Source organism: Ovis canadensis, chromosome 8 (genome assembly GCF_042477335.2).
Source record: "Ovis canadensis isolate MfBH-ARS-UI-01 breed Bighorn chromosome 8, ARS-UI_OviCan_v2, whole genome shotgun sequence".
In the NCBI taxonomy this organism is placed as follows: Eukaryota; Metazoa; Chordata; class Mammalia; order Artiodactyla; family Bovidae; genus Ovis; species Ovis canadensis.
In genome coordinates, this window is record NC_091252.1 from 85,166,480 (window position 1) to 85,237,513 (window position 71,034).

General features: G+C 49.2%; 1 protein-coding gene and 4 pseudogenes across 1 annotated transcript; 2 read left to right on the top strand and 3 right to left on the bottom strand.

Annotated features, from left to right (window-relative positions):
* Positions 1-4,608: 4,608 nt before the first annotated feature.
* Positions 4,609-6,589, bottom strand: LOC138444660 (UL16-binding protein 1-like; annotated as a pseudogene).
* An 8,548-nt stretch (positions 6,590-15,137) lies between these two features.
* Positions 15,138-16,846, top strand: LOC138444661 (tyrosine-protein kinase RYK pseudogene; annotated as a pseudogene).
* A 3,526-nt stretch (positions 16,847-20,372) lies between these two features.
* On the top strand, positions 20,373-24,013 carry LOC138444662 (UL16-binding protein 1-like). Its single transcript, XM_069597995.1, has 4 exons — positions 20,373-20,418; positions 22,471-22,734; positions 22,972-23,250; positions 23,898-24,013. The coding sequence occupies exons 1-4, from the start codon at positions 20,373-20,375 to the stop codon at positions 24,011-24,013; spliced, it is 705 nt and encodes a 234-aa protein (XP_069454096.1).
* A 14,129-nt stretch (positions 24,014-38,142) lies between these two features.
* On the bottom strand, positions 38,143-43,880 carry LOC138444663 (UL16-binding protein 1-like; annotated as a pseudogene).
* Positions 43,881-50,511: 6,631 nt separating this feature from the next.
* LOC138444954 (UL16-binding protein 3-like) lies at positions 50,512-65,302 on the bottom strand (annotated as a pseudogene).
* Between the last annotated feature and the right edge of the window lie 5,732 nt (positions 65,303-71,034).

Here is a 71,034-nt window from a genome sequence, read left to right on the forward strand (position 1 = left end):
TCATGTGAAATGCTGGGTTAGATGAAGCTCAAGCTAGATTCAAGATTTCCAGGAGAAATAACAACAACTTCAGATGTGCAGATGATATCACCCAAATGGCAAAAAGCAAAGAGGAACTAAAGAGCCTCCTGGGGGAGGTGAAGGAGGAGTGAAACCTCTGGCTTAAAACTGAACATTCTAAAAACTAAGATTTTGGCACCCAGGTCCATCACTTCATGGCAATAATATGGGAAAAAGGTGGAAACAGAGGCAGATTTTATTTTCTAGGGCTCCAAAATGACCATGGAAGGCGACTGAAGCCATTAAATGAAAATTAATTTTAATTAAGAAATGAAAAGATGCTTGCTCCTTGGAAGAAAAGCTTAAGAGAAGAAAAGAATAACCAAACAGTGGCCTCTACATGTCCGAGTGAGAGGAAGAATCAAATGTCTTTGTCTTTAAATCCAAGAGTAGAAATAGTTAAGCTTTTGAAAAAGACATTTCAAAAGCCAAGACAGGGCAGAAGCCAGGCCTTTCGCATCAAACAGTTGGTCAAGTTGTGAACACAAAGGAAAAGTACTTAAAGGAAATCAAAAGTGCTCCTCCACTGAACACATGCATGGTAAGAAAGCAAAACTGACCATCAAGGCAAGTGGTAAAATTGGTTTGAGAAGAAAAAAGAAAGATGTGGAGCAGAATGTGCAATGCAAAGACATTATTTTGCTGATAAAGGTCTATCCCGTCAGAGCTATGGATTTTCCAGTAGTCATGCAGATATGTGAGAGTCGGACCGTAAAGAAGATTGAGCCCTGAATAAATGATGCTTTTGAATTGTGGTGCTAGATAAGACTCTTGAGAGTCTCTTGGACTGCAAGGAGATCAAATCAGGCAATCCTAAAGGAAATCAATCCTGAATATTCATTGGAAGCCTGATGCTGAAGATGAAACTCCAATACTTTGCCTTCCTGATGTGAAGAGCCAAGTCGTTGGAAAAGACCCTGATGCTGGGAAAGACTGAGGGCAGGAGAATAGGGCAACAGAGGATGAGATAGTTGGATGACATCAGCGACTCAATGGACATGAGTTTGAGCGAACTCCGGAGGTAGTGAGAGACAGGGAAGCCTGGCGTGCTGTAGTCCATGGGGTCACAGAGTTGGACATGACTTAGCGACTGAACAACAATTCACCATATGTGAACAGCTCAGTGGTCAAAAAGTTACAATTTATCTTATTTATTTGTAGTAATTCATTATCTATTCTGACTATGATCCTCTCTCAATGGGGAAATAAATCTATTTTCAAAACAGACATAGTTGGTGCTGTGAAGTCTGGCTTCTCCTTCGAGAGAGGGAGGCGTAGAGGAGCACAGGAGAGTCACTACTGAGGGTGCAGATCTTGATGAAATAAAAAACGGTCTCATTGCACAAGTTCCAAGATCTTTGGATCCAGGTATCAGGATTGGGATTGACAGCTAGACTGCATGTTACTTTGAGAGCATTCTTTTTATTCTCTGCTTCCACAATAAATGTAGCCCAATCATCAGTTCCATTTAATCCCATAAGGTGGAGAAAGTGTGAAATATCCTGAGTTCCCTCCTTGATTAGAAAGAGAAACTTGAAGTATTTATGTATTTTGCAATAGTGAGATACTGAGTTAAATATTCATATAAGGAAATAAAATGACTAAAAGAGGCATTCAGGCATAATATTTTGTTTTGTTGGAAATACTCTAAAGTTATTTCTCTGAAGATACAAAGAATCCCTGAGTCCTGTAATGACAGATGGTACTTTTTCCCACTGTCATCATTTGCAACAATGAGATTGACATACAGAAGGGAGTCTGATTTTTCACAAACTAGAAGAATACAGAAAGTGTCCTATTTGTGGAGATTTCTTGTTCAAGTAGTTGAACATTTCAGTGCAGGGATTCCATCCTTAGAACCAAGAGAAAGAGGTAAAATAGGCTGGGGAAAAAAAAAAAAAAAGAGCCTGAGGAGGCTGTTCACCAGATGTGACAAGAGACAGGAGACAGTGCAGCCACCGCGTCATCATAACTGGAAGGCAGGCTCCAGATTCCTGGGTCTCATCTCCTGACTCTAAAGTGAACGCAGGAGAACAAAGGCCGCCAGGCAAAGACTGAATCCTGAGGCCAACAGAGCACCTGTTGGGCTTCCTGGGAGCACCGCCTTCTGCAGAAAAGAAAGAGGCCTTGGTCCAGGAGGCTGAGGAACTCCTGTCACTTTCCTGGGGTTGCCCCTCCCCAGCCCCCCTCCAGCACCCCCCCCCCCCTACTGAGGGGCTCCTATGTCCTCCACCACCACCCCAGGCCCAGCAGCTTCTTGTCACCTCCTCCTTCCTTTCTGCATCACAGAGTCACCCCAGGCCCTGACGCCCCCTGCTCAGGCTCAGGACTGGAGCCAGTGAGGAATCAATCTGCCCCCTTTACTCAGGTCCGGATCTTCCCCGGGTGGGTCTAAAGGACCAGGGAGCAGGTCCCTGGAGGACGGGCTTTGCTTCCTGACAGCCTTGCAGGTCTTCAGGCAAACCTCCTTCCTTCGCTCCCCTCCAGCCTCTGAGCCAGCAGCACACACAGCTCTCAGGATCAGGGTCCCTGTCCCCATCTCTTCCTGGTCACCCCAGCTGGGCACCTCTACCCCAGCTCAGGCCCACCACCCCCAGGCACCTCTGCTCAAGGCAGGGCTGCTAAGTGATGGAAGCTCTGGGTCCCCAGGAGGCTGGTGACATGCAGGCCACAGGCTGAGTTAGAACTGCTGCAGCTCCAGGAGCACAGGCCTAGCCTCAGTCCTTCCCCCAGTCTCTGCTGTGGGGCTCCTGCCTTGCCTGCTTGACCCACGCCACCTCTGTGAGAACAGGCCTTTGGAGTTGGGTCTGCAAAGGCTTTCCCACCCATTCCTCCTGGGATGAGAGCCCTGCCCCTCTCATCTTGGCCCCTGGGTGGGTCCCCTCCCGGGTCCCCTCCCCGCTGACGCATCATGTGGAGCCCCCATGCTGCTCTCAGCCCCCTGGAGTCCTGCCCTCACCCTGAGTGCCTGCTGTTCTCACATCCCTACCGTGGGCCCTGCCAGCCAGCAGTCTGTGCTCAGTCAGGGGACTTGGCTAAACCCTTTAAGCATCAGGAGGCCCTCAGCCTAGTGAAGGCCCCTCCCTTTTCACAATGTCACCTGACAGTGGGGACCTCTCAGACCTCAGGGCTGAGCTTGTCTGAGTTCTGCTCTCAGGTGATATGGGGTCTTATCCTCCTGCTCATTTCCAGGATGAGGAGGTTCAGTGAGAGGCAGGGGTTGGCTGGGATTCACCTTCCCTGGCCTCACGCCAGGCCCTGTGCCCCTGCTTTCCCTCTGAATTCTGCACTCAATACCTATTCTTGTAAATGATCAAGGCTAAGATGCTTATTATGACGAAACTGGGGAGAACTCCAAGGATGATCTCGGTTATGTGGTTGCTGACTGGGGCCGTAGGCTGCACTGTAGCGGGGACTGAGGTCAGTGATGCTGCAAGGAGAGTAAGAGTGAAGCCCTTGTCCAGACCCCAAACTCGGCAGATGCCTCCTCGCCCCCCTGACTCAGTACCCCTACTGTGCAGACAGCTTGCACCCATCACATGGAGGCCTCTGTGATAAGTCCCCAGGCGAGATGGGGGGAAGGGAGGAGCCCAGTCCTATGAGGCTCTGACAGCTAATGGGGGAGCAAGGTTTCCAACACAGCCACTCAGTCCTGCTGTGACATCAGAGATGTGACCTGAGGATGCAGTCCTCAGGAGCTACAGTAGAGGTGGTATTGACATTTTTCCCTAAGTGGAATTGGTGACATTTAGAAGAAGATTCTGGAAACAGGGTACAGTGAGAAATAAATCCCAGAAATCAAAAAGATGTCTACGGGATTTGGATCAGCAAAAATCCACGTTCAGTCATCCAAACGCCTATGCTGTGAGGAGAGACGTCAGGAGGTGGAAGAGGAAGGAAGATGACAGAGCATCCCGGATCATTGTTCTCCAGGAACAACTCATTTTTTAAATTTATTTTTTTACGTTCTTTTATTTTATTTTTATTCATGCCCAAAAACATTGTTAATTAGGCAATAGCCATTAACAATGCTATGGTAGTTTCAGGTGAACAGCAAAGGGATTCAGCCATACACATACATGTAGCCCTTCTCCCTTAAAGCCCTCTCTCATCCAGGCTGGCACATAACACTGAGTAGAGTTCGATGTGCTATACCTTGGGAGCTTGTTGGTTATCCATTTACATATAGCAGTGTGTACATGACCTTCCCTGAGTCCCTAACTAGCCCTTCCCCCGGGTAACCATAAGCTTGTTTTCTAAGTCTGTGAGTCTCTTTCTGCTTTGTAAGTTTTCTTGTACTATTTCTTTTTAGATTCCACATATAAGGCATGTCATATGATATTTCTCCTTCTCTTTCTGACTTAGATCACTCAGTATGACACTCTCTAGGGCCATCCGTTTCAGGAACAGCTTGCTGTAGATGGATCACTTTGCCAAAACACACACACACACAAACACACAGACACACACAACACACACACAGGGTGGGTCCATATCACCTTGAGTGGACTACCAATTCTTTATACTTGTCTCACTTACCTGAGGTCGTCAACATTTTCTCCAGTGCACCATAAAATCCCGAAGCCAGGCCTGACAGTCTCCATGGAGACCTTCTTGAAGAAGTCAGTCACAGCTCTGTCCTTCTCCCACATCTCTTTAATCTGCCTCCTTCCAGAATGATCCACTGTCCAGTGCCCATTCTCTGAATCAAAGCGGAGGCACATTTCTCCATTGAAGCCAAATTGCCAGGATCCACTGATGTGTCCATCGTCTTCACACCAGCACGTCATCCTGCCCTGCAGGGTCAGAGGGTCTGACCCCACCAAGGAAAAGAAAGAGCTCAGGCTCTGGACTTGATGAATTCTTTGCCTCACCGTGTCCACCTCCCCTGGGCCTAGGTAATCTGGCCCCGATCTCTCCTCCAAGGCCTGCTCCTTCCACTGGACTACTAGGGAAGGACCAATACCCAGTTGAATTTTTTACCCATAAGCAATGGATGCAGCTCCTTCAGTATTTGGACTTCCTAAACAAACCTGGACTCGATGGACATGAGTCTGAGCAACCTCTGGGAGTTGGTGAAGGACAGGGAAGCCTGGCATGCTGCAGTCCATGGGGTTGCAAAGAGTGGGACACGACTGAGTGACTGAACTGAACCGAATTGAACTCACCTCTGGGTGTGCGTTTCTCTGGTATAATGTCAGGCAGTTGCCCCTTGAGGAAGTCCCTGATGTCTCTCAGTGTTCCTCTCTGTGTTTCCCAAGTGTTCATAGTTTTCACCTCCTCTCCCAATGGACTTGTGGATTGGATCATGGCGCCACCACAGTCATAGGAGAGAGAAGCATTCCCATCTACCTGGCCTAGAGCCACACACCACGGCTCTCCAAGACGGGTGAGGATCGACAGGGAAGTTGTAGCAAAGAGATTGAGCGTCTGTGAAGGAAAACGCAGCTGAGGGCAGGTTTTGGAGAAGAAGACCCTTTACCTTCTCCCCTCACTTATGTGAGAGCAGAGGAAAGCTGCAGGCCTGGGTTGGTAGAGCAGGAAGGCCCCCCTGCCCCCCAACACCACCTACAGGCTTAGCAAGTGGAGAAACCACATAACATTATCTCTACTGTGCTCATAAGGCTCACACAGAAAGCTGCAGAAAGGAGAATTCACAATTGGTGTCACAGGATTTAGCAAGGCCAGGGAGATGCTGCTGATCTACCACTTGATGGGTCTTGGGATCCTGGAGAAGGCCTGGCCCACATGGCATGAAAGAGAAAATCCAGAACTTCTGAGGCAGGTGGTAGAGGAAGGGATCAAAGGCTCAGAGAAGTGAATGTGCCAGCGAGGACATGGTATGAAAGGGCAGGAAAGTGTGCAGTCCCCCAGGTTCTCTGGAGCCAGAGAGGAAAGAACGAATGAGAAGCATCTCCAACAGCTCCAGGGTGACTTTTGCTGAGGGTCAGGGACGGTGTTGGGACTGGTGTTCCTGTGCGCTTCCAGCAGGAGCGAGGATGGAGAAGGGGAAAGAGCTGATGCCAGGGGGAGTGCCCTATGTCAGAAACAAAGCAGATGCAGAGGCCAAGGGGACCAGAGAGCCCCACTGTAGCCAGGCCTCACTGCAGAGAGTACCACGCTGGCTCCTAGCACAGGGCGATCCTAGAGGCCGACAGATGAGCAGTGAGCCCTGCTAAAAACTACAGGATTGAAAGGAAAAAGTATATAATAAAAAACAGAGACAAACACAAAGCTGGATGTTCAGGAATCTGAGTGCAGACATCCCAACAAAGTGTCCAGGTCCTTTGTGCAGTATCCAGCACTGAGTCAGGTCTTATATTCAGAATCCATTCCTAGAGACAGAGATGCCAGGCATCAGCAAGGAGGGCCCTCTTATCACCACAGCAAGTGCAGAAGTCCTTCTGGCCTTGGAAGCCACACGGTCATTGACTGGGGTAAGTGCACACTTGGCAGAGAAGCCACTCCCACATCCATAAGGACCTAGAGTGGGACTGTCATCATGTCCAGCAGTCTGAAACATCGTCATGGCCCGCCTGTTATTACTGTGGTGCCTGAGATCTGTGTAAGGAATACACATCTGTCCCACGTCCTGCCCACAGGAGTGTCACCCGTTCACTGGTCCTCATAGTGCTCATTTCACATCCATTGCATTTGCAATATGAATGAAAAATCTTCACAGTAAATTACCGTGCAGTGAGGGCTATCATAGAACCGATTTCCAAGTTCACACTTCTGACACTGACCTTCATCCCCCCATAGTACATGTAAGCAATATCATATTCTGGAGAAAATGACAGAGAGGAGTACCAACCTACAATCCTCCAGGGCTGCAGGAGTGTCATCCCTATCCTATCTCCATAATTCCAGTGTGGCTCAAAGATTTCTATAGTTGTACATATGACATATTTCAGGCTCTGCAGACCATAGTTTTCTGTTACAACTGCTGTCCTAGCATGAAAGCAGTCACAGATGAGTGGTGAATGATGATTTGCTTCTTGGGCAGATGACCCAGCAGAGCCTGTGACATCAGAGGTATCTGTGGTCAGAAAGGTGCTATGTGCCGAATATGGCATTTTACTTGGAGGTTCACAACACAGACTCTATGTCCTGAATCAAGGCCATGTGATTTGCAGTGGGGAATACTACATCATTTAAATGTGGCTCCTGGTATGGTCCTGGGTACTGGTGGAGGTGAGGCCTCTGGTCATGAAATTTCAACGTTGTCCATCATGATCTGGGCTCATCAACCTGCAATCGTTAGTTCAGATAGACCAGCCATCAGAGGATTAAATCGATACTGTGCTTAGGCATAAGAAGGGCCAGAGGCAACAAATAAGAGAGAGAAACCGGTGGCCTAGGCCTGACATCAGAATTGTTGTAGGACCACTATTCCTCCAGGCCTGCCCCTGTGGCTCAGCCGTAAGGAATCCACTTGCAATGTCAGAGCTGGAGTAGATGTGGGATCTATCCCTGAGTGCGAGAAGATCCCATGGAAGAGAGCATGGCACCCCACTCCAGTGTTCTTGCCTGGAGAATCTCTTGCACAGAGGACCCTAGTGGGCTATAGTCCATAGGATCATAAAGAGTTGGACATGACTGGAGTGACTCAGCATGCACACACTGTTCTCTGCTCATGCCTGAGGCTTCGTGCAGTGTCCCCTATATCTTCATGGGCCATGGAAACCACTCTAGAGCAGAGGGGGTCAGAGGACATTAGCCCATATCTCCTGGACCCACACTCCTTTCACATTAACCCACAAGGTAGGACAGAGCATGTTGTTGGTTTGCCAACAGGAAGCTAAGCATCCGGTTCTCTAGGCCCTAGGGGATGAGTCATCTGTTACTGTTTTGTGACCCAGGGAAGTCACATGGTTCTTTTTTTTTTTAGGTCATCTTTTCCTGCTGTTACCACAAATGTGGAGATGCAGAATTCACACAGACACCAAATGGCCTGTCGAGACCAACAGTGTTACTCTCTCTCATTTGAAAAAAAGGTTCTCCAACTCCTGTCTTAAATAATAGGTATTTTAGGCCACTGTCCCCATAGTCTCAGGGCTATGAATGTGGGACCAAAGGGTAGAAGTGGAGGGTGCCCATCCTCACCCTTGTGCCCTGTGTCACACACTTTGGGAAACTTTTCTCCCATCTCTCCTGCTTTATGTCCTGGGGGCCAGGCTGGGAGGCTTCTGCTGGGGTGAATTCTCAGGCAAGAGGATAGGGTGCCAGTTGACAGAGGGCAGGTTTAGGATCCCTTCACAGATGGGAAGTTGTTGGAGGCCCTGAGCTTCTTGGGATGGGGAGGAATTCGGAAAAAATAGTGTTGTAACTAAGCACATGAAATTAAAAGAAGCTTACTCCTTGGGAGGAAAGTTATGAGCAACCTAGGTTTGGTTCAGTTCAGTCGCTCAGTCGTGTCCGACTCTTTGCAACCCCATGAATCGCAGCACACCAGGCCTCCCTGTCCATCACCATCTCCCAGAGTTCACTCAGACTCATGTCCATCAAGTCCGTGATGCCATCCAGCCATCCCATCCTCGGTCGTCCCCTTCTCCTACTGCCCCTAATCCCTCCCAGCATCAGAGTCTTTTCCAGTGAGTCAACTCTTCGCATGAAGTGGCCAAAGTACTGGAGTTTCAGCTTCAGCATCATTCCCTCCAAAGAAATCCCAGGGTTGATCTCCTTCAGAATGGACTGGTTGGATCTCCCTGCAGTCCAAGGGACTCCCAAGAGTCTTCTCCAACACCACAGTTCAAACGCATCAATTCTTTGGCACTCAGCCTTCTTTACAGTCCAAATCTCACATCCATACATGACCACAGGGAAAACCATGACTAGATGGACCTTAGTCGGCAAAGTAATGCCTCTGCTTTTGAATATGCTATCTAGGTTGGTCATAACTTTTCTTCCAAGGAGTAAGAGTCTTTTAATTTCATGGCTGCAGTCACCATCTCTGGTGACTTTGAAGCCCAGAAAAATAAAGTCTGACACTGTTTCCACTGTTTCCCTGTATATTTCCCATGAAGTGATGGTACTGGATGCCATGATATTCGTTTTCTGAATGTTGAGCTTTAAGCCAACTTTTTCACTCTCCTCTTTCACTTTCATTAAGAGGCTTTTTAGCTCCTCTTCACTTTTGCCATAAGGGTGGTGTCATCTGCATATCTGAGGTTCTTGATATTTCTCCCGGCAATCTTGATTCCAGCTTGTGTTTCTTCCAGTCCAGAGCTTCTCATGATGTACTCTGCATATAAGTTAAACAAGCAGGGTGACAATATACAGCCTTGATGTACACCTTTTCCTATTTGGAACCAGTCTGTTGTTCCATGTCCAGTTCTCACTGTTGCTTCCTGACTTGTATACAGATTTCTCAAGAGGCAGGTTAGGTGGTCTGGTATTCCCATCTCTTTCAGAATTTTCCACAGTTTCTTGTGATCCACACAGTCAAAGGCTTTGGCATAGTCAGTAAAGCAGAAATAGATGTTTTTCTGGAACTCTCTTGCTTTTTCCATGATCCAGCGGATGTTGGCAATTTGATCTCTGGTTCCTCTGCCTTTTCTAAAACCAGCTTGAACCTCTGGAAGTTCACGGTTTACATATTACTGAAGCCTGGCTTGGAGAATTTTGAGAATTGCTTTACTAGCATGTGAGATGAGTGCAATTGTGCGGTAGTTTGAGCATTCTTTGGCATTGCCTTTCTTTGGGATTGGAATGAAAACTGACCTTTTCCAGTCCTGTGGCCACTGCTGAGTTTTCCAAATTTGTTGGCATATTGAGTGCAGCACTTTCACAGCATCATCTTTCAGGATTTGAAACAGCTGAACTGGAATTCCATCACCTCCACTAGCTTTGTTCATAGTGATGCTTTCTAAGGCCCACTTGACTTCACATTCCAGGATGTCTGGCTCTAGATGAGTGATCACACCATCATGATTATCTGGGTCATGAAGATCTTTTTTGTACAGTTCTTCCATGTATTTTTGCCACCTCTTCTTAATATCTTCTGTTTCTGTTAGGTCCATACCTTTTCTGTCCTTTTTCGAGCCCATCTTTGCATGAAATGTTCCCTTGGTATCTCTCATTTTCTTGAAGAGATCTCTAGTCTTTCCCATTCTGTTGTTTTCCTCGATTTCATTGCATTGATCGATGAAGAAGGCTTTCTTATCTCTTCTTGCTCTTCTTTGGACTCTGCATTCAGATGCTTATATCTTTCCTTTTGTCCTTTGCTTTTTGCCTCTCTCCTTTTCGCAGCTATTTGTAAGGCCTCCCCAAACAGCCATTTTGCTTTTTTGCATTTCTTTTCCATGGGGATGGTCTTAATCCCTGTCTCCTGTACAATGTCACGAACCTCATTCCATAGTTCATCAGGCACTCTATCTATCAGATCTAGGCCCTTAAATCTATTTCTTACTTCCACTGTATAATCATAAGGGATTTGATTTAGGTCATACCTGAATGGTCTAGCGGTTTTCCCTACTTTCTTCAATTTAATTCTGAATTTGGTAATAAGGAGTTCATGATCTGAGCCACAGTCAGCTCCCGGTCTTGTTTTTGTTGACTGTATACAGCTTCTCCTCTTTGGCTGCAGAGAATATAATCAATCTGATTTCGGTGTTGACCATCTGGTGATGTCCATGTGTAGAGTCTTCTCTCATGTTGTTGGAAGAGGGTGTTTGCTATGACCAGTGCATTTTCTTAGCAAAACTCTATTAGTCTTTGCCTTGCTTCATTCCGCAATTTGCCTGTTACTCCAGGTGTTTCTTGACTTCCTACTTTTGCATTCTAGTCCCCTATAATGAAAAGGACATCTTTTTTGGGTGTTAGTTCTAAAAGGTCTTGTAGGTCTTCATAAAACTGTTCAACTTCAGCTTCTTCAGCATTACTGGTTGGGGCATAGATTTGGATAACTCTGATATTGAATGGTTTGCCTTGGAGCTGAACAGAGATCATTCTCTCATTTTTTAGATTGCATCCAAGTACTGCATTTCGGACTCTTTTGTTGACCATGATGGCTACTCCATTTCTTCTGAGAGATTCCTTCCCTGCAGTAGTAGATATAATGGTCATCTGAGTTAAATTCATCCATTCCAGTCCATTTTAGTTCGCTGATTCCTAGAATGTTGACATTCACCCTTGCCATCTCTTGTTTGGCCACTTCCAATTTGCCTTGATTCATTGACCTGACATTCCAGGTTCCTATGCAATATTGCTCGTTACAGCATTGGACCTTGCTTCTATCACCAGTCACATCCACAGCTGGGTATTGTTTTTGTTTTGGCTCCATCCCTTCATTCTGTCTGGAGTTACTTCTCCACTGATCTCCAGTAGCATATTGGGCACCTAATGACCTGGGGAGTTCCTCTTTTGGTATCCTATCATTTTGCCTTTTCATGCTGTTCATGGGGTTCTCAAGGCAAGAATACTGAAGTGGCTTGCCATTCCCTTCTCCAGTGGACCACGTTCTGTCAGACCTCTCTACCATGACCTGCCCATCTTGGGTTGCCCCGCAGGCATGGCTTGGTTTCATTGAGTTAGACAAGGCTGTGGTCCTAGTGTGATTAGATTGACTAGTTTTCTGTGAGTATGATTTCAGTGTGTCTGCCCTCTGATGCCCTCTTGCAACACCTACCATCTTACTTGAGTTTCTCTTACCTTGGGCGTCGGGTATCTCTTCACGGCTGCTCCAGCAAAGCACAGCCACTGGTCCTTACCTTGTATGAGGGGTATATCCTTACAACCACTGTTCCTGACCTTCAATGTGGGACAGCTCCTCTAGGCCTTCTTGCGCCTGCACAGCCACCGCTCCTGGGTTGCTCCTCCTAGGTAGCATATTGAAAAGCAGAGATATTACTTTGCCAGCAAAGGTCCTTCTAGTTAAGGCTATGGTTTTTCCAGTAGTCATGTACGGATGTGAGAGTTGGACTGTGAAGAAAGCTGAGCGTGGAAGAATTGATGCTTTTGAACTGTGGTGTTGGAGAAGACTCTTGAGAGTCCGTTGGAGTGCAAGGAGATCAATTCAGTCCATTTTGAAGGAGATCAATCCCTGGATTTCTCTGAAAGGAATGATATTAACGCTGAAACTCCAGTACTTTGGCCACCTCATTCGAAGAGTTGACTCATTGGAAAAGACTCTGATGCTGGGAAGGATTGAGGGGAGGAGGAGAAGGAGACAACAGAGGATGAGATGGCTGGATGGCATCACTGACTTGATGGATGTGAGTTTGAGTGAACTCCAGGAGTTGATGATGGAAAGGGAGGCCTGGCATGTTTCGATTCATGGGGTTGCAAGTAGTCACACGACTGAGTGACTGAACTGAACTGAAACTTGAGATAAAGCTTGAGCTCATCCAGGCTCTAGGCCTCTGACTTCTCTTTTCTTAGAACATTTTATTTCAAAATCTGTTGTCACTTTTTTCTCTTACTAATTTACAACTCAGGCCTGTTTTCTCAAGGCCCTGGGAGCCATCTCTTTCTTTCTCTTAAGGTGACTTATTAGGGCCATTTATTACTTAAATGTGCTAGCATACTTTATGACCAAGCCCAGATGAAAGGAAGAATGAGAAACTAAGACAAGCTATACACCTAGTGGAAAAGGAAACAATGAAGGATACTAACTTGCTAGTCTATGTGACGAGTTTTTCCACCGTGTATTATCTAATAATGTATAACTTCCTTTATTGCTGTTTAGCCCCTAAGTCATGTCCAACTCTTTGAGACCTCATGGACTGTAGCGAGCCAGGCTGCTATGTCCATGGGATTTCCCAGGGAAGATACTGGAGTAGCATCTGTTTACAGATTTTTGTTTTTGGTTGCCCTGGTTCTATGTTTCTGCATGCAGGCTTTCTCCAGCTGCAGCTAGCAGGAGCTCCTCTCTAGTGACGGTGCTTGGGCTTCTCACTGAGGTGGCTTCTCTTGCTGTGGATTACTGGCCTGAGGCACGTGGCATTCAGTAGTCACAGTATTGGGTTCGGTAGTTATGGCCTGCAGGCTCTAGAGTGTGGGCCTTGGGAGCTATCTCTTTGAATCTGGAGTATTAAAGGAGATAGTGCTGGCATCTCCCAGTCTTTGTAGGAGGGTAGGAGCCTATATTTGGCTCTGAAGTAGCTCAGCTTGTAAAGAATCCACCTGCAAGGCAGGAGACCCTAGTTTGATTCCTGGGTTGGGAAGATTCCAGAGAGAAGGGATAGACTACCCACTCCAGTATTCTTGGGCTTCCCTTGTGGATCAGATGGTAAAAGAATCCACCTGCAATGTGAGAGACCCAGGTTCAATCCTTTGGTTGGGAAGATCCCTTGGAGGAGGGCCTGGCAACTCACTCCAGTATTCTTGCCTGGAGAATCCCTGTGGACAGAGGAGCCTGGAGGGCTATAGTTCGCGGAGTTGCAAAGAGTCAGACAGGACTGAGCAACTAGGCACAGCACAGCACAGGAGCCTATACTAGTCAGCTGGTCCTGCCATACAGAGGACCACAGACTGGATGGCTTACACTACGAACACAGGTTTTTCTGCAGTTCTGTAGGGAGGAAGTCCAAGATCATGGTGCTGGAGGGTTTGTATCTTCATAAGATCAATGGATCTTATTTTTTGATGCATTTCAAACGTGAAAACAATACAACATTTGCCTCAAACACTTCATCATGCAGTTCCGTAACTAATGGTCTTTTCTGCCTTTGAATCTGTACTCTGTCTTCCCATGTCACCATGAACTTCTAATTTAATGAATATTGCTGCATTTTGTTTAATGGACTGTATTAATTTTTTGGTTGTAATATTTAAAGGTTAAGGGTTAAAATTTAGTTTCCCCAGATAGAAATTAAGATGCATCATTTTTAGTTTCTGGCTGTGCCATAAGGCATGTAGGATCTTGTTCCTTAACCAGGGATCAAACCCCTACCCCTGGCAGTCTAAGCATGGAGTCTTTACCGCTGGACCAACAGAGAAGCCCCCCTATCCACCATTTTAATATACATACATATATATAAATATATTTTATAGATATTATAAATATATTTTATATTTATCTTTTTATCTCAGTAAGAGATAAATGATCACTAAAGGGAGCCTCCCCAACTGTATAAATAGTACAAATTGAAGAGCTCTGGTCCATGGATGGAAATGAAGAAAGAACATAAGATAAAAATAGACATCGGGAATCAAGACAGCCTTTCATTACCGTCCCTTTTGGTTGTTGTTAGTCCTGTTCAGAATGATCATCTCCAATACATTTTTAGGGGATATATCAACCAAGCTCCCCTCTAATTTTCAGAAAACAATACGGACCTCAGCTCCAGTATTTTCCCAGAGGACTCATGAATGTGATGTTAACAAGACCACAGTCATAGGAGAGAAAAACCTCTCCATCCACCTGGCCTTGAACCTCACACCATGGCTGTCCAGGACTGGGCTGAGGACTGATGGTGAAATTATAGGAAAGAGAGTGAGCATGTGTGAAGGCAAAACACAGTGAGGGTGAGGTTGGGAGAAAAAGACCCATAGGCCTCCTCCCCCAGTTATGTGAGAGCGGAGTAAGGCTGCAGGGCTGGGCTGGCAGAGCAGGACGGCCCTGTCTGCCACCCCCCACCCTAAACACACCCCAGTTACTAGCTGAGGAAGAGGAGGAAGCCTTGATCAGGCAAAAAACAGCACACAGCCCTGGATATGCCTATCTCCACTCTGTTCAAAAGCTCCACACCTTCCATGAACTGACACACTTTTTTCCAGAGGTGTGCCAGGCCAGCTCAGAAGAAAAGGCCTAAACACAGAGGACTGTGACAATGTCTCCAAGTGTCCTGAGGAGAGATGGGGAGCCTTTGGGGGCTGCTCCTGAGGAAGCAGGATCACAGTGGGGGAGGATGAGCACAGAATCCAAAGCTGGAGAAGAGAGAGTTCACAGTTAGGGGGTCACTGGGCTTAGCAAGGCCAAGGAGATGCTGCTGATCTCCCACTAGGATGGGTCTTGGAAGCCTGGAGAAAGGCCTGGCCCACACAGCATGAGAGAAATTCCAGAACTTCTGAGGCAGCTGGTAGAGGAGGGGATCCAAGGCTCCTAGATGTGAATCTGCCAGGGCGGACACGATATGAAAGGGCAGGAAATTGTGCAGGCCACCAGCTCCATGGGAAAGCCTGATGGACTCCATGGAGCTCGAGAGGAAAGCGCGGATAAGAAACATGTCCAACAGCACCAGTGAGATCTGCCGGGACTTGAAACCTGGGATCTGTGAACCTTTGCTTTAGTGCTTGCACCTGGACAATGATCTCCTCTAGGAACAAAATACAAAAAAATTATAAGGGACCGAAAATAACTGCATGCATGCCAAGTTTGAGTTAATTATGAATGAAAAGATAAAAAACCCAACTGGAAAAGCAGGGTACGGGGTATGATCTCTGCACAGGGCACTGCCACGACGGTGGGCAGGCCACCTAGGCCATCCCTCGGGTCCTAACCTTTGGCCTGTCCATACCCTCACCCCATATAAGAGGCCAGCCTGCCACCCCCCACCCCGCAGAAGGGTATAAGCAAGGAGACCCGTTGCTGGTGCTTGCGCCCTCACACTGCAGCACGTGTCCCAGGGAAGCCTCGCCTGGATTTCTTATCTGGCCTCTTATCCACTTCTGTCAATTAATGTTCTGTTCCTGCCCTCCAAGAGTCTATTTGCCCAGTCCTGTGTACGTTCTGGCAGCTCTTTGATGGGGTTAATGGCTACCTCTACCAAGAGGACTTATGCCATACCCATGTCTGCCGAACCCAGAGCCCCTGCCCCTGCGGCGTCACTGACTCAATGGGCATGAGTTTGAGTAAACACTGGGAGTTGGTGATGGACAGGGAGGCCCTGGCATGCTGCAGTCCATGGAAATGCAAAGAGTTGGACACGACTGAGTGACTGAATGAACTGAACTGAATGAACTGATTAAGGAGGCCAAGAAGCTTGCTCACTAACATACTCTGTGGCAACCACGAAGGGCTACTGTCCCCTTTCTGCCAGAGCATCTGGGCATCTCTGTGACCTCGGGGTGCAACTTCCCCGGAGCCTGCAGCACAAATTAGTAGAGGCCAATAATCCGCAGGCAATTTCTCAACAGGACCTGGTCCACAAGGTCAGATTGCCTGTGGAATGGGTTACCTGGTCAGAAAAGTCCTCCACATAACCCGGCTGCTAGGAGCTCTGCCATTGATGACAGCCTCAAGTTAAGAGTGCAGATAGCCCCTCTCCAGAATCTTGTACCCATGGACTCTCACTGTGTGTGGGACAATGAAAAAGTGGGATCGATGGATGGCTCATGAACGTCTGGTTAAGAATGAGGTCTCCAGACATTCCTGGTGATCCAGTCGCTAAGTTTCCAGATTCCCAGTGAAGGGGCCGGGTTTGATCCTTGGTCGAGGAACTGGATCCCGCATGCTACAACTAAGAAGTCAGCATGTTGCAACTAAGAGTCTTCATGCTGCAGAAAGATCCCAAGTGCCACAACAAAGACCCAATACAACCCCTCCCCCCCAAAAAAAAAGATATTAAAAAAATAATTTTTTTAGTTCTCCATTGCTAGTGATGTGTGGGCCTTCAGAGTGATAGTGTGGGAGTTCATAGCTCTGGGTCAAACACCCTACACGGATGTAGACTCTTTAGAGATATGAAAGAAGGTTATCAAATAACCCAGCCTATTAACTGTCCTGATGAACCATTTGCTGTGATGGCTTGTGCTGGGCCTCAGATTCGGAGGAGAAGCCCAATTCTAGCAGCTGGCCCATTGTCTCACAGGGTTCCATGCAGCCCTGGGGGCCTGTGTCTGACTGTCCTCTCACACTCCCCCAGCATCAGGGGGAAGGTGCCTGCTGAAGCCCCCTTGGAGCCAGCCATTCACATACATCACCCAGCACCGCAGAAGCACATTGTCTTCCAGAACACTGTGCCTTAGGAACGCCATAGCATCTGAACTTTCTAAGACAGACTTAGTGATGTGGAATATTTTCTAGATATCACTTTCATTAGGTTGAACTGAAAATGTTTGTATACATTTTTTGACCAATAAATTTTTAAACAGTATTGTAAAATAAATAGTTTTTAAAATTGTTTCAACGCAAATACTTGGACTAGCTTAGTGCCAAGTGCTTTTTAGTTTTTACTTCATCAAAGTAATATAGTTGATTCACCCTTTGTGCCGGGCTTAGTTGCTCAGTCGTGTCCGACTCTTTGCAACCCCGTGGACTATATAGCCCGTGGAATTCTCCAGGGTTGAATACTGGAGTGGGTAGCCTCTCCCTTTTTCAGGGGATCTTTCTGACCCAGGAATTGAGCTGGGGTCTCCTGCATTGCAGGTGGATTCATTACCTCCTGAGCCACCAGGGAAACCCTTAAGTTTCTTTCTTCTTCTTTTTAAAATATTTATCACAAGTCTTGGGAATTATTTGTCTATAAGATAAAATACTTTGTCTTAGGGAAAGAAAAATGAAAAAATGCTGTTGCCTTGTACAGGAAAAGGCAGTGTTGGAGGAAAAAAACTTAAAAGCTAGAAGGAAAAAAAAGAGAAAAATACAATAGAAACAGAAACTACTCTTTCATGAAAAATTGCCTTAAAAATTTTTTTTTAATACAGAGGAGTTCTACCTTCTTACTTTGGGGAATGTAGGAGAGGAATTCACTGAAACATCTTAAATTTGGCAGATCCTAGCATATGGCACCCCACTCCAGTACTCTTGCCTGGAAAATCCCATGGATGGAGGAGCCTGGTAGGCTGCAGTCCATGGGGTCGCTAAGAGTCGGACATGACTGGTAGACTTTGCTTTCACTTTTCACTTTCATGCACTGGAGAAGGACATGGCACCCGACTCCATTATTCTTGCGTGGAGAATGTCAGGGACGGGGGAGCCTGGTGGGCTGCCGTAATGGGGTCGCACAGAGTCGGACATGACTGAAGCAACTTAGCAGCAGCAGCAGCAGCAGCAGCAGCAGCAGTTCTCAGAGCCACAAGTGGATTTGGGGCAGGTCAATAGTAAACAATGGTGATTTTATTTATTTTTACTTTCTGGAAAAGGAGGATAACTCAATTCCAGAAGGTGCAATCATGGTTTAAGGTTAAGAATCTCTTTTACTGCACCTAGAACAGTGCTATGCACAGAATGGGTGCCCGAGTTGTGTTGCGTAAATTAAAAAAAAAAAGTAAAGAGATTTTGTGCTTATTTTCAAGACTGGCTTAAGCATAAAATGGATTTTTTATAACACTTGAAAAAATTAAGTAATTCAATTTATTAATAAAAAAATTATGTATGCATCATGAGGAAGGCACTCAATGCCTAGCCACCGATCAGCGCCTCCCTGGAGTCAAAGGTCCTCCCAGACAGCTCAGGCTGTTACTGATTGAAGCTGGTTATGACCCAGATCCTACCACTGGTGAAGTTAACAAGTGGTGGAAAAGGACAAGATGGTTTGTCCAGGAGCCCTGAGGAAATAGTGACCTAATGTCTTCAGACCGCCTCCAAGGTTCCAGGTTAGAAACGGGCCAGAGGTGGCTGCTGCAGGGCGCATCAGCCCATCAGGTGGCTGACTTGTGCGTAGTCAGGGTGGTTGGCACAAGGCGAATGTTTGAGCACCACCAAGCTTATGGTTTCAACCAGTCTGGGGGTCTGCGTGCTTGCAGCCAACAGTTTTTATGTGCTGGGGGTCTGCTTCCTGTAGAAGCAACTTGAGGCTTGTGTCAGCTCTTTGTTATCTTTCAGGGAACTGGGAATTTCATGACACTGCTATGTGGCTGGTCACAGTCTAAATTGTTACGTTTCCCAGCCTAAGGAGTGTTTCTTTCTCCATCTTCACATGTTCTAATCCTTAACTCTTAAACCACCATTTGAGACTCACAGAAGGCCTGGCTGACTAAAACTTTTCTACAGACAAGAGGCAGACATATTCCATGGGGGGTGGTCTTTCCCACTAAGGCACCCTAGGGCCCTTTTGGTTACAAGACCATTTATTACCCATTTTTCCATGGTCCCAAGAAGCCTAGAGCCTTCAACAGCTTCCTGTCTCTTGAAGAAAGTCTAAACATGCCCTCTCTCAACTGGCATCTTATCCCTCTGTCTGATAACTCACCCAACAAAACCCCCTGAACTGGCCCCCAGGACCTAACTTAGGGAGAGGAACAGGGTTTCCCAGAGTGTGACACAGGGCTCGAGGGTGAGGCTGGGCATCCCCACTTCTACCCTTTGCTCCCACATTCATAGTGTCTAGGAATTGGGACAGCAGCAGCCTATAATGGTTATTGATTAAGGTAGGAGTTGACAGACTGTTTTCTACAGAAGAAAGTAAATCTCGAAGCATCTTTAGGAAATTTGGTATCTGTCTCTGGGTGCAAAAGAGCTTCCATGTTCGTGGAGCACCAGAAGCCAAATATAATGTGTAAATCAACTGAGAACCAGACTTGTTCACTGTCCTGGTTTCTGACCCCAGTAATGAGTGACCCATCCCGTAGAGAATCATTCAAGAGCTGCTTCAGTTGTCTGTTTACGAACCAGAAACTTACCCTGTCCTGCCTTGTAGCTTCTGGTGGTGGGACTGTGATAGGAGTGTGGATCTGGCTGTTATGGGCTAATGCACCCCCTCTGCTGTAGACTGGCTTCCTTGGTTCAAGGAGCCGCAGGGGACACTGCATGAAGCCACAGATGTGATCAGGGGATAGTGGCCCTGTATCAACGCTGGTGTCAGGCCTAGGTCCCCTGCTGGTACATCTTATTTGTTCCCTGTGGCCCTGGTTATGCCAAGCCACATAATCACTTCTATCCTATGACGGCTGGCCTATCTGAACTAATGGTTAGAGGTTGGGTGAACCCAGATCATGATGGGCAAGTCTGACATTCCATGACCAGAGGCCTCATCTCTGCCAGGCCCCAGGACCATACCAGGAGCCACACTGAATGGTATGGGCTTTCTCACTGCTGGTGGTGTGTCCTTTCTTCAGGACACTAGGAGTCTGTGTTGTGAGCCTCCAAGTAAAATGCCACATACAGCATGTAGCCCCTTTCCAAACACAGATAACTGTGACGTCACTGGTTCTCTTGGGTCATCTGCCCAAGAAGCAGGTCCAGCCACACTCATCATTCATCAATTGTGACTGCTTTTGTGCCAGGACAGCAGTTGCATTGGATACCTAGGGTCTGCGAAGCCTGAAATGTTTCATATGTACCATTAGAGGAAACCTAGGACCTCAGTGGTAATTCAGTGGAGATAAGATAGGGACCACAGCTCTGCATGCCTAGGGAGACTGTAGGTTGGTACTCGTTTCCATGATTTCCTCCAGGAGATGGTATTGTTTACACGTACTATCAGGGGATGGGGAGTCAGGGTCAGAAGAGTGAATGTGGAATTCACGAGGATGGTACCCTCACCCATGGTAGTTTACTAACAACACAGACTGTCCATTCATGTCAGAAGTCCAGGACATGTGCAATGGACACTGAGTGGATCTGTGGACCCAGAGACAATCACAGTTAGCAGGACCTGGGACATGTTACTATTAATTGCCTGGTCCTTGGAGCATCACTTCACAGCACGGGGGCCATGATCATGCTACAGTCCTGTGCGTCGTGTTAGTAACAGACTGGGTCCCATATGAATGTGGGAGTAGTTTCTCCTTCTGCAGTTCCAGTTCAGTTCAGTCACTCAGTGGCGTCCGACTCTTTGCGACCCCATGGACTGCAGCCTGCCAGGCTTCCCTGTCCATCACCAACTCCCAGAGCTTACTCAAACTCATGTCCATCGTGTCGGTGATGCCATCCAGCCATCTCATCCTCTGTGGTCTGCTTCTCCTCTGGCCTTCAATCTTTCCCAGCATCAGGGTCTTTTGCAATGAGTCAGTTCTTTGCATCAGGTGGCCAAAGTATTGGACTTACTTACCCCAGTAAATAACCATGTGGCTCATCGGGAGAGAATGGAAGGACTTCTGTACTTGCTGTGGTGATGAAAGGGCCCACCTCACTGCAACGTGGCTTCTTTCTCTGGTGATGCCTTCTGAGAAGTAGCTCAGTTCTGGAAATTTTGGTAGGGATGTTTGGGAGGGATGGCTGCTTTCAGCCTGCTGATTATCCAGTCTTGTGTTTGTCTCTCCTTGGTTTCTCTCAATCAAGCAGTTTGCATCCAGGTTCACTGACCATCTCTTTGTCTCTAGGATCACCCTGTGCTCTGAGCCGGCATTGTGCTCTCTGCAGTCAGGCCCTGGCTGGCATTGGGACTCTCTAATCACTTTCAGCTTCCCTGATAGCTGAGTTGGTAAAGAATCCGCCTGCAACACAGGAGACCCAGTTTGATTCCTGGGTTAGGAAGATCCGCTGGAGAAGGGATAGGGTACCCACTCCAGTATTCTTGGGCTTCCCTTGTGGCTCAGCTGGTAAAGAATCCGCCTGCAATGCAGGAGACCTGGGTTCAATCCCTGAATTGGGAAGATTTCTCTGGAGAAGAGAAAGGCTACCCACGGCAGTATTCTGGCCTGGAGAATTCCAGGGACTGTATAGTCCATGGGGGTCACAAGAGTCAGACATGACTGAGTGACTTTCACTAATCACTTTGACCATTGTACCAACTTTGCTCCTGACATAGAACACTCCACCTGGAATCTGATCTTTCCCCATTTTCCATCCCTGTTCCTGCCGGAAGCCCATAGGAACACGGTCTCCTACCACTATCCCTGATTTCCGCCAACGTCATCCTTGAGCTATTGGAGATGCTTCCCATCCATGCTTTCCTCACTGGCTCCATAGACTCCATCAGGCTTTCCCATGGTGCCTGGTGTCCTGGACACTTTCTCTCCCTTTCATTCTGTGTCTGCCCTGGCAGATTCACTTCCCTGAGCTTTTGATCCCCTCCTCTACCACTTGGAAGTTCTGGATTTTCTCTTTCATGCCTGTGGGCCAGGCCTTTCTCCAGGCTTCCAAGACCCATCCTAATGGGAGATCAGCAGCGTCTCCCTGGCCTTGCTAAGTCCTGTGACCCCTAATTGTGAACTCTGTCTTCTCTAACTTGAGGTTCTGTGCTCACCCGTCGCCTCTTTGCCCCTCTCCCTGTGATCCTGCTTCTCCAGGGGCATCCCCACAGGCTCCCCATCTCTCACAGGACCCGGGGTTAGATTCTGACAGTGCTCTGTCATCTAGGCTTTTTCTGCATAGCAGCCTGACACGTCTCTGCAAAGGTTATGATGCTGGGAAAGGACCTGGTGGACAAGGGGACACAGCCAGGATGTGTGAAATTTGCCAGGCAGGGGACTCCTCCTTCTCCACAAGGAGAGGAGGGGCACTGGCTGTATGGTGTGTGTTGTGGGGTGTCATTGCTCTGTCAGCCTAGCCTTGCACTTTACTCCGCTCTCACATAACTGGGGGAAGGGGTCTCAGGGTCTTATTTTCCCCAACCTCACCCTCATTGTGTTTTGCCTTCACAGACACTCATTCTCTTTCCTATAATGTCACCATTGATCCTCGGCCCAGAGATGATCAGCCATGGTGTGAAGTTCGAGGAGTAGTTGATCAAAATGTCTTTCTCTCCTATGACTGTGGTAGAGCTAAGATCAAGTACATGAGTCCACTGGGAGAGGAAGTGAAAAGTATGAGCACCTGGGATATGCAGACTGTCACACTCAGAGACACTGCAGACTTGCTCAAGGAGCAAATGCCTGACGTTACACCAGAAAAACAGATAGACAAGGGTGAGTTAGAAAATCCAAATGCAGGAGGAATAGACTGGGGGCTTAGCTGTATTCACTGTTTTCAGGTTAAAAGAAAAAAATTGAATATTGTCCTTCCCTAGTAGTCCAATGGAAAGAGCAGCTGTTGCAGGAGAGACCAGGGCCAGACTAGCTGGACCTAGGGAAGGTGGACCCAGGTAGGGCAAAGAATCTGTCAAGTCCAGAGGCTGAGCACTTTCTTTTCCTCGGTAGGGCCAGGACCTCTCACCCTGCAGGCCAGGATGACATGCTGGCGTGAAGACAATGGTGGACACACCAGTGCATCCTGGGAATTTGGCTTCAGTGGACAACTGTGCCTCCTCTTTGATTCGAAGAATGGATTCTGGACAATGGTTCATTCTAAAGGGAGGCGGATGAAAGAGAAATGGGAGAACGACAGAACTGTGACGGACTTCTTCAGGACGGTCTCCATGGGAGACTGTTGGCTCTGGTATCACACTTTCTTGGAGCACTTGGAGAAAATGTTGAAGACATCGGGTAAGTGAGAAGAGTAGGAGAGAGTGGCAGTTCTCTCATGGTGAAATGGACCCACCCCTCTGTGTGTGTGTGTGTGTGTGTGTGTGTGTGTGTTTGTGTGTGTGTGAAAATGATCCATCAGAGGTGAGCTGTCCTGGTAGAACAATGTCCCGGGGATGCTCTGTCATCCTCTTTCCTCTTCCACCTCCTGACATCTCTCCTCACAGCACAGGCCTTTGTACAATTGAACATGGATTCTCACTGATCCTAAACATGAGAGCATCTCTATGATTCCAGTCTCCTTCTTACCATTCCCTCTTTCCGGAACCTTCTTTTAAATGTCACCAATCCTTCTTTTAAATGTCACCAAATCTGTCAATAGCACCTCTGCTGTCAGCTCCTGAGGACTCCATCCTGATGTCACCATCTCTGATGTCACAGCAGGACTGAGTGACTCTGTTGGAAATCTTGCTTCCCCATTAGCTGTCAGAGTCCCATGGGGACCGGGCTCCTCCCTCCCTCCCATCTCACCTGAGGACCTGTCACAAGGGCCTCCACGTGTGGGTGCAAACAGACTGCATAGTAGGGGTACCTGGGTCTGGGGGGCTGAGGCGGCATCTGCCGAGTTTGGGGTCTGGACAAGGGCTTCACCCTTATTCTCCTTGCAGCATCACCGACCACGGGCCACCCTACAGTGAAGTCCTTGGCCACAGCCATCATGCACATCACCTGGATCCTCCCCGTGCTCCTCACCAGCTTCATTATAACTGTCTTCCTGGGCTGAGTCCTTTCCAGGAGCAGGTACTGAGGGAAGAATTCAGAGGGAAGGCAGGGGCACAGGGCCTGGTGTGAGGCAGGGGAAGGTGAATCCCAGCCAACCCTTGCCCCTCACTGAACCTCTTCACCCTGGATAAGAGCAGGTGGATAAGACCCCATATCACCTGAGAGCAATAACTGCAGACCCAACTCCAAAGGCCCGTTCTCACAGGAAGTGGCCTGGGTCAAGCAGGCAACGCAGGAGACTCACAGCAGAGACTGGGGGAAGGGGTGAGGCCAGGCCTGTGCTCCTGGAGCAGCAGCAGTTGTGACTCAGCCTGCATGTCACCAGCCTCCTGGGGACCCAGAGCCTCCATCACTGACAGGCCCTGCCTTGAGCAGAGGTACCTGGAGATGCTGGGCCTGAGCTGGGGTGGAGGCACCCAGCTGGGCAGGACCGTGAAGAGATGGGGTGCAAGGACCCTGGTCCTGAGAGCTGTGTGTGCTGCTCAGAGACTGGAGGGGAGCGAAGGAAGGAGATTTCCCTGCAGCCCCCCAAGGCTGTCAGGAAGCAAGGCCCCTCCTCAGGGGACCTGCTCCCTTGTCCTTTAGGCCCGCCTCAGGTAGGGTCTGGACCTGAGTAAAAGGAGCAGATTGATTTCTCACTGGCTCCAGTCCGGAGCCTGAGCAGGGCATGTCAGGTCCTGCCATGACTCTGTGATGCAGGAAGGAAGGAGGAGGTGACAAGAAGCTGCGGCCTGGGGTGGGGGTGGAGGACATAGGAGCCCCTCAGTGAGGGCAGGGCTCGAGGCAGGGCTGGGAAGGGGTCACCCCAGGAAAGTGACAGGAATTCCTCAGCCCCCTTGACCAAGCCTCTTTCTTTTCTACAGGAGACAGTTCTCCCAGGAAGCATGACAGGTGCTGTGTCTGCCTTTCTTCTGCTCTTCACTTAGATCCAGGAGATCAGACCCCATGAATCCTGAGTCTCTTTTCCGGATACGACGTCACAGTAGATGCATCACCTCATGGGCTTTATCACATTTGGGGAAATCCTACTCAGCATCTCTAAAACACTAAACAGAAACAATTTATTTCCCCACTTTCTCCTGTTGCTAAGTGATGGAATTTCTACACTAAAATGCTCAAGTAGTTGAAGAAATCGCCACAAAAAGAACACTTTTCATCATATTCTAGTTTGTGGATAATTAGATTCTGCCTCGTGACCTCATTCTTGCAAATGATGTTGCTAGAAAAATACCATCAGCTATTACAGGACTCAGGGATTCTTTCTGTGTCTGGAGAAATCACCTCAGACTATTTTCAATAGAAGAAAGTTTTATTCATGATTATTTCCCTTAATAGTTTATTATGCTGAAAGGGAAGTGTTAGTCGCTCAGTCATGTCTGACTCTTTGCGACCCGGTGGACCTTAGCCTACCAGGCTCCTCTGTCCATGGGATTCTCCAGGCAAGAACACTCAAGTGGGTTGCTGTTTCCTTCTCCAGGGGACCTCCCCAACTCAGGGATTGAACCCGCGTCTCCTGTGTCTCCTGCGTTGACAGGCAGATTCTTTACCATCTGAGCCACTGGGGAAGCCTGTTTACGATGCTGGTGCTGTTTGAATCAGCATCTCAGGACTCCAGCAAGCTTGAAGTATGTGAGAGTTTTGTTTTCTAACCCATGAGAGAGGTCATGATGTTTCACCATTTCTCCGTCTTATGGGATTCAGTGCACCTGGAGATTCTGAGGAAACAGGGTCTGAGAGGACACCCTGTGTTCACAGCAGCACTGCTCACAGCAGCCGGAACCTAGAAGCCACCTAAACGTCCAGCCACAGGTGAATGGATAAAGAAGATGTGGGACATATACACAGGGCAGTATTACTCAGCCGTCAGAAAGAATGAGATAATGCCTATGCAGTAACATGGATGGACCTGGAGATTGTCATATTGAACAATGTAAGTCAGACAGGGAAGCAGAAGCACCTTCTGACATCGCTTATATGTGGAATCCAAACAATTGTGATACAAGTGCTCTTACTTACAAAACAGAAAGAGACTCACAGACTTAGAGAATGAATTTATGGTTTCCAGGGGGAAAGGATGGGGGGAAGGGATAGTTAGGGAGTCTGGGATCAACATGTACATACTGATTTATTTAAAATGGATAACCAGCAAGGACCTACTGTATAGCACACAGAACTCTGCTCAATGTTATGTGGCAGCCTGGGTGGGGATGGGAGGGGAGCTGGGGAAGAATAGATGCATGTATGGAAGTGAAAGTGAAAGAAGGTTAGTTACACAGTCATGTCCGACTCTTTGGGATCCCATGGACTGTCAGCTGCCAGCTCCTCTGTTCATGGAAATCTCCAGGCAAGGGAGTACTGGAATGGGTTGCCATTTTCTTCTCCAGGAGATCTTCATGACCCGGGGGTCGAACCCGGGTCTCTTGCATTACAGGCAAATTCTTAGCAACTGAGCCACCAGGGAAGATAGAGACATGTAAGTGAGGAAGTGTTCGTTGCTCAGTTGTGCCCGACTGTTTGCAACCCCATGGACTGCAGCCCACCAGACTCCTCTGTCCATGAGATTTTCCAGGCAAGGATACTGGAGTGGGTTGCCATTTCCTTCTCCAGGGAATCTTCCCAACCCAGGGATCGAACCCGGGTCTCCTGCACTGCAGGCAGATTCTTTACTGACTGAGCTACAAGGGAAGACCTGTATGTGTGTGTTAAGCCCCTAGCCTGGCTTCTCTGTGCTGCTCATTCAGGATGCCTGCACTCCTCTCTGGGTGTATATTTCTGCCTTGCTTCCATCTTAAATAAATAAACTATTTCTGTATGTCCCCAGTAATAACTTTGGTATCTGTTTTTACAGCTTTTGCCTCCTTGAAACATTCTTGCTTTCAAAGATGGTAAGAGCCAAGGGAACTTTGCATGTAGCCCCTGGTGTTAAGTGTCTAGACTTCCTCATTTGACACCAAGCTACCCAGATTCAATTCCTGAGCAGGAAACTAAGATCCCTCTTTTGCATCACTCACTGCTGTCTCTCTGAGATCAATATTAAGGAAATAGACACCTTATATTACTACACCTTATATTAAGGTGTAAATATGCACCTTAAATACACAGGTAGAGGGGCTTCACAATTTTGTCATGGGAGATTTCGCCTCTGCCAAGAGTTTAAAAAAAAAAGAGCAAGTCCTTCCAAAGTTAACCCGGGTCCTTCCCTTTCTAGGCCCTTTAATGGCCATTGTTGTTCTTTCCTTTCTAGCCCTTGTTTATTTAACCCTTTGATTGACTTTGTGTCTGTAGGATCTACCAGTTTGAAATAACACTCCTGGTGGCTCAAGGAATACAGCCCCTTCCAGTGGAGGGTGGCCCCGATCCATGTAGGTCCTTGTGAGGGACTTCTGCACCTTGAGGGGAGGCTCAGTTCAGTGGTCTCTGTCCATAGGGAGAAGTTTTGATAGAAGAAAGCTTCAGCCCCTCAACCCTTAAGAATACGGGTGTAGACCCCTCAGTGGGGAATGAGACAGGCTGGGACAGTTTGCTGCAGTGAGTGTACCGGGACCAAAGTCACATTAAGCATCAAAATACAAAGAAATTGTAAGGGGCTAAAAATAATTGCATGCATGTGCAGTTGGGAAAAATAATCAACAACAAGATACAAAGAGACCAAAAACCAAAGGCGATTTCAGAGCAGCTATGCGCAAAAGCAGGGTACTGGTCATGATCCCTGCACACACCAAGGGGGAACAAACACCCAGGTTACCCCCCTGGCCTGAACCCAGGACCTGCCCTCACCCTCATCTCATAGGTGGGACCGGCTCCACCAACCTCTGGAGCCAGCAAGGGAACATGTTACTTGTTTTTGCTCCCTCATGAGAGTCCCAATAAAGCTTTTCTCCCCCTGATTTTGTGTCTGGCCTTTTACCAACTTCTATTGATCGAGTCCAGGAGCCCTGGTCAGTAACACAGGAGGGCTTGCTTTTGCTGAAGATCAGGATGCTGCTCGGAGATGGTGTCTCCAGTGGGCTTCCAGCAGAAACAGGGGTTGAACGCATGCAGATCCCAGGTGGGGATGCACCGTGTCAGGAACAAAGCAGGCACAATGGTTGATATGAGTAGAGAGATGGGACGGCTGCCAGGTCCTGACTGCAGAGTATGACGCTGGTTCCCAGCACAGGGCGATCCTAGAGGCAAACACCTGGATGGGTGGCCAACCTGGACACAAACTGCACGACTGAAAGGAATGAGACCAGGCGATGCCCTGGGGCTCCACTGGTTAGGACTCCAGGCTTTCACTGCCAGGTGCCCGGTTTGATCACTGGTCAGGGAGTTAAGATCCCAAAAGCCAGGCAGCCGAACAAAAAACAAAAAACCCAAGAAACAAAACCAAAATATAACACAACCTGGATGATCAGGACGCTGAAAACAGCCATCACAACAGCTTGTCTGGATACTTTGCCCAGTTTCTAGAACTGAGCCAGTTATCAGAACTGAGAACCTGTTATCTGAGAGAGGTGCAGTTTCCAGCAGGCGGGCCCTCATCACCATGGCAAGCGCAGTGCCGTGGTCCTCTGGCCTTCCCCATCCCTAGGAGCCATGTGGCCATTGACTCAGGTAAGTGCCCACTGGGAAGTAGAAGCCACCCCATATTCCTATGGACCCAGGGTGTGACTCACATCATGTCCAGGGATCTGAAGCATCATCGCAGCCCCTCTGTGATTAATGTGATGCATGAGATGCAGGGTACTGAGTACGTAACCGTCCTGCATCCTGCTTACAGGGGTATCACGGTATGTGAAGACCCACGCAGTGGTTATTTCACATTCTCCAGATTTGCACCAGTGATGGAAAAGTCTCTGTAGTTAGGAATGGGGTGAAGGCTGCCATAGTTGAGAAGTACGAGTACATTCTCATATTGCCTTTCCTTTGCTACAAACAGAATGTTGCAAGACCACCCTTTTCTGGGTAAAATGACAGAGATTAGTGAACAGTCATAACCTGAAAGCATGCAGGGCTCTGATCCCTTCACATCTCCTTTTTATATCTGCCTGGTCTAAAGCATTTCTATCATGGGTGGACACTATATATTTCAGAATTTGCAGACCAGAGGCCTCTGCAACTGCTCAGCTCAGCTGTGGAAGGTGTTCATGGAAAGGACATGAAGGAAGGAGGGTGGCGGGATCTGCCACTGGGACCCTAGGACCCTGCAGCACCCATGACACAGAAGTCCATCAGCGGGGAAATCACGCCAGGGGTAACCTGCCTGCCTGCTAAGTCACCTTAGTCATGTCTGACTCTTTGCGTCCCTATGGACTGTAGCCCACCAGGTCCCTCTGTCCATGGGATTCACTGGGCAAGAATACCAGTGTGGGTTGCCATGCCCTTGCACAGGGACAGCTTGTGACATCTAATCAGAGCATCCCAACCCAGCTCCACAAGCTCAGAGGTATGGCCACGCCACTTGTAGTGGGGAAAGCCTAACATTTAAACATGGCTTTTGATATGGTCCTGAGTCTGGTAGAGAAGGGACCTCCGGTCTTGATGAACTGGGCTCATCCACTTGGTAATCATTACCGAGAGGTCAGCTGTCATAGGATAGAAGTGATCGTGTGGTTTGGCATAAGCAGGGCCACAGGGAACAAATAAGATGAACAACAGGGGACCAAGACCTGACACCAGAACTGTGGTACCTCCCAATCCTTTGCTTACCTCTGTGGTTACCCAGGGTCCCCGTGGCCCCTTGGACCCAGGAAGCCACTCTACAGCAGAGGAGGGGAGCATTAGCCTGTAACTGCAGGACCTACACTCCTATCATCTTCCCACTACCAGAGGCTACAAGGCAGACCGGGCAGGGTTGGGATTCATAAACAGGCAGCCGAGGCAGCCGCTGGATAATTCCCCAGGTGATGAGTCACCCAGTGCTGGGGTTCGCAAACCAGGGCCGTGGTCAGAGGGGTTCCTTTGGTTTTTCACGTTGTCTTTGCCTGTTGTCGCACCACAAACCTGGAGGTGCACAGAGACAGATGCCAAAAGGCTTGAAGAGACGAACAGATTTGTCTTCTGTAGATTTCCCCAGCTCCTGTCTTAATCAATAACCATTACAGGCTGCCATTTCCACAGCCTGTGGATGATATGAATGTGGGACCAAAGGGCAGAAGTGGGAGTGCCCCTCCTCATCCTCAAGCCCCATGTCACACTTTGGAAGAATGGGCTCCCATCGCTCCTGGGGACCAGGCTGGAAGGCTTTTGTTGGGGTGAATCCTCAGGCAAGGGGATACGATGTCAGTGGTGGAGGGTGTGATTCTTGTCCCTTCACATGTGGGAAGGCATTGGAGGCCCTGGGCCTCTCGGGATGCAGAGATGTGGAATGAACTTAGTGAGCTGCAGAGGAGGAGCCGTGGCCCCTAAGGGGATGTGTCTGGGGAAGGGAGAGCCTGGGCGGCACGGGTGGTTCATGGCTGGTAAAGTGGCCTGGGAGTCAAGGGCAGGGGGTCGTGTGGAGGAGAAGGGTTTGTGTGGACAGATGAGATGAGTGGTGTGTGCTTTTCAGGGGGTGTCTGGGTTCCTCCCCACAGGAAGGTCGCCTGTCCCAGCCCTGCCACGGGGGCTCCCACTCCTGGAGGCATGGCTGAGGGGCTTGGAGCTTAGGGATGGCAGTGTTTCCTGCCATGCTCTCCTTGTCCTCTTGCCTCCCCACCTCCCATTGTCTGAGCATTGCTATATCAACCAGTTTGCCCTTTTGCTGGCCTGAAAGTGGCCAACAGGCCAGCAGCTGTCTACAAGGAAAGGAGCTCACCTACAGATTGAGGAGGAGGTGGCGGAGGCAACACCACACCCGTGGGCTCTCTGATCAAGGCAACTTGGTCCTGCTCTCTGGTTATAATGCATCATCCCCGCCCTCTCCCAGCAGGTTTACCAGGAGCTCACCACCCTGTGCTTTGTGGGCACAGTTGGGCTGCAGAAGCAGGACCAGGAAGCACGAGTGAAGTTGGTGCCAGCAGCCCTTGCCACCTGGAGCCCCAGGGTGACCCACCCTTGGGGAGGAGCCTGGTTGGCCAGTGGAGAAGGGAATGAGTCCCCAGAGTCCTCCGTCTGGAGTCTCTCCTGAGGGCTCCCCACAGGCTCCCCAAACCTTCTGTGGGACTGATGTTCCTCAAAATTTCAATGATCTGTCCCTCACCTTTCTTCTATCCAGCCCCTTCTCTGGATCCTCATGTTCCTTGTGTTTTTTTTTTTTTATTTTTTTTTTAGCAGCACTAACACCTGTTAAGGGGCTTCCCAGGTGGCTCAGCAGTGAAGAATCGGCCTGTCAATGTGGGAGATATCTGTTCCATCCCTGGATGGGAAGATCCCCTGGAGGAGCAAATGGCAACACACTCCAATATTCATGCCTGAGGAAATCCCATGGACAGAGGAGGCTAGCGGCCTACAGTCCACAGGATCACAGAGATATGACTTAGTGACCAAACAACAACAACTCCCGAGACAGGGGTTTGGCGAGCCCTCAGCATATACACACTCGGGGCCACCTGCATGATCTCCTCAGGTCCTAAATGAATGTTCAGCCTCTGTTCATTCCCGAGGGTAGCGTTTCCCATTGACAAATGTGTAAGTTGAGGCATGGCAAGATGAAGAAACTAGCATAGTCAGAATTTTGTCCAGATTCCTGTTTCTGGAGGTATCTATAGTTCACATCCATGAAACTGCCTCAGGTACTAATTGCAACCTCCCCAGCCCTCCACCTCTGACCTCACGCCTGGGGATGTGGAGTGAGCCTGGGGGTCAGGGGCATGCATGGGGTGAGTCTGGGTGCCCAGGTCTCTGGAGCCCGTGCTCCTCACCCAGGGCTGATCTGGCCCATCTGTGGCGGCAGCCTCTGACTTCATCCTGTTCTCCCAGTCCTTCCTCCCTGTGGTCTGAGTCTACCAGGGGCTTCCAGGTTGCCGCCACCGGGGGATTCAACCCAGGCTCTCGCCCCCAGCCCTTCATAAGGGAGTCTCTTCCCATGCAGCTCACCTGGCCCCACCAAGCTCTTGCCCCATTCAACCCTGAGTCCTGCACACCCCTGTGGGTCTCTTGTCCTCCAACCAGCCTCCTAGCACTGGTCCGTCCTACACAGAGACTCTAGTGAGTCCATTGAGAAACTTCTTGTCTCCTTTGCACCTGCTGATTCACAGAGTTTGGAGCTCTCTGTGGGCGGCTGCTGGGTGACCCCAAGGTAGAGCCTGGTGTCGGACTGGGTGTGAGTCAGGGCTTCTACCAGATAAGCCTGTGTGTGGCAATGCAGTCACACAACTCATCAGGATCCCAGGGACCTGCAGGGATTGTCTTAGCCTGGGCTGGCATCACGTGGAGGCGGGGCAGAGCTGAGAGATTGTCTAGAGCCAAGCTTTGGCCTCTCCCTGTGTGTCTGTGGGTGTGTTGGTGGGGGGATGGTTTGCGGGGAGGCTCCTGTCTGGAGCTCTGTTGGCTGTGAGCCCCAGCCTATGCTAGGCATGGTCTCCAAATGCTGGCCAGAGCACCAGACACTTTGCAATCTGCTGACTGCTGGGACAGGAAGCAAGTAATTCTGTGCCCATGGTCTCTAAGAGTGGAGTCTCCATTTCCCACAGTCCTCCAGTGCTCCAGATCATAAACCCTCTTGGTTTCTAAAACAGGAGTGAGGGAGGAGGGACGTGGGGCTGGTTCTCCCAGCACTGCACCAGGGCTGAGGTGCCTGATGTAGGGCCAAAACCTCTTGCTCCTTAGGCAGAATGCTCCAGTTTGTGATGACCCCTCTGTTGGAGAGTACCTGGCCAAAGGGTCCTGACTAGATCCCTTCTTTTCTGCTCCTTCCCTTCTCAGCGTAGTTCTTCTCTATGCTGGTTGTAGAGGGGATGTTCTGCTGGTTTCAGGTCATTTTCTTAGAAAGAGAGCTGTTCTGTATGTGGTTGCAGTTTTGGTGTGTCCATGGGAGAGTGGAGCTCAGGGCGTCCTTCTTGGCCATCTTGATTTTGCCTTTGTGTGATCAATGATCTCTCATGTTAGTATTGTAAATGTTTTGAAGTGCCAGGAACCATGTGTACATTGCCATCCGATATGTGTGTGTGCCCTGACTGCTCCGTTGACCCATCCATCTCTCTCCTGAGACTCCTGAGTCCCTGAGACACAGCAATATCGAAATTAGGCCAATTAATAACATTACCTCTACATGTCCCATTGACAGGAAGAATCACACCTCTCTCACTTTAAATCCAAAGATAGAAATGGTTAAGCTTTTGAAGAAGGCATGTCAAAGCCAAGATGGACCAGAAACGAGGCCTCTTCCCTGTAATATTCAAGTTGTGAATGCAAAGAAAATGTTCATAAAGGAAATCAAAAGTGCTCCTCCAGTGACCAAACAAAGGAGAAGATATGAAAACAGCCTTCCTGCTGATATGGAGAATCTTTCAGTGGACTGGAGGAAAGATCACACTGCCTTAGGCCAAAGCCTAATCCAGAGCAAGGCCCTAGCTTGCTTCAAGTCTATGAAGGCTGAAAGAGGTGAGGAAGCTGCAGGAAAAAAGAGTTGAAAGCCAGTAGAGGTTGGTTCATGAGTTTTAAGGAAAGAAGCCATCTTCGTAATTTAAGCACAGAGTGGAAGAGAGAGGGTTGATGCCGAAGCTGCAGCAAGTCATCCAGAAGAGCTAATAAAATAATCTCTGAAGATGGCTTCCTAAATTAGAGCTTTCCAGTGTGGAGAAAAGAGTGTTCTATTGGAAGAAGATGCCCCCGAGGACTTGCACGGCTAGCAAGGAGAACTCAGTGCCTGGCTTCAAAGATTCAAAGGCTAGGCTGACTCTCTTGTTAGGGGCTAATGCAGCTGGTGACTTGAAGCCAAGCCTCACTTACCTTCTGAAAACCCTAGTGACTTTCAGAATTATGCTAAATCTGCTCTGCCTGTGCTCTGCAAACAGAACAACACAGTCGAGATGACAGCATCTCTGTTTACAACACTGATTACCAAAAATATTAAATCCACTGTGGAGACGTAGTGCTCCCAAAAAAGGATTCCCTTCAAGATATCACTGCTCATTGAGAAAGCACCCAAGGGCCCTGATGGAGAAGTGCAATGAGATTCAGGTTGTTTTCACACCTGGTAAGACAGCATCCATTCTGCAGCCCACGAATCAAGGAGTAATCATGATGTTCAAGTCGTGGCACTTAGGAAATAGTTTCTGTAAGGCTATAGCTGCCACAAATAATGATTCCTCTGATGGATCTGGGCAAAGTCAATTTGAAACTTTCTAAAGTGCATTGAGGATTATAAGTTCCACCCAAAACATTTGTGATTCATGAATAGAGGTTGAAATTTCAACATTAATAGAAATTTAAAAGAAGTTGATTTTAACTTTCTTAGATGACTTTGAGGGCTTCTAGAGTTCACTTTTGAAGAAGTAACTACAGCTGTGGTGAAAATAGCAAGAGAGTTAGAATTAGAAGTGGAGCCTAATGTAAAGATGGGACTGATTGTTGCAATCTAATGATAAAATTGGAATAAATGAGAGTTGACTCTAATGGATGAGCAAACAAAGTGGTTTCTTGATATAAAATCTACTCTTGGTGAAGATTCTGTGAAGATTGTTGAAATGACAACAAAGGACTTAGAGTCTTTTAAGTTTAGAATGAATTTAGTTGAAAAGGCAGGAGGAGGATTTGAGAGGATTACCTCCAATTTGGAAAGAAGTTCTACTATGGGTAAAACGCTGTCAAAGAGCATTGCTGCTCAGAGAATCCTTCTGTGAAAGGAAGAGTCAAATGATGTGGCAAATTTCACTGTTGTCCTATTTTCAGAAATTGTGCTACCCACCGAAACCCTCAGCAACCACCACCCTGATTAGTCAGTAGCTACAGACACTGAGACAGGACCCTCCACCAGCAAAAACATGGTGACTCACTGGAGGCTCAGATGATGCTCAACATATTTTATTTTAGAAACAAAGTGTTGTGTATTAAGGTCTGGACATTGTTTATTTAGACATGAAGGTATTGCACACTTAACAGATTTCCATGTCAACACAATATTATGTGCAATGGAAATGAAAAAGTTTGTGTGATTCCCTTTATTGTGAAATTTACTTTATTGCCCTGGTCTGGAACCCAGCCCACAGTATCTCTGAGGTTGGCCTCTATCTACATGGCTTTTAGGCTATGTTTTCCAGCCTGGAACTAACACTCGAATGGCTGCATAGTAGGGTGAACACATGACCTACTGTTGGGATATGGTGAAATATACATTTAAAAGTCCAGAGAATTTAAAGATCACTTCACAGCTGGACTGCATGTTACTTTAGGAATGATCGTTTAATTCTCTGTTTCCACAAGAAATAAAGCATTATCATTGGTTTTATTTATAGAATGTGAAGGAATGGGAAATACCATGCTACCACCCTTGTGGCAGAAATTCAAGAGGAACTAAAAAGCCTCTTGATGAAAGTGAAAGAGGAGAGTGAAAAAGTTGGCTTAAAGCTCAACATTCAGAAAACAAAGATCATGGCATCCGGTGCCATCACTTCATGGGAAATAGATGGGGAAACAGTGGAAACAATGTCAGACTTTATTTTTTTGGGCTCCAAAATCACTTCAGATGGTGACTGCATCCATGAAATTAAAAGGCGCTTACTCCTTGGAAGAAAAGTTATGAGCAACCTAGATAGCATATTCAAAAGCAGAGACATTACTTTGCCGACTAAGGTCCGTCTAGTCAAGGCTATGGTTTTTCCAGTAGTCATGTATGGATGTGAGAGTTGGACTGCGAAGAAGGCTGAGCGCCAAAGAATTGATGCTTTTGAACTGTGGTGTTGGAGAAGACTCTTGAGAGTCCCTTGGACTGCAAGGAGATCCAACCAGTCCATTCTGAAGGAGATCAGCCCTGGGATTTCTTTGGAAGGAATGATGCTAAAGTTGAAACTCCAGTACTTTGGCCACTTCATGCGAAGTGTTGACTCATTGGAAAAGATTTTGATGCTGGGAGGGATTGGAGGCAGGAGAAGAAGGGGATGACCGAGGATGGGATGGCTGGATGGCATCACTGACTCGATGGATGTGAGTCTGAGTGAACTCCGGGAGATGGTGATGGACAGGGAGGCCTGGCATGTTGCGATTCACGGGGTCACAAAGAGTTGGACACGACTGAGCGACTGAACTGAAATGATGACTTTTCTCCTGGATTAGAAAACAGGCATGAAGTACTTAACTTTTGTGCATTATAGAGATGTTGATTTAAGAATCACTATAAAGGCTTCCCAGGTGGCGCTTGTGGTAAAGAATCACCTGCCTACGAATGAGGTACAGGAGACACAGGCGACATGGGTTTAATCCCTGGATCAGGAAGATGCCCTGGAGACGTAAATAGCAACTCACTCCAGTATTCTTGCTTGGGAAATCCCATGGACAGAGGAGCCTGATGGCCTACAGTCCACGGGATCGCAAAGAGTCGAACATGACTCAGCACCAATAGGGTAATAAATTATGATGGGAACCAGTCAATGTAAAACTGTATCCCTTTGAAAATATAATGAAGTTGTTTCTCTGGATAAAGAAAAAAACCCCTGAGTCCTGCAAGAGCAGATGTATTTTTCCACCAATATCATCATTTTTAAGAATAAGGTCACGATGCAGGCAGAAGTCTAATTTTCCAAAAACCAAAAGATTGAAAGTGTTATGTTTATGGTGATCTCTTGTACAAGTAGTTAAAAGTATCAGTGCAGAGACTGCATCACTCAACACCAAGAGGAAGTGGGAAAGGAGATTTGAAAAAAGTAAAGATGTTGAGGAGGATGCTCATCAGCTGCGACAAAAGACTCGAGATGGTGCAGCCACTGTGTCGTCATAACTGGTAGACAGACTTGGGATTCCGAAGGTGTGGTCTCTTGGCTCTGAAGTGAACAGCAGGAGAACAAAGGTGGCCAAGCAGAGACTGAGTCCTCAGGCCAACAGAGCACCTGCCACACTTCCTGGGAGCACCGCCTCCGGCAGAATAGAAAGAGGCCTTGGTCCACGAGGCTGAGGAACTCCTGTCAATTTCCTGGGGCTGCCCCTCCCCAGCTCCCCTCCAGCCCCACCCTCACTGAGGGGCTCCACCTCCACCCCCACCTCAGGCCCAGCAGCTTGTTGTCATCTCCTCCTTCCTTCCTGCATCACAGAGTCACGCCAGGCCCTGACACCGCCTGCTCAGGCTCAGGACTGGAGCCAGTGAGGAATCAATCTGCTCCCTTTACTCAGGTCCGGATCCTCCCCGAGGAGGGCCTAAAGGACCAGGGAGCAGGTCCCAAGAGGAGGGGACTTGCTTCCTGACAGCCTTGGGGGGCTGCAGGGAAACCTCCTTCCTTTGCTCCCCTCCAGACTCTGAGCAGCACACACAGCTCTCAGGACCAGGGTCCCTGCCCCCATCTCTTCCTGGTCACCCCAGTTGGGCATCTCCACCCCAGCTCAGGCCCACCACCCCCAGGCACCTCTGCTCAAGGCAGGGCCGCTCAGTGATGGAAGCTCTGGGTTCCCAGGAGGCTGGGGCCGGGCAGGCCACAGGCTGAGTCACAACTGCAGCTTCTCCAGGAGCACAGGCCTGGCCTTAGCCCCTCCCACAGTCTCTGCTGTGGGGCTCCTGCCTTGCCTGCTTCACCCACACTACTTCCTGTGAGAACGGGCCTTTGGAGTTGGGTCTGCAAAGGCCTTCCCACCCCTTCCTCTGGGATGAGAGCCCAGCCCCTCTCATTTTGGCCACTGGGTTGGTCCCCTCCCCGCTGACACATCACGTGGAGTCCCCATGCTGCTCTCAGGCCCCTGAGTCCTGCCCTCCCCCTGAGTGCCTGCTGTTCTCACACTACCTACCCTGGGCCCTGCCAGCCAGCAGTCTGTGCTCAGTCCGGGGACTTGGCTAAACCCTTTAGCATCAGTAGGCCCTCAGCCTAGTGAAGGCCCCACCCTTTTCACAGTGTCACCTGACAGTGGGGACCTCTCAGAACTCAGGGCTGAGCTTGTCTGAGTTCTGCTCTCAGGTGATATGGGGTCTTATCCCCCTGCTCATTTCCAGGATGAGGAGGTTCAGTGAGGGGCAGGGGTTGGCTGGGATTCACCTTTCCCGTCCTCACACCAGGCCCTGTGCCCCTGTCTTCCCTCTGATTTCTGCCCTCAGTACTTCTTCTTTTAAAGGATCCAGGCTACGATGCTTATTATGACAAAACCGGGGAGAACTCCAAGGACAATCTCAGTTTTGTGGTTGCTGGCTGGGGCCGTGGGCTGCACTGTAGCGAGGACTGAGGTCAGTGATGCTGCAAGGAGAGTAAGAGTGAAGCCCTTGTCCAGACCCCAAACTCAGCAGATGCCTCCTCGTCCCCGACTCAGTATCTCTACTGTGCAGACAGCTTGTACCCATCACATGGAGGCCCCTGTGATAGGTCCTCAGGTGAGATGGGGCGAAGGGAGGAGCCCAGTCCTCTCGGGGCTCTGACAGCTAATGGGGGAGCAAGGTTTCCAACACAGCCACTCAGTCCCGCTGTGACATCAGAGACGGTGACCTGAGGATGCAGTCCTCAGGAGCTACAGCAGAGGCGGTATTGACAGTTTTCCTAAAGTGGAATTGGTGACATTTAGAAGAAGATTCTGGAAAGAGGGTACAGTGAGAAATAAATCCCAGAAATCAAAAAGATGTCTACAGGATTTGGATCAGCAAAAATCCATGTTCAGTCGTCCAAACGCCTGTGCTGTGAGGAGAGACGTCAGGAGGTGGAAGAGGAGTGAGGATGACAGAGCATCCTGGATCATTGTTCTCCCAGAAACAATTCACTTTTTAGATTTTTTTTAATATTATTTATTTTTATTCACTCCAAAAACATTGTTAATTGGGGTATAGCCATTAACAATGTTATCATAGTTTCAGATGAACAGCAAAGAGATTTAGCCATACACATACATGAACCCCTTCTCCCCTAAACCCCTCTCCCATCCAGGCTGGCACATACCACTGAGGAGAGTTCCATGTACTATACCGTGGGTGCTCGTTGGTTATCCATTTACATATAGCAGTGTGTACATGACCTTCCCATAGTTCCTAACTATCCCTTCCCCCAGGTAACCATAAGCTTGTTTTCTAAGTCTGTGAGTCTCTTTCTGTTTTGTAAGTTTTCTTGTACTATTTCTTTTTAGATTCCACTTATAAGGCATGTCATATGATATTTCTCCTTCTCTTCTGACTTAGATCACTCAGTATGACACTCTCTAGGGCCATCCATGTTTCAGGAACAGCTCACTGTAGATGGATCACTTTGCCAAAACACACAGACATACAGACACACACACGCATACACAGAGGTTGGGTCCATATCACCTTGAGTGGACTACCAGTTCTCTACACTCGCCTCACTTACCCGAGGTCTTCAACATTTTCTCCCAGCGCACCATAAACTCCTGAAGCCAGGCCCGACAGTCTCCATGGAGACCTTTTTGAAGAAGTCGGTCACAGCTCTGTCCTTCTCCCACTTCTCTTTAATCCACCTCCCTCCAGAATGATCCACTGTCCAGTGCCCATCCTCTGAATCAAAGTGGAGGCACATTTCTCCATTGAAGCCAAAATGCCAAGATCCACTGACGTGTCCATCCTCTTCACACTGGCATGTCATCCTACCCTGCAAGGTCAGAGGATCTGATCTCATCAAGGAAAAGAAAGAGCATAGGCTCTGGACTTGATGAATTCTTTGCCTCACCGTGATCCACCTGCCCTGGGCCCAGGTAATCAGGCCCTGTTCTCTCCTCCAAGGCCCACTCCTTCCACTGGACTACTAGGGAAGGACCAATACTCAATTGAATTTTTTACCCATAAACAATGGATGCAGCTCCTTCAGTATCTGGACTTCCTAACTCACCTCTGGATTCGATGGACATGAGTTTGACTTGATGGACGTGAGTCTGAGCAACCTCTGGGAGTTGGTGAAGGACAGGGGAGACTGGCACGCTGCAGTCCATGGGGTTGCAAAGAGTGGGATACGACTGAGTGACTGAACTGAACTGAACTGAACTCACCTCTGGGTGTGTCTTTCTCCAGTATATTGTCAGGCACTTGCCCCATGAGGAAGTCCCCGATGTCTCTGAGTGTTTCTCTCTGTGTTTCCCAAGTGTTCGTAGTTTTCACCTCCTCTCCCAATGGACTTGTGGATTGGATCATGGCGCCACCACAGTCAAAGGAGAGAAAAACATTCCCATCTACCTGGCCTTGAGCCACACACCACAGCTCTCCAGGACTGGGGTGAGGATCGACGGTGAAGTTGTAGCAAAGAGAGTGAGCATCTGTGAAGGAAAATGCAGGTGAGGGCAGGTTTTGGAGAAGAAGACCCATTACCTTCTCCCCCCACTTATGTGAGAGCAGAGGAAAGCTGCAGGGCTGGGCTGGTAGAGCAGGAAGGCCCCCCTGCTCCCCAACACCACCTACAGGCTGAGCAAGTGGAGAAACCACATAACATTATCTCTACTGTGCTCATAAGGCCCACACAGAACCCAAAGCTGCAGAAAGCAGAATTTACAATTAGGGTCACAGGATTTAGCAAGGCCAGGGAGATGCTGCTGATCTGCCACTTTGATGGGTCTTAGGATCCTGGAGAAGGCGTGGCCCACATGGCATGAAAGAGAAAATCCAGAACTTCTGAGGCAGGTGGTAGAGGAAGGGATCAAAGGCTCAGAGAAGTGAATGTGCCAGAGTGGGCACAGTATGAAAGGGCAGGAAAGTGTGCAGTCCCCCAGGTTCCTTGGAGCCCGAGAGGAACGAGCGGATGAGAAGCATCTCCAACAGCTCAAGGGTGACTTTTGCTGAGGGTCAGGGTTGGTGGTGGGATTGGTGTTCCTGTGCACTTCCAGCAGGAGCGAGGATGGAGAAGGGGAAAGAGCTGATGCCAGGGGGAGTGCCCTATGTCAGAAACAAAGCAGATGCAGAGGCCAAGGGGACCAGAGAGCCCCACTGTAGCCAGGCCTCACTGCAAAGAGTACCACGCTGCCTCCTAGCACAGGGCGATCCTAGAGGCAGACAGAAGACAGAAGAGCAGTGAGCCCTGCTAAAAACTACATGATTGAAAGGAAAAATTATATAAAAAACAGAGACAGACACAAGGCTGAGTGTTCAGGAATCTGAGTGCAGACATCCCAACAAAGTGTCCAGGTCCTTTGTGCAGTATCCAGCACTGAGTCAGGTCTTATATTCAGAATCCATTCCTAGAGACAGAGATGCCAGGCATCAGCAAGGAGGGCCCTCTTATCACCACAGCAAGTGCAGAAGTCCTTCTGGCCTTGGAGGCCACATGGTCATTGCCTGGGGTAAGTGTACACTTGGCAGAACGCCACCCCCACATTCATGAGGTCCAAGGGAGGGACTGTCATCATGTCCAGCAGTCTGAAACATCATCATGGCCCGCCTGTTATTACTGTGGTGCCTGAGATCTGTGGTAAGGAATACACATCTGTCCCACAGGGGTGTCTCCCATCCACTGGTCCTCATAGTGCTCATTTCACTTTCATTGCATTTACATATGAATGAAAAATCTTCACAGTTAGTAAATTACCGTGCGGTGAGGGTACCATAGAAGTGATTTCCAAGTTCACACTTCTGACACGGACCTTCATCCCCCAAGAGTACTTGTAAAGAATATCACATCCTGGAGAAAATGACAGAGTACCAACCTACAACCCTCCAGGGCTGCAGGAGTGTCATCCCTATCCTATCTCCATTTAGTTCCCAGTGTGGCCCATAGATTTCTATACTTGTGCATATGACATATTTCAATCTCTGCAGACCATGGTTTTCTGTTACAACGGCTGTCCTAGCACAAAAACAGTTAGGGACGATTGGACCTGATCACCTGCTTCTTGGGCAGATGACCCAGCAGAACCTGTGACGTCAGAGCTATCTGTCTGTGGTGGGAAAGGTGCAATGTGCCGTCTACGGCATTTTACTTGGAGGTTCACAACACAGACCCTTTATGTCCTGAAGCAAGGCCATGAGATTTGCAGTGGGGAATAGCACACCATTTAAATGTGGCTCCTGGTATGGTCCTGGGGGTAGTGGAGATGAGGCCTCTGGTCATGAAATGTCAGCGTTGTCTATCATGATCTGGGCTCACCAACCCCTAATTATTAGTTCAGATAGACCAGCCATCAGAGGATTAAAGAGATATTGTGGTTTGGCATAAGAAGGGCCAGAGGCAACAAATAAGAGAGAGCAGCAGGTGGCCTAGGCCTGACATCAGAATTGTTTTAGGACCACTATCTCCAGGGTCTGCCCCTGTGGCTCAGCAGTAAGGAATCCACTTGCAATGTCAGAGCTGGAGTAGATGTGGGATCTGTCCCTAAGTGAGAAGATCCCGTGGAGGAGAGCATGGCAACCCACTCCAGTGTTCTTGCCTGGAGAATCTCTTGGACAGAGGACCCTCGTGGGCTACAGTCCATAGGATCATAAAGAGTTGGACATGACTGAAGGGACTTAGCATGCACACACTATTCTCTGCTCATGCCTGAGGCTTCATGCAGTGTCCCCTATATCTCCATGGACCATGGAAACCACTCTAGAGCAGAGGGGGTCGGGGACATCAGCCCATATCTGCTGGACCCATACTCCTTTCACATTCACACCACCCAGAACCTACAAGGCAGGACAGAGCAAGTTTTTGGTTCACAAACAGGCAGCTAAGCCATCCTTGCACTAGTCCCTAAGGGATGAGTCATCTATTACTATTACAGGGGAGTCACATTGTTCTTTTTTTTTTTTCCCCCCAGGCCGTCTTTGCCTGCTATTGTAGCACAAATGTGGAGATGTAGAATGCACACAGACACCAAATGACCTGTTGAGACCAACTGTGTTACTCTCTCTCTTTTGAAGAAAAGATTCTCCAACTCCTGCCGTAAATAATAGCTATTTATAGGCCACTGTCTCCATAGTCTCAGGGAATATGAATGTGGGACTGAAGGGTAGAAGTGGGGTTGCCCATCCTCACCCTCATGCCCTGTGTCACACACTTTGGGAAGCTCTTCTCCCATCTCTCCTGCTTTATGTCCTGGGGGACAGGCTGAGAGGCTTCTGCTGGGGTGAATTCTCAGGCAAGAGGATAGGGTGCCAGTTGACAGAGGGGCAGGTTTAGGAAGTTGTTGGAGGCCCTGAGCTTATTGGGATGGGGAGGGATATGGAAAAAATAGTGTTGTAACCAAGCAGGACTCTAAGGAGGCTTCTTAGGTAGACTCCAGCCATCTCCTTGGCCCCACCTCCTGCACCTCGCCCCCCGCCAACACCCCGCCCAAGTGTCGGACTCCACCTAGACCTTTGCCCATCTCCCTCCCCGCCCCCTGCCGCCCCGGCCCGCCCAAGGCAACTGGTCAGGCTCCACCCAGCCTTCCTCTGAACCCCATGGGTTCGGTCCCTCGGGAGCGGCCCCCACCTGTCCTGCACCCGCTTCAGTGGCTCCAAATTCCAGAGAGGCGGCCTGCGGATTGGAGCAGCATTTCTTGCTGCTGCCCGGGCTCCCATTTCTCCCAGCTTCCTCTCCCTTTATGCTGTGATTCCTTTTTCACCCAGATCTTGTCTTTTTCATGCCAGGGCAGGGAGGGGGCCCCGGCAGGAGGACGGGGAACCGCAACAAGCTGGGGAGTGGGGGCGGGGAGCAGGAGCCCAGCGGGAAAGGAGCAAGCGGAGGTCTAAAAGCAGGGAGGCGGTCCAGGCTCGACGTTCCCGAACCTGGCGGACACCCTCATCCCTCTCGGGGTCTTAAGGCCCCGTGTCCGCTCCCCTCAGGTTAATCCATGAACTCACCGCCTCGCGCCGTGCAGAACCGGAGAGACAGGAGAAGAAGCAGGGCAGCCACACTAAGAGGCGCTTCGGAGTCAGTGGTCCAGCCCATCACCAAGGGGAAAGTGCTTTGATCTGACTTCGTGGGGAGACCCGAGCTATTTGTGTGAGAGCCCGCCCCGCCCTTCCACTCTCCGCCCTGCCCTCCAGTCCACTCCCGCCGGTTCCCCGCCGTGTCACCCCCCTGACCCTCCTCAGGTGATGCCTGGACGGTCCAGGGGAGCCAGGCGCCTCCTTCTCAGGCATCGGAAGCCTCGCATGGCCCCACCCAGCCGGCCCCTCCTGACTCACTCCTTGCTCCTCCGAGTCCTTCTCGCCCCTCAACCTTCCTCCCCATTCCCGCCTGCAGTCTTCCTGCGGTGGTGGTTTACTTGTTCAGTCGTGTCCGACTCTTGCGACCCTGAGGACTGTAGCCCGCCGGGCTCCTCTGACCATGGGGATTCTCCAGGCGAGAGGACTTCAGTGGGTCGCCATGCCCTCCTCCTTGGGATCTTCCTGACCCTGGGATCGAAGCCGGATCTCCTACGTTGCAGGCAGAGGCTTTACCGACTGATGTAGGAGGGAAGCCCTGCTTTTTTTTTAAAGACTCAAGATTTCCAAGCCATCCACCACCCCTCAACCACCCCCACCAAAGAATTCTGCGGATCTCTTGAAAGGGCCTGAAGACAGCCCTTAACTGCAGTGTCATCAGCAATATGTTTTCTAGTACTTTCTGCCCCCAGAGTAGTCCTAGGTCTTTTGTGGGCCAAAGTAACTGCTCATTAGAAAGAGTTTGAGGACTGAGGCCAGAACCTGAATTTGCAAGTTCCCCGTGGAGACCGGGATCCAGAACTGCCACCGGGCGCCCCCTGGCGGTCTCTTCCGGCTGCTCGTTCTACACTGGTAGCCTGTGTGATCCGTTTTATTCCCCCTCATAATTTACTTGTATGCAGCATCCAGCCAGCACTGAACATCTCACTTTCACATCTCAGGGCTATCTGCTGATGAAGAGTGAGATGATCCATCACTCTCTGGGACTGACAAGACCTCCTAATTCTTGGGAAGTGGTCTATCTATGACATAGTGATCTATCAATGACATTGAGAGGTCAACGTCTGTGACAGAAGGATCCATCTCTCTGTTATCACGGGGCTCTCGGCTTTTGCTAGCTTCAGGGGTGACTGAGCCCTGACCTCGGAAGGTCGCACGGACACCTCAGCACGGGTAGTGCTCCATTTCATGTCTTCTCACTGAGTGAGGCTGGCTTCCCTATTTATAGATATGGAAATGGATGCGAGCAGAATATTACGGAAGTAGCAAGAGCGATCAGGTGGAGTTTTATGTTCTTGGAAGGATGTTCATTGTTGACACTCATTAACATCACCTCCCGGTTGATTTCACTCCCATCTGGGGCTACTGTGTCTGGGGGTGGCCAGGCCTGTCCAGAGTGGCCTGTCTTCTCCTATGTGGCTGTCCTGACCAGGGGTCTAATGCTGTCCTTTCGTCTTTCTCCTGCTCTCCTAAATCACTTGCCTCTTTACCAGCCTCCTCCACTGGGGCTATGTGGTCCCCATGTTGCCTCTTGCCAGAGATTAAACCCAAGGTCCTCTCCCCCAGGCCTATGCATGAGAGGTTTCCCCTGACACATTGATCACCTGAACCCACTAAATTGGTGCCCCACCCAAGCCTGAGTCCTGTCTGTTATGCACTGAGCCTGTATCTCCGAACCGACCGAACCCACCGAGACAGCAAGTCCACCACAGTAATGCAAAGGCAAGAAGGGAGTTTATTTCTAGCGTGCTAGGGCCCAAGTCTCTTCCAGCACAGTGGAATCCGACAAGAGCCCCGAACAAAGGAGTATGGCGGCTTATATACAGGCAGTTCTTTGTCTCAGTTACAAGAGTAGCTGGCGTTACATGATTGGCCAGGCAGGGTGAGCGCATGTCCTGTCTCTTTCTGGTAAACATGACTCAGGTCCTAGAGCCCGTCATTTGGTCCCTAACATTCCCCCCATCCTTAGATCATATAGAGGAATCTTCCTCTCAGTCCTGAGACACAGTTTGATATTGTTGCCGAAGCACAAACAGCTGTACTGTATTTATGTGTTCCTTTACAAAGGCTACAAGTCTATTGATAATACATGGGCCAAAGGTAAGCATCAGTAGAAGTATTAGCAGGGGTCCCAGCAAGGTGGAGATTAGGGTGGTCAACCAAGGGGATTGTGGAAACCAAGACTCAAACCATCCTTTTTGAGCCTCACATTCTCGTTTATGTTGGGCTAGTCCCTCTCTTACTTTGGCCATAGATTCTCTAACTATTCCTGTGTGATCAGCATAAAAACAACTCTCTTCTCCTAGGGCAGCACAGAGTCCCCCCTGTTGCAGAAAGAGCAGATCTAATCCTCTTCTCTTTTGCAGAACTACTTCAGATAGGGAAGTTAAAGACGATTCTAAATGACTAATAGATTGCTCTATACGGGTGATGTCCTCATCTATGGCCGCTCTCAGGGAGTTAAATCCTATGGCAGTAAGAGGTTCCCTCTTGACTTTGTAAGTTCCTTCTTGAGGATTTAGGGTCAATTTTTGGGCCCAGTAATCATATATTGTTTCCTCTGGTCGGTACAGAATCTTTGGCACGACTGCTACCATAACACAGAATTCTTCTTTGGGATCAAAGATTGAGCTGTGTAAGCATGGAGTCAGCCCCATGTGTGAACAGACCCACCATCCTCCCATCCGTGGTATTAGCCACCTGGCTATGGGCAAGCCCATAGGCTCAACGACATGCACACACAGTGGAGACCTCTCTGATAATACCTTGCCCATACATAACCCTTTTCCCCATACCTCTCTCATTGTAAGGCCTACTTTTCGGTCTCCCCATTAACATTGAGGAGGATCGGTGCTGTTGGCCAGGTCGTAAGAGGCGTTGAGGCCTACTGCCTCATAATAAGGGGGAATTAAGTTGTAACATAACCAACAGGATTTAGTTGCCTCAGGATGGGTTTGATTTAAGGTAGCATAAGCTGCCTTTACTAATTTCCATAGTGGATCTGTTTGTCCGAGTTTAGCAAGGGGGCCTGCCTCTGGGTCTTTTGTTGGTCCCTGGGATGTAGGTAGGGAGGTGGTCGGGTAGAGAGTTGCATGGACCTGTTCAATGGGGTTTGGACCTATACTATATATATTTGTACCGATTCTAAAACTTGACTCACAACAATGATCTCATTATAATACTCCCGGTATGGGAACCCGTCAGTTCTGGTCTGAAGCCCCCATGATCTCCCGTTGACCCAGGCCTTTTCTTTTTTTGCTTTGTCAATGTTAAACCTTATTTTTACCTGGGCAAAGTTATGATCCTTTTCCCAATTGGAGTACGGAGGTACGGGTCCTACAAATGAGAAGTTAAGCAAGTCCTGATTTCCTACATCCCACCGTCTATACCCTGGAGTCTCCGATCCATCATTGGAAGTTACGCAGTCCCAAGATTTACAATAAGAGTCCTGTATCCCCCCACAGATCTTCCAGTTATGCCTGGGCGCACCTGGACATGCCCAGAATGCATGATTCCGGAGCTTGCCCCTCTTCCAGGGTACATTTACCACCGGCTTAAGGTCAAAGTATAAGTCTGGCCACCAAGTATTTGGTGGATGTATTGCGGTGGTGGAGTTAAGCATCTCACGTGTTAGTCCATTTTGCAGTTTCCAGGTGATTCTGATGGGTTGGTGCGGGTTCACGCTGGCAGCTTTGGAGCAGAGTAACATGGTCATCTATAAGATGGTCCAGACGAGTTGTCTTGGTCCTGTTGACGACGCCGGAGCTTCAGCCTCAGGGGGTTGAACGGGTGCAGACACGCTTCTCATTTTTTTTAGCGTCTTCCTGCTCTGCTGAAGTAGCTGGGCGTACGTGGTTGCAATGCACACAAGGCCCGATACTGTCAACCTTTAGGGCAGTTGGGGTGGTAAAAAGAACAACATAAGGACCCTTCCATTTGGGTTCTAGTGCCTTGGTTTAGTGCCTTTTGACCCATACCCAATCTCCTGGGCCAATGTCATGTGAGGGAATAGTTCCCTTATTTTGACCCATATGTATTTCCCAGAGCAGTTTCCAGACACGAGAGTGCACCTTGTTTAAGGCCATCAAGGCCTCTTGGAATTGTCCCAACGTGGGAGGCGGTAGTTTCTTCCCTTTAAATATTGGACATACAGGGGGAGGTCTCCCATACAGAATTTCAAATGGGGTCAGATTAAGTTGATAAGGAGTATTATGCGCAGGGAAGAGGGCGAAGGGAAGGAGGGTCACCCAGTCCCCGCCAGTCTCTATAGCCAATTTAGTTAAAGTTTTTTTAGGGTCCGATTCATTTTTTTTTTTTTACTTGCCCTGAGCTCTGTGGACTGTATTTACAATGTAACTTCCATTTAGTCCCCAGGGCTAGGGCAAGGCTCTGAACTATTTGACTCACAAAAGCAGGTCCATCATCAGAGCCGATGGTCACCGGCAGGCCAAACCTGGGAACTATTTCTTTTAAAATCTTTTTCGCCACTATCATCGCAGCCTCTCCCTTTGTAGGAAAAGCCTCCATCCACCCTGAGAAGGTATCCACCAACACTAACAAGTACCGGTAACCATACTTGCCTGGCCTTACCTCGGTGAAATCTATTTCCCAGTGTTTCCCTGGTCCTTCTCCCCGATACCTCAGTCCTGCATGTTGTCTTTTTCCTGGTCTCATCTGTTGACATGCCTTACAAGCATGCACTATGTTTTTTACAGTTGTCTGGTACCGGGGAAATCGCAGGAGCGCAGTTTGAAAGAGCATCAGAGTCTTCTTTTTTCCCAGATGAGTAGACAAGTGTAAATGCTCACATAGTTGCTGTCCCAACTGAGCAGGGAGTATCAAGTAGCCGTCTGAGTCTCGGTACCATCCATCTTCACCTTTTTGAAGGTTGGTGTGTTCTTGGATCCAAGCAAGGTCTGTGGATGAATACTCAGGGATTGGGGGCAGAGTTCCCATACCTGGAGGTGGAAGTCCGATCGCCAACACAGGGGTGATGAAATCTTCATCAGCTACTTTTTGAGCTGCCAGGTCTGCAGCACGATTCCCTCGTGCCGTGAGGCTGTCACCCTTCTGATGCCCAGGTACGTGTACTATTGACACAGCCCGAGGCATCTGTACAGCCTCTAAAAGTCTACGGATTTCAGGCAAATTTTTAATTTCTTTTCCTTCAGCTGTCAAAAACCCCCGTTCCCGATATATCGGGCCCTGGATGTGTACCGTGCCTAAAGCATAGCGACTGTCAGTGAAAACAGTTATTCTTTTTCCTTTGGCTCTCTCTAATGCTTGAATCAGGGCAATTAACTCTGCCTTGTGCTGAGGTATCCAGGGGAAGGGCCTCTGCCCATATCGTCTGTCCAGAGTCATCTACTACTGCGGCTCCTGCCTGTCTCTGTCCATCTTTTACATAACTGCTGCCATCTGTGAACCATTTTAGCTCACTGTTATCCAGTGGAGTATCAGTTAAGTCCTTTCATATTGCTGTTACCCCGGCCAGTATCTCATCACAATCATGGAGGGGGCTATTTTCCTCCGGACTGGGCAAAAGAGTGGCCGGATTTAGAGTGCAGGGCGTTTGGAAATGAATCCATGGGGTGTCAAGTAGCAAGGCCTGGTAGTGTGTCAAGCGGGCATTAGAAATCCATTTACCTGGGGGTTGCTTTAAAACTCTCTTTATGGCATGAGGAGTGTAGACCAAGAGTCTCTGTCCATAAGTCAGTTTATCAGCATCGTGGACTAAGAGCACGGTGGCCATGATGATACGGAGGCAAGGTGGCCATCCGGCTGCCACTGGGTCCAGTCTCTTGGAAAGGTAAGCTACAGGTCGCTTCTATGGTCTCCATCTCTGTGTTAGTACCCCCTTTTCTATCCCCCGCTTTTCATCTACAAATAATTGGAAAGGCTTAGATGGATCAGGGAGGGCAAGGGCAGGAGCTTCTAGCAAGGCTAGCCTGAGCTCTTGGAAGGCCTCTTTCATTGGCTCAGTCCATTTCCAGTCCTTGTTTTCTTTGGTCCCTTCATATAGGGGCCTGGCCTTTTCTGCAAACCCCAAGATCCATAACCAGCAATATCCCACAGTTCCCAGAAATTCTCTCACTTGTCTAGGGTTAGCTGGCTCAGGGATCTGGAGGATGGTTTCTTTCATAGCCTGTGTTAGCCACCCCTGGCCGTTTTATCTTATAACCGAGGTATGTAACCTCTTGCTTGGCAATCTGGGCCTTTTTGGCACTGGCCCTGTAACCTAAAGTCCCCAAGGTTTGGAGAAGGTCACCTGTTGCCTCTTGGCACTCTTTCTCTGTAGCCGCTGCCAGCATAAGGTCATCAACATATTGTAATAAAACAATGGTAGGGTGTTCAACCCGATACTCATGGAGGCCTTCGTCCAGGGCCTCATTAAATAACGTGGGCGAATTTTTGAAACCCTGTGGTAAGCGAGTCCATGTCAGCTGCACAGGGGTCTGACCACAGTCTTCCTGCCATTCTAAGGCAAAGATCTCTTGGCTTGCGGGGGCAAGAGGCAAACAGAAAAAGGCATCTTTTAAATCTAAAACAGTATACCAAATGTAGTTTGGAGGTAAGTTGCTTAGCAATCTATAAGGGTTAGGAACCATAGGATGAATATCACTCACCCGTTTGTTGACTTCTCGTAGATCTTGAACCGGTCTAAAATCAGTTCCCCCAGGCTTTTTCACAGGCAACAGGAGAGTGTTCCATGGGGACTGGCACCTTTTCAGGACCCCAGCGTCTATGAGACGTTGTATATGAGGAGTAATTCCTTGTCGAGCCTCTTGACACTGGCTTTCAGTCCCACAATGATAGGGCGCCTCTGTTTGGCCAGTCCCATTCCTGCTGTTTCAGCCCAGGCCTGAGGGTATCTTTGAACCCATGGCTGTACTTTGGGGCTTATCGTCGCTGGGGCCTCTGGCAAGTAGAGTCTGTATTCATCTTTTAATGCCAGAGACAGGACCTGAAGAGGATGCCCGGTCCCATCTAAAACCGACACTTGTCCGTGGTCGAAATGAATTTGGGCATTCACTTTAGACAGTAAATCCCTTTCCAACAAGGGCACTGGACACTCAGGTATCACCAGAAAAGAATGGGTTACCTGGTGGGCCCCCAAGTTCACATGCCGTTTTGTAGTCCATCCATATCATTTAGTCCCGGTTGCTCCCTGCACCCAGCTACTTTTCTTACACATGGGTCCATCTTTTTGGTTTAAGACTGAGTATTGGGCTCCCGTGTCCACCATGAAGCCAACCAGTTTCCCCTCCACATTTATAGTTACCCAGGACTCGGGGAGGGGCTTCGAGCCCTGATCCCCTTAGTCGCTATCCTCACCCACGTAGAGGATATGACTGTCTGGAGAGGGAGTCTCGTTCTTGGGGTTCTTGGGCCCCTCTTTTAGACTTTTCTTGGGGCATTTATCTTTCCAATGTCCAAACTCTTTACAAAATGCACATTGGTTTTTCTCAAGCTTACGCCTTGTCATTTTTTCTTCAGTTTTTGAGTCCAATTTTTTCCCTTTTTGAAACCTGTTTTTGTTTTCAACCCCAGCAAAAAATATCTGGGCCAGCTCTTTTTGATTTTTACAGTTTTCTTCAGCTCTAAATTCTCTTTCTTCTCTTTTAATGCGGTCCTCTCTCTCTTCTGGGGTCTCTCTATGATTAAAAACTCTCTCGGCTGCCCTCACTAGATCTTGCAAGGATTGTTCACTTTACCTCTCTATCTTTTGTAACTTTCTTCTAATATCAGGGGCTGCTTGATTTACAAATGCTAACATAACTGCCGCTCGTGACTCATCTGCCTGTGGGTCCATAGGGGTATACTGTCTAAAAGCTTCCATTATCCTTTCAAGGAAGGCTGCTGGGCTCTCATTTGGCTCCTGCCTCACTGAATTTATTTTGGCCAAATTAGTTGGCTTCCTGGCGGCTGCTCTAAGGCCGGCCATAAGAGTCTGGCGGTACACGCGGAGATGCTCCCTACCTTTAGCGCGCTCAAAGTCCCAGCAGGGCCGCGTCAGGGGAAATCCCTCATCAATCAGGTTAGGCTGCGTAGTGGGTCTCCCATCTACCCCGGCACATTCTTCCAAGCTTCTGACAGGATCCGCTCGTGCTCCTCTGTAGTGAAAAGCACCTGTAACAGTTGCTGACAATCATCCCAAGTGGGATTGTGAGTAAAAAGGATAGACTCTAAAAGATCAATAAGACCCTGCGGTTTTTTAGAGAAGGAGGGGGTCTGGGTTTTCCAATTGTACAAATCACTAGTGCAGAAAGAAGGGCCAATACTGATATGTCCCCTCTCCACCCTCTCTGGCTGGCCCTGCCCGGACCGGAAATGCGTGAATGGTGGAGGAGGGGACTTCTGGGTCTTCTTTTTCCGCTATGCTGGCCATTTTCCCTGTTCTTCCCTGAGTTCCCTGGGCGGGGGCCCCTTCTCTGGGAGGAGCTGAAGGCTCGGTTCTCCTCCTGGCTTCTCCCGATGAAACCTGTGGAACCTGTGGAAGCAAGGGCAGATGTGGATCTGCATACAGGGGTGGGAACAATTTGGTCTCCAGATCAAGTAAATTGGGGTATAGTGAGGATTCCTAGAATACCGGTTTCACCCGGTTGCTGCACCTTTTTTTCTCTTTTTTCTCTTTGGATGCTTCAACGACTAGTACCTGTGGACGTAATGAAGCTGAGGATGGGGAAGAGGGAAGGGAAGTGAGGGGCTGGAAAACAAAAGGTTTTAGCCAGGCTGGGGGGTTTTCCACCAGGTCCTTCCAGACCAAAATGTATGGAGTTTGGTCTGGGTGCCCCGAAGGGTAAGGGGCGAGCACCTTCTCTCTGACCGCTCAAATAGTAGGCAGGCTGAAGGTGCCTTCTTGTGGCCAGCCAACATCAAAAGCAGGGCACTTGGCAGAACAAAAAGTTACTAACTTGCTTTTCTTCACCAGCAATGATAGATTCTGTGTTCTAGACTTAAAATCAGAGAAGTGGTTAACCATAAGAGATAAAGGAGTAGAAGTTGTTTGTCCCATGATCACAGAAAAGTACACTGAGAGCCAACAGAGCACACAAAGAGCAACGCAGACACCACAAATAGACAAACAGATAACAAACGCAAGGTAGCCACCAACAATGCACTCAATCTTACCTGCAGGATGTTCACAGAGCCAGCCGCCTCCCCGGCACGATACCGGGCCTCGGCCTTATGCCGGACTTAATCTAGTAACCAGAGCCAGCCGCCTCCCCAGCACGATACTGGGCCTCGGCCTTATGCCGGACTTGCCTCTGCACTTTACACCCAGATGCCTCCCCAGTATGATACTGGGCCCCGGACTTAATCTGGGCTTCTGCAACGTTAGCACCAGTGCTCAGAGCTCTTATCTCCTAACGAGGTTACTCCCTTCTACCAGGAGAGTTGTCCTCCCCGGTGGGACGGAGATCCTGGACGAGCACCCAAATGTTTTGCACCAAGCCCGTATCTCTGAACCGACCGAGACAGCAAGTCCACCACAGTAATGCAAAGGCAAGAAGGGAGTTTATTTCTAGTGCGCTAGGGCCCAAGTCTCTTCCAGCACAGTGGAATCCGACAAGAGCCCCGAACAAAGGAGTATGGCGGCTTATATACAGGCAGTTCTTTGTCTCAGTTACAGGAGTAGCTGGCATTACATGATTGGCCAGGCAGGATGAACGCATGTCCTGTCTTTCTCTGGTAAACATGACTCAGGTCCTAGAGCCCGTCGTTTGGTCCCTAACACTGTCCTCCTCCCAGCCCCCATGTGTCTCTTGTTCCCAAACTGCTACACACCAGGCTCTTGGTTTCCTTAATCAGTATAAATCAATCAGAGGCCAGATAATAGAAATAAATCAAATTTCTTAATGAAAAGAAATTGAGGCAAGGCTTTATTGGGACCACTACTGCAGCAGAGGGGAGTGAGAACAAATGACAGTTTGCTTGCGTGCTTACTCCCCAAGGTGGTGGAGCTAGCTGGTTCCTTCTATGGGGTGATGGGAGGGGTGTGTCCAGGGGTCAGTCAGAGGGATGGCTAGGTGACTGGCTGAACCCTTAAGTGTTGTTGTGTTCTGGGGGCATGTGAGGCATCCTGCTTTTGCTCTGGGTTCTTCAAAAGTGGCAGTTGGGTTTTTCATCTCTTTGTATCCTTTTTCCAGAATTTGCTTTAACTACTCACTAAGCGCAGGCGGCTGTGACAGGGTGCACTAAGCGCAGGCGGCTGCGACTGGCGCACCAAGCGCGGTCGAGAGGAGCTACCCCATGGCCGAGGTTGGGGCAGCGGTCGAGAGTGCCAGGCTGCTAACATGCAGGAACAGCCGGGAAGAGCTACCCTGAGTCCAAGGAGCGGTGGCTGCGCGGGCACAGGAGGGCCTAGAGGAGCTATCCCATGTTGAAGGTCAGGAAGGGTGGCGGTGAGGAGATAGCCCTTATCCAAGGTAAGGAGCAGCAGCTGTGCTTTGCTGGAGCAGCCCTGAAGAGATTCCCCACGTCCAAGGTAAGAGAAACCCAGGTAAGATGGTAGGTGTTGCAAGAGGGCATCAGAGGGCAGACACACTAAATCCATACTCACAGAAAACTAGTTAATCTAATCACACTAGGACCACAGCCTTGTCTAACTCAATGAAACTAAGCTATGCCCACGGGGCAACCCAAGACAGGCAGGTCATGATGGAGAGGTCTGACAGAATGTGGTCCACTGGAGAAGGGAATGGCTAACCACTTCAGTATTCTTGCCTTGAGAACCCCATGAACAGTAGGAAAAGGCAAAATGATAGGATAATGAAAGAGGAACTCCCCAGGTCAGTAGGTGCCCAATAAGCTACTGGAGATCAGTGGAGAAATAACTCCAGAAAGAATGAAGGGATGGAGCCAATGCAAAAACAATACCTAGCTGTCGATGTACTGGTGATAGAAGCAAGGTCTGATGCTGTAAAGAGCAATATTGCATAGGAACTTGGAATGTCAGGTCCATGAATCAAGGCAAATTGGAAGTGGTCAAACAAGAGATGGCAAGAGTAAACGTCAACATTCTAGGAATCAGCGAACTAAAATGGACTGGAATGGGTGAATTTAACTCAGATGACCATTATATCTACTACTGCGGGCAGGAATCCCTCAGAAGAAATGGAGTAGCCATCATGGTCAACAAGAATCCGAAATGCAGTACTTGGATGCAATCTCAAAAATGACAGAACAATCTCTGTTCGTTTCCAAGGCAAGCCATTCAATATCACAGTAATCCAAGCCTATGCTCCAACCAGTAACATGAAGAAGCTGAGGTTGAACGGTTCTATGAAGACCTACAAGACCTTTTAGAACTAACACCCCAAAAGGGGTCCTTTTCAGTATAGGGGACTGGAATGCAAAAGTAGGAAGTCAAGAAACAACCTGGAGTAACAGTGCAGCCACCCTGTCATCATAACAGGAAGGCAGGCTCCGAATTCCTGGGTCTCTTCTCTTGCCTCTAAAGTGAACACAGGAGAACAAAGGCGGCCGAGCAGAGACTGAGCCCTCAGGCCGACAGCACACCTGCCGCACTTCCTGGGAGCACCGTCTCCTGCAGAAAAGAAAGAGGCCTTGGTCCAGGAGGCTGAGGAACTCCTCTCACTATCCTGGGGCTTCTCCTCCCCAGTCCCCCAGCCCTGCCCTCACTGAGGGACTCCTATGTCCTCCACCCCCACCCCCACCCCAGGCCCAGCAGCTTCTTGTCACCTCCTCCTTCCTTCCTGCATCACAGAGTCACCCCAGGCCCCCCTGCTCAGGCTCAGAACTGGAGCCAGTGAGGAATCAATCTGCTCCCTTTACTCAGGTCCAGATCCTCCCCGAAGGGGGCCTAAAGGACCAGGGAGCAGGTCCCAAGAGGAGGGGACTTGCTTCCTGACAGCCTTGGGGGGCTGCAGGCAAACGCCTTCCTTCGTGCCCCTCCAGCCTCTGAGCAGCACACACAGCTCTCAGGACCAGGGTCCCTGCTCCCATCTCTTCCTGGTCCCCCCAGTTGGGCGCTTCCACCCCAGCTCAGGCCCACCATCCCCAGGCACCTCTGCTCAAGTTAGGGCCGCTTGGCAATGGAGCTCTGGGTCTCCAGGAGGCTGGTGACGTGCAGGCCACAGGATGAGTCACAACTGCTGCTGCTCCAGGAACACAGGCCTGGCCTCAGCACTTCCCCCAGTCTCTGCTGTGGGTCTCCTGCCTTGCCTGCTTGACCCAGGCCACTTCCTGTGAGAACAGGCCTTTGGAGGTGGGTCTGCAAAGGCCTTCCCACCCCTTCCTCCTGGGATGAGAGCCCAGCCCCTCTCATCTTGGCCCCTGGGTGGGTCCCCTTCCCGCTGACACATCACGTGGAGCCCCATGCTGCTCTCAGGCCCCTGAGTCCTGCCCTCCCCCTGAGTGCCTGCTGTTCTCACACCACCCACCGGGGGCCCTGCCAGCCAGCGGTGTGTGCTCAGTCAGGGGACTTGGCTAAACCCTTTTAACTTCCAACAGGCCCCCAGCCGCCCCACACTTCCCACTGTCATCTGACAGTGAGGACCTTTCAGTACTGAGGCCTGAGCTTGTCTGAATTCTTGCTCTCAGGTTATATGAGGCCTTGTTCACCTACTCATTTGCAGGATGAGGAGGTTCAATGAGGGGCAGGGCTTGGCTGGGATTTCCCTCCCTGTCTTTACGCCAGGCCCTGTGCCCCTGCCTTCCCTCTGAATTCTGCCCTCAGTACCTCTTCTTGTAAAGGATTACGATGCTTGTTATGACGAAAACGGCGAGAACCACAAAGATGATCTCTGTTATGTGGTTGTTGGTTGCGGCCGTGGGCTGCACTGTAGTGGGGACTGTGGTCAGTGGTGCTGCAAGGAGAGTAAGAGTGAAGCCCCTGTCCAGACCCCAAGCTCAGCAGATGCCTCCTCGCCCCCCTGACTCAGTACTCCTACTGTGTAGACAGCTTGCACCCATCACATGGAGGCCCCTGTGATAGATCCTCAGGCCAGACGGGGGAAGGGAGGAGCCCAGTCCTCACGAGGCTCTGACAGCTAATGGGGGAGCAAGGTTTCCAACACAGCCACTCAGTCCTGCTGTGACATCAGAGATGGAGACCTGAGGATGCAGTCCTCAGGAGCTACAGCAGAGGCGGTATTGACAGATTTCCCAAAGTAGTATAGGTGACATTTGAAAGAAGATTCTGGAAAGAGGGTACAGTGAGAAATAAATTCCAGAAACCAAAAAATGTCTACAGGTTTGGGGTCAGCAAAAATCCATGTTCAGTCGTCCAAACGCCTGAGCTGTGAGGAGAGACATCAGGAGTGGAAGAGGAAGGAGGATGACAGAGCGTCCCCGGGCCATTGCTTTCCCAGGAACAACTCACCTCTGACGGATCACATTCTAACACACACACACACACACACACACACACACACACACACCACATGGGAGTGGGTCCATGTCACCATGAGAGGACGACCACTTTCTCCTACTCTTCTCACTTACCCGAGGTCTTCAACATTTTCTCCCAGCGCACCAAGAAAGTCTGAAGCCAGGCCTGACAGTCTCCCATGGAGACCTTCTTGAAGAAGTCGGTCACAGTCCTGTCGTTCTCCCATTTCTCTTTCATCTGTCTCCCTCCAGGATGAACCACTGTCCAGTGTCCATTCTCCGAATCAAAGAGGAGGCACAGCTGTCCATTGAAGCCAAACCCCCAGGATGCATTGGTGTGTCCATCGTCTTCACGCCAGCATGTCATCCTGGCCTGCAGGGTCACAAGGCCTGATCCCACTGAAGGAAAGAAAGAGCTCAGCCTCAGGGCTTGACAGATTCTTACCCACCTGGGTCCACCTCCCCTTGGCCCAGCTAATCGGGCTCTGGTGTCTCCTGCAACAGCTGCTCTTCCCACTGGACTACTAGGGAAGGACAATATCCAATTTTTTTTTTTTTTTTACCCGATAACAGTGGATGCAGCTAAGCCCCCAGTCTACTTCTCCTGCATTTGGATTTTCTAACTCACCCTTGTCTGTGTGTTTCTCCGGTGTAACGTCAGGCATCTGCCCCTGGAGCAAGTCTCCAGTGTCTCTGAGTGTGACAGTCTGTGCTTCCCAGGCGCTCATATTTTTCACTTCCTCTCCCAATGGACTCATGTACTTGATCTTAGCTGTACCACAGTCATAGGAGAGAAAGACCTTTTGATCAACTTCTCCTTGAACCTCACACCATGGCTGATCATCTCTGGGTCAAGGATCGATGGTGAAATTATAGGAAAGAGAATGAGCGTCTGTGAAGGCAAAACACAGTGAGGGTGAGGTTGGGGAAAAAAACCTGCAGGCCCCTTCCCCCAGTTATGTGAGAGCGGAGTAAAGTGCAGGGCGGGCTGACAGAGCAATGACATCCCACAGCACACACCATACAGCCAGTGCCCCTCCTCTCCTTGTGGAGAGGGAGGAGTCCGCTGCCTGGCAAAGATCACACATCCTGGCTGTGTCCCCTTGTCCACCAGGTCCATTCCCAGCATCATAACCTTTGCAGAGACGTGCCAGGCTGCTATGCAGGAAAAGTCTAGATGACAGAGGACTGTCAGAATCTAACCCTGTGTCCTGTGAGAGATGGGGAGCCTGTGGAGATGCCCCTGAGGAAGCAGGATCACAGGGAGAGGGGCAAAGAGGCGGCAGGTGAGCACAGAACCCCAAGTAGGAGAAGGAAGAGTTAATAATCACGGGTCACAGGACTTAGCAAGGCTGGGGAGACACTGCTGATCTCCCACTAGGATGGGTCTTGGAAGCCTGGAGAAAGGCCTGGCCCACATGGCATGAAAGAGAAAGTCCAGAACTTCCGAGGCAGGTGGTAGAGGAGGGGATCCAAGGCTCAGAAAAGTGAATCTGCCAGGGCAGACAGGGAATGAAAGGGAGGGAAAGTGTCCAGGACACCAGGCACCATGGGAAAGCCTGATGCAGTCTATGGAGCCCGAGAGGAAAGCATGGATGAGAAGCATCTCCAACAGCTCAAGGTTGACTTTTGTGGAAATCAGGGATAGTGGTAGGAGACTGTGTTTCCATTGGCTTCCAGCAGGAACAGAAAGGAAAATAGGGAAAAATCAGATTCCAGGTGGAGTGTTGTATGTCAGGAGCAAAGTTGGTACAATGGTCAAAGTGATTAGTGAAAGTCGCTAGTTTTGTCTGGCTCTTGTGACCCCCATGGACTATACAGTCCATGGAATTCTCCAGGCTAGAATACTGTGGTGGGTAGCCTTTCTCTTCTCCAGAGAAATCTTCCCAATTCAGGGATCAAACCCAGGTCTCCCGCATTGCAGGTGGATTCTTTACCAGCTGAGCCACAAGGGAAGCCCAAGAATACAGGAGTGGGTAGCCTATCCCTTCTCCAGCGGATCTTCCTAACCCAGGAATCAAACTGGGGTCTCCTGTGTTGCAGGCAGATTCTTCACCAACTGAGCTATCAGGGAAGCTGAAAGTGATTAGAGAGTCCCAATGCCAGCCAGGGCCTGACTGCAGAGAGCACAATGCCGGCTCAGAGCACAGGGTGATCCTAGAGACAAAGAGATGGTCAGTGAACCTGGATGCAAACTGCTTGATTGAGAGACAGAAACAAGAGACAAACACAAGACTGGATAATCAGCAGGCTGAAAGCAGCCATCCCTCCCAAACATCCCTACCAAAATTTCCAGAACTGAGCTACTTCTCAGAAGGCATCACCAGAGAAAGAAGTCCCATCCAGGTGAGGAGGGCCCTTTCATCACCACAGCAAGTGCAGAAGTCCTTCCATTCTCTCCCGATGAGCCACATGGTTATTTACTGGGATAAGTCAGTCCAATACTTTGGCCACCTGATGGGAAGAATTGACTCATTGGAAAAGACCCTGATGCTGGGAAGGACTGAAGCCCAGAGGAGAAGTGGACGACAGAGGATGAGATGGCTGGATGGCATTACCGACACGATGGACATGAGTTTGAGTAAGCTCTGGGAGTTGGTGATGGACAGGGAAGCCTGGCAGGCTGCAGTCCATGGGGTCACAAAGAGTCGGACGTGACTGAGTGACTGAAGTGAGCTGGAACCACTCCCACGTTCATATGGGACTCAGTGTGCTACTAACACCACGCACAGGACTGCAGCGTGAACATGGCCCCCGTGCTGTGAGGTGATGCTCCAAGGACCAGGCAATTAATAGACACCTGTCCCAGGTCCTGCTAACAGTGCTTATCTCTGGGTCCACAGATCCACTCAGTGTCCATTGCACACGTCCTGGACTTCTGACATGAATGGACAGTTTGTGTTGTTAGTAAACTACCATGGGTGAGGGTACCATAGTCGTGAATTCCACATTCACTCTTCTGACCCTGACTCCCCATTCCCTGATAGTACGTGTAAACAACATCATCTCCTGGAGGAAATCATGGAAACAAGTAGCAACCTACAGTCTCCCTAGGCCTGCAGAGTTCTGGTCCCTATCTTATCTCCACTGAATTACCACTGAGGTCCTAGGTTTCCTCTGATGGTACATATGAAACATTTCAGGCTTCGCAGACCCTAGGTATCCAATGCAACTGCTGTCCTGGCACAAAAGCAGTCACAATTGATGAATGATGAGTGTGGCTGGACCTGCTTCTTGGGCAGATGACCCAACAGAATCAGTGACGTCACAGCTATCTGTGTTTGGAAAGGGGCTACATGCTGTATGTGGCATTTTACTCGGAGGCTCACAACACAGACTCCTAGTGTCCTGAAGAAAGGACACACCACTTGCAGTGAGAAAGCCCATACCATTCAGTGTGGCTCCTGGTATGGTCCTGGGGCCTGGCAGAGATGAGGCCTCTGGTCATGGAATGTCAGAGTTGCCCAGCATGATCTGGGTTCACCAACTCCTAACCATTAGTTCAGATAGGCCAGCCGTCATAGGATAGAAGTGATTATGTGGCTTGCAATAACCAGGGCCACAGGGAACAAATCAGATGTACCAGCAGGGGACCTAGGCCTGACACCAGAGTTGATACAGGGCCACTGTCCCCTGCTCACACCTGTGGCTTCATGCAGTGTCCCCTACGGCTCCTTGAACCAAGGAAGCCAGTCTACAGCAGAGGGGGTGCATGAGCCCCTAACAGCCAGATCCACACTCCTATCACAGTCCCACCACCAGAAGCTACAAGGCAGGACTGGGTAAGTTTCTGGTTCATAAACAGATGACTGAGGCAGCTCCTGGATGATTTCTACGGGTTGGTCACTCTTTACTTGGGTGAGAAACCAGGACAGTGGACAAGTCTGGTTCTCAGTTGATTTACACAGTATATTTGGCTTCTGGTGCTCCACAAACATGGAAGCTCCTTTTGCACCCAGAAACAGATACCAAATTGCCTAAAGAGACCTCAAGATTTACTTTCTTCTGTAGAAAAAAAAAAAAATCTGTCAACACCTACCTTAATAACCATTATAGGCTGCTACTCTCCCAATTCCTAGACACTATGAATGTGGGAGCAAAGGGTAGAAGTGGGGATGCCCAGCCTCACCCTCAAGCCCTGTGTCACACTCTGGGAAACCCTGTTCCCGTCCCTCCTAAGTTAGGTCGTGGGCGCCAGGTCAGGGGGTTTTGCTGGGTGAGTTAACAGACAGAGGGATAAGATGCCAGTTGAGAGAGGGCATGTTTAGACTCTCTTCAAGAGACAGGAAGCTGTTGGAGGCCCTGGGCTTCTTGGGACCCTGGACAAATGGGTAATAAATGGTCTTGTAACCAAAAGGGCTCTAGGGCGCCTTAGTGGGAAAGACCCCACCCTCCCAACCCCCGCCATGGTCTCTGTCTGCCTCTTGTTTGTAGAAAAGTTTTAGTCAGCCTGGCTTCCTTTGAATCTCAAAATGGTGGTTTAAGAGTTAAGGATTAGAACATGTGAAGATGGAGAAAGGAATACTCCTTAGGCTGGGAAACTGGTAACAATTTAGACTGTGAGCAGCCACAGAGCAGGGTCATGAAATTCCCAGTTCCCTGAAAGACAACAAAGAGCTGACACAAGCCTCAAGTTGTTTCTACAGGAAGCAGACCCCCAGCACATAAAAACTGCTGGCTGCAAGCACGCAGACCCCCAGACTGGTTGAAACCACAAGCTTGGTGGTGCTCAAATGTTCACCTTGTGCCAACTAACCTGACTGTGCTCAAGACGCTGATGTGCCCTGCAGCAGCCACCTCTGCCCCCTTTCTAACCTGGAAACTTGGAGGTGGTCTGAGGACATTAGGTCACTATTTTCACGGGGCTCCTGAGCAAACCAACTTGTCCTTTTCAACCACTTGTTACCTTCATAGGTGGTAGGATCTGGGTCATAACCAGCTTCAACAAGTAACAGCCTGAGCTGTCTGGGAGGAGCTTTGACTCCAGGAAGGTGCTGATCAGTGGCTAGGCATTGAGCGCCTTCCTCATGATGCATATGTAATTTTATTATTAATAACTTGAATTATTTAATTTTTTCAAGTATTTTTAAAAATCCATTTTATACTTAAGCCAGCCTTAAAGATAAGCACAAAATCTGTTTACTTTTTTTTTCCTACACAACACAACTCAGGCACCCATTCTGTGCATAGGACTGTTCTACTGCTACTGCTTCTGCTGCTGCTAAGTCGCTTCAGTCGTGTCCAACTCTGTGCGACCCCATAGACAGCAGCCCACCAGGCTCCCCCGATCCTGGGATTCTCCAGGCAAGAACACTGGAGTGGGTTGCCATTGCCTTCTACGATAGGACTGTTCTAGGTGTAGTAAAAGGGATTATTTACTATTGACCTGACCCAAACCCACTTTTGGCACTGAGAAATGCTAGGATCTGCCAAATTTAAGATGTTTCAGTAAATTCCTCTCCTACTTTCCCCAAAGTAAGAAGGCAGAACTCCTCTGTATTAAAAAAAAAAAATTTTAAAGGCAACTTTCCATGAAAGAGTAGTTTATGTTTCTATTGTATTTTTCTCCTTTTTTTCTTTAGCTTTTAAGTTTTCTTTCTCCAACACTGCTTTTTCTTGTACAAGGCGAGAGCATTTTTTCATTTTTCTTTTCCTAAGACAAAGTATTTCATCTTATAGACAAATAATTCCCAAGACTAGTCATAAATATTAAAAAAAAAAAAGAAAAGAAAGAGAGAAAAGAAAGAAACTTAAGGGTTTCCCTGGTGGCTCAGCAGGTAATGAATCCACCTGCAATGCAGGAGACCCCAGCTCAATTCCGGGGTCAGAAAGATCCCCTGGAAAAGGGAGAGGCTACCCACTCCAGTATTTGTGAGCTTCCCTGGTGCCTTAGATGGTAAAGAATCCACCTGCATGGTGGGAGACCTGGGTTCAATCCCTGGGTTGGGAAGATCCCCTAGAGACGGGAAAGGCTATCCACTCCAGTATTCAACCCTGTATAAGTCCATGGCATCGCAAAGAGTCAGACAGGAGTGAGCAACTACTCACGGCACATTCAAGGATGAATCAACTACATTACTCTGACGAAGTAGAAACTAAAAAGCACTTGGCCTTAAGCTAGTCCAAGTATTTGTGTTGAAACAATCTTAAAAACTATTTATTTTATAACACTGTTTAAAAATTTCTTGGTCACAAAAGTTATACAAACATTTTCAGTTCAACCTAATGAAGGTGATATCTAGAAAATATTCCACATCCCTAAGCCTGTCTTAGAAAGTTCAGATGCTATGGCATTCCTAAGGCACAGTGTTCTGGAAGACAATGTGCTTCTGCGGTGCTGGGTGATGTATGTGGCTGCCTGGCTCCAAGCGGACTTCAGCAGGCACCTTCCCCCTGACGCTGGGGGACTGTGAGAGGACTGTCAGACACAGGCCCCCAGGGCTACATGGAACCCTGTGAGACACTGGGCCAGCTGCTGGAACTGGGCTTCTCCTCCGAATCTGAGGCCCAGCACAAGCCATCACATTTCGTAGCACATTTTCCTTCCTTTCAAATTTTTGAAGAAGGGAAGTTTTTGAAGAACTTACAGTCAATACTAATACTGACAGTTGACAGACTAATACTATCAGTGTAGCACTGCATTTAGTATCATAACCTCATCATCTACTTTGCAGAGAAGGAAAGCTAGAGACAATATAGTGCGTGGAAATCCCTCCACCCCGTGCCCCTCGCACCCCCACCCCCACCCCCACCAAGCAGAAATGCTGACCTGAGGAAGGTCCAGGAAACTGTCTACTTGGAAACCTACTTATACTCAACTTGGACTCTGCAGGCCACGTGAAAGGCAGGACATCTATTTCGCTGGGTACTAACAGGTTAAGGGATATACGTGGTGCCCAACAGGATCAATTCTCTAATAAAAAATGTTCTGCATCTAGACCAATGGGCCAGTGCACGCGGTCCCTGCACAGAAAGAGGCTAGCATCCGCCACCGGAGTTCGGGGTGCAGCCGCGCAGGGGAGCACAGGAACAGGGAAGGAACTGCGCCACAGAGCCCAGGGATTCCTGGGGGAGCCGCGCAGCGGAGCCTCGGGGTCCTGGGGTGGAGCCCTGGGGCCGGGGGTGGAGCCCAGGGAACACGGATGGAGACGCGCCTTGGAGCCCGGGAACCGGGGTGGAGTCAGCAGCGGCGGCTCGGACAACAGCAACTCAAGCACGTTTCAGCCAGGAGCGCGCCGCCGTCGCCGCCTGGGCACCCGGGTCGGCTCTGCGTTTATAACTTACCGCCGGGAAAGAGCGCGGGTCCTTCAAGGGCCGGGAGATGGAGGGACCAGAAGGGTCTCTGTTGCACAGGTCGGGGCAGGAGAGTGTGCTTTTCGGGGTGGGTCTGGGTCCCTTCTCCCCGGGAAGGCCGACTGGTCCCAAACCGCCAGGCTCCAGGGCTCCCACTTTCCAGGGGCGGGCTGGACCTTTGGGTGGTTTCACCGCATTTCCTGCCGCGTCATGGCCGCCCTCTTCTCCCAGCGTCACCTCCCAAACTCCCGGCATTACTACTTCACCCAAGGCACCCCTGTTCTGTCCCGTAGAGCCGGCAAGAAGCTGGCAGGAGCCTCTGAGGAGAAAAGGGGCCGAGGGAAGCGAAAGAGGAGGAGGCGACGGCGACACGCTGCAAGAAGTTTCGCGAACCCCGCGGACACCACCCCCATGCCCTTTCCGGGTCAGAACCCATCCAACCTCCTCGCGTTCCCCGGCAGGTTCATCCTGGAACTCACCGCTGGAAGTTCCGCTGAACAAGACAATCAGAAGCAAAACGAGGAAGCCAAGACTGCTCTTGGAGTCACCCATCTCTCCCTTTCCCACCTGGATCGCAGTTTTGCCAGAGTGCGAGTCTGCCAAGTCAGAACCTGTGATCCTCTATCGCTAGCCGGCAACTGCGGTCTGGACCTCCGCGGCTGCGGTCTGGACCTCCGCGGCTGCGGTCTGGACCTCCGCGGCTGCGGTCTGGACCTCCGCGGCTGCGGTCTGGACCTCCGCGGCTGCGGTCTGGACCTCCGCCTCTGTGCTGACTGCCTGGGCAGTCCCTCCGCCGACAGGCCCCGCCCAGGTTTCCGCTTGGAGGCTTCGCGCCAGGGTCTGGGCTGGGCACTCTTGCCAGCTCCCTCACTCACAGGTTTGCCTTCCTGTAAACCAGCCTACCCGCCTGTTTACCCGCCAACGTGCACTGGTTACAGGAGACAGCAAGCTCTTGTTCCTTCAATTCAGTTCAGTTCAGTCGCTCAGTCGTGTCCGACTCTTTGAGACCTCATGGACTGCAGCTCACCAGGCCTCCCTGTCCATCACCACCTCCTGCAGTTTACTCAAACTCATGTCCACTGAGTCGGTGATGCCATGCAACCATCTCATCCTTTGTTGTCCCCTTCTCCTCCCGCCTTCAATCTTTCCCAGCATCAGGGTGTTTTCCAATGACTCAGTTCTTTGCATCAGGTGGCCAAAGGATTGGAGTTTTAGCTTCAACATCAGTCCTTCCAACGTATATTCATGACTGATTTCCTTTAGGATGGACTGGTTGGATCTTGCACCAAGAGTCTTGTCCAACACCACAGATCAAAAGCATCAGTTCTTCAGCACTCAGCTTTCTTTACAGTTCAAATCTCACGTCCATACATGACTATTGGAAAAATCATAGCTTTGACTAGGCAGATCTTTGTTGGCAAAATAATGTCTCTGGTTTTTAATATGCTGTCTAGGTTGGTCGTAACTTTTCTTCCAAGGAGCAAGAGTTTTTTAATTTCATGGCTGCAGTCACCATCTGCAGTAATTTCTGCGGCCCAAGAATATAAAGTCTGTCCCTGTTTCCATTGTTTCCCCATCCATTTGCCATGAAGTGATGGGACCAGATGCCATGTTCTTGGTTTTCTGAATGTTGAGCTTTAAGCCAACTTTTTCACTCTCCTCTTTCACTTTCATCAAGAGGCTCTTTAGTTCTTCTTCACTTTCTGCCATAAGGGTGGTGTCATCTGCATATCTGAGGTTATTGATATTTCTCCCAGCAATCTTGATTCCAGTTTGTGTTTCCTCCAGCTCAGCATTTCTCATGATGCACTCTGCATATAAGATAAATAAGCAGGGTGATAATATATAGCCTTGATTTACTCGTTTCCCGATTTGGAACAACTCTGTTGTTCCATGTCCAGTTCTAACTGTTTCTTCCTGACCTCCATACCGATTTCTCAAAAGGCAGGTCAGGTGCTTGGTATTCCCACCTCTTGAAGAATTTTCCACAGTTTGTTCTGATCCATACAGTTAAAGTCTTTGGCTCAGTCAATAAAGCAGAAGTAGATGTTTTTCTGGAACTCTCTTGCTTTTTCAATGATCCTTTTTCTTTCACTTGTTCCTTATCAGATCAGGGCACTCAGGCCAGTTGTCAGAGTTAGGGGAGACAAAGGAGAAAAGAAAATACCTGTTTAGGCCACTGGGTTGGGTCAGTCAGTGGACAAGCTTGTCCATAAGTACCTGAATGGTCAGGGCATCAGTGGCAGTGAGGAAATCCCACCAGAGTCGCCATCTGTTACAGAAAGGGGGACTCCTTGCAGGGTCTGAGAGTGGGCTTTTGTCTAACACTGAAAAGTGAATTGTTCCATGCTGACAAAGCAAGAGGCTTTTTTGGGAAGGGGCTACAGGGTAGAGAGCAGCAGGTTAAGGGAACCCAGGAGAACTGCTCTGCCACATGGCTTGTAGTCTCAGGTTCTCTGGTGATGGAGTTAGTTTCTGGGTCATTTCGGGCCAATCATTCTGACTCAGGGTCTTTCCTGGTGTCAGAAATGTGTTCTGGTGAGCTTTATTGATATGTCTGAGACTTTATTTATATAGTGCTTCAGTTCAGTTCAGTTCAGTTGCTCAGTCGTGTCCGACTCTTTGCGACTGCGTGAATTGCAACACGTCAGGCCTCCCTGTCCATCACCAACTCCTGGACTTCACTCAAACTCATGTCCATTGAGTCGGTGATGCCATCCAGCCATCTCATCCTCTGTCATCCCCTTCTCCTCCTGCCCCCAATCCCTCCAAGCATCAGAGTCTTTTCCAATGAGTCAACTCTTTGCACGAGGTGGCCAAAGTACTGGAGTTTCAACTTTAGCACCAGTCCTTCCAAAGAACACCTAGGACTGATCTCCTTTAGAATGAACTCGTTGGATCTCCTTGCAGTCCAAGGGGCTCTCAAGAGTCAACTCCAACACCACAGTTTAAAAGCATCAATTCTTCGGTGCTCAGCTTTCTTCACAGTCCAACTCTCACATCCATACATGACCACTGGAAAAACCATAGTCTTGACCAGAAGGACTTTGGTGGCAAAATGATGTCTCTGCTTTTTAATATGCTATCTAGATTGGCCATAACTTTCCTTCCCAGGAGTAAGCGTCTTTTAATTTCATGGCTGCAGTTACCATCTGCAGCGATTTTGGAGCCCAAAAAAATAAAGTGTAAGACTGTTTCCACTGTTTCCCATCTATTTCCCATGAAGTGATGGGACCGGATGCCATGATCTTCGTTTTCTGAATGTTGAGCTTTACCAAGTTTTTCACTCTCCTCTTTCACTTTCATCAAGAGGCTTTTTAGTTCCTCTTCACTTTCTGCCATAAGGGTGGTGTCATCTGCATATCTGAGGTTATTGATATTTCTCCCAGCAATCTTGATTCCAGCTTGTGCTTCTTCTAGTCCAGCGTTTCTCATGATGTACTCTGCATATACGTTAAATAAGCAGGGTGACAATATACAGCCTTGATGTCCTCCTTTTCCTACATAGTGCCTACCTTCCCTTAACCCAATTAAATCCAGCTCAGTTACAAATTCATTTCCATGTAAAGACAGAACCAGAAATCTCCTTGTTTTACTGCTTCGGTTTTTGAAAATGCTATTTTTTCCCCTCATTCTAGGGGACCACAAATGGATCAGATGGTTCCTGAGAACCCAGGCGAAAGACTTACATTTTTGGAAGGGAGAAATTCAAGCTCCCTTTTTTGTTTGTTTTGTTTTTTAATACTTCCAAAATGATTGTGAACAGTGACTGCAGCCATGAAATTAAAAGATGCTTGCTCCTTGGAAGAAAAGCTATGACAAACCTAGACAGCATACTAAAAAGCAGAGACATCACTTTCCTAACAAAAGAGCCTATAGTCAAAGCTATGGTTTTTTTCAGTAGTCATGTATCGATGTGAGAGTTGGACCATAAAGAAGCCTGAGCACTGAAGAATTGATGCTTTTGAGCTGTGGTGTTGGAGAAGACTCTTGCGAGTCCCTTGGACAGCAAGGAAATCAAACCAGTCAATCCTAAAGGAAATCAGTCCTGAATATTCATTGGAAGGGATGCTGAAATTTAAGCTCCAGTACTTTGGCCACCTGATGTGAAGAGCTGACTCATTGAATAAAACCTGGGAAAGATAGAAGGCAGGAGGAGAAGAGGATGACAGGGAATGAGATGGTTGGATGATACCACTGACTCAGTGGACATGAGTGAGAGCAAGCTCCAGGAGATGGTGAAGGACAAGGAAGCCTGGTTTGCTGCAGTCTATGAGTCACAAAGAGTCAGACATGACTGAATGACTGAACAACAAGTAACCCATGCCCACAATTGTAGCAGAGCGTTGCACGAGCAATGGGACAGAGAAAAGTACATAAAACAAAGATGCTTTTAAATTCACTGACTGACAGAACCTCCCAATGACAGAAAATTAACAAACAAGAAACAAAGAGAGGGTCTTACTGGGAAGTGGCCTCTGGGGCACTTTGGCCAGCCCAGCCCAAGTCTTCTCTCAACTGGCCCTTCTACAAGGGGGCCAGTGGGAACCTCAAGCCTGAGGTGGGAACACAAAGCAAACAAGTGGTGGTGAAAAAGGTGACCCAGCAGGGAGTCTCTTGGATGTAAAATGACAGGAGTGGAGGTATGAGGACCAAGGGGGAGCAAAAGGGAGGAGGCACAGAAAAGACTGAAAAACAGAAGGGTGCCATTGCCGTTTCAGCCCCTGCACCTGCGGGTGTCTATTTATTCAGGCACCAACCTGCAGGCTTCCAGAAAGGGCCAGTGAGGGAGGGAGCACCCTGTCCACTGCCCACTGGGGTGATCAAGCCCAGAAACCAGCCCCTTGTACATCGGCTGTGGGCCTGCAGCCCAGAGGTGGGATTCTTACCCATGTGTAAACCAGCGTTTAGAAATCTGCCCCTTCACTGAGTTCCCAACAGGGCTTCTCTTGGCGGCAGGAAAATCGATGCGAGAATATTGGTATGATTAGACGCCCAGCCACTGCCTAATAAGAGGTTTGAACCTCTAGCATTCTCACAAATCTCTTATGAGGCAGAACCTGCTGGACCAAGACCTGCAGGGTATGAGGTGGGTCTCTGCCACCAGCTTGTCACGCATCAAAGTAAGCCATTGACAGCCAGAGGGAGCTTTGTCTCCTAAGTTGAGAGGAGTGATGCTGTCCTTGCCGAGGTCCACTCTCTCAGAAGGATAAGACAGAGAGAGGAGAAGTGGAGAGATAATAGACGAGGGAAAGGGACAAAGGGTGAGGGGAGCACAATGCCCGAATGAGGGTCCTGAGGCCCCCAGGGGCCAGGAAGGCAGACCAACCAAACTGGTGACTCTGAGCCGAGGTTCAGGTGGCCACTTGTCACCACGGGGAAGTTGCACCCCAAGGTCACAGAGATGCCCAGATGCTCTGGCAGAAAGGGTACAGTAGCCCTTCGTGGTTGCCACACAGTATGTTAGTGACCAGGCTTCTTGGCCTCCTTAATCAATCAGTTCATTCAGTTCAGTTCATTCAGTTGCTCAGTCGTGTCCAACTCTTTGTGACCCCATGGACTGCAGCACGCCAGGGCCTCTCTGTCCATCACCAACTCCCACTGTTTAGTCAAACTCATGCCCATTGAGTCAGTGACGCTGCAGGGGCAGGGGCTCTGGGTTCGGCAGACTTGGATATGCTTAGTGCTGCAGACATGGGTATGGCATAAGTCCTCTTGGTGGGGGTCACCATTAACCCCACCAAAGAGCTGCCAGAATTTACACAGGACTGGAGAAATAGACTCTTGGATGGCCCAAACAGAACCTTACTCGATAGAAGTGGATAAAGGGCCAGATAAGAAATCCAGGCAAGGCTTCCCTGGGACATGTGCTGCCGTGTGAGGGCGCGAGCACCAGCAATGGGTCTCCTTGCTCATTGCCTTGGGAGGGGTGGGGGGGCAGGCTAGCCCCTTATATGGGGTAAGGGTAGGGGCAGGCCAAGGGTTAGGACCTGAGGGATGGCTTAGATGGCCTGCCCACCGTCGTGGCAGTGCCCTGTGCAGGGATCATACCCCTTACCCTGCTTTTCCAGTTGGGTTTTTTATCTTTTCATTCACAATTAAGCCCAACTTGGCATGTGTGCAGTTATTTTCAGTCCCTTATAATTTCTTTGTATTTTGTTGCTGGAGGAGATCATTGTCCAGGTGCAAGCACTAAAGCAAAGGTCCACAGATCCCAGGTTTCAAGTCCTGGCAGATCTCACTTGCGCTGTTGGACATATTTCTCATCCATGCTTTCCTCTAGGGCTCCATAGAATCCTTCAGGCTTTCCCATGGAGCCGATGGATTGCACACTTTCTTGCCCTTTCATACTGTGTCTACCCTGGTAGATTCACTTCTCTGAGCCTTGGATCCCCTCCTCTACCATCTGCCTCAGAAGTTCTGGAATTTCTCTTTGATGCCATGTGGGCCAGCCCTCTCTCCAGGCTTCTAAAACCAATCCTAGTGGGAGATCAGCAGCATCTACTGGGCCTTGCTAAGTCCTGTCC

Coding starts and splice junctions, on each gene's coding strand:
- LOC138444662 (XM_069597995.1), top strand. CDS start 20,373: ATGGGGAGTCAGGGTCAGAAGAGTGAATGTGGAATTCACGAGGATG. Junction 20,419..22,470: donor ATGTGGAATTCACGAGGATG/GTACCCTCACCC, acceptor TTGCCTTCACAG/ACACTCATTCTCTTTCCTAT. Junction 23,251..23,897: donor GAAAATGTTGAAGACATCGG/GTAAGTGAGAAG, acceptor TTCTCCTTGCAG/CATCACCGACCACGGGCCAC.